The sequence below is a fragment of the Euphorbia lathyris genome, chromosome 2 (genome assembly GCF_963576675.1).
Source record: "Euphorbia lathyris chromosome 2, ddEupLath1.1, whole genome shotgun sequence".
NCBI classification, from domain to species: Eukaryota; Viridiplantae; Streptophyta; class Magnoliopsida; order Malpighiales; family Euphorbiaceae; genus Euphorbia; species Euphorbia lathyris.
Window position 1 is genome coordinate 24,581,271 of NC_088911.1, and position 72,089 is coordinate 24,653,359.

The 72,089-nt window shown below is 39.7% G+C and overlaps 3 protein-coding genes and 1 long non-coding RNA gene across 4 annotated transcripts; 3 read left to right on the forward strand and 1 right to left on the reverse strand.

The window, feature by feature from the left end:
* Positions 1-36,264: 36,264 nt before the first annotated feature.
* On the reverse strand, positions 36,265-45,869 carry LOC136216750 (uncharacterized). The gene is made up of 7 exons (XM_066003316.1): positions 45,667-45,869; positions 45,198-45,482; positions 37,764-38,384; positions 37,524-37,688; positions 37,063-37,458; positions 36,641-36,991; positions 36,265-36,540 (listed from the first exon to the last, which is right to left on the reverse strand). The coding sequence occupies exons 3-7, from the start codon at positions 38,172-38,174 to the stop codon at positions 36,265-36,267; spliced, it is 1,599 nt and encodes a 532-aa protein (XP_065859388.1). The 5' UTR covers positions 38,175-38,384; positions 45,198-45,482; positions 45,667-45,869.
* A 1,210-nt stretch (positions 45,870-47,079) lies between these two features.
* On the forward strand, positions 47,080-50,278 carry LOC136220333 (uncharacterized). The gene is made up of 3 exons (XR_010684482.1): positions 47,080-48,787; positions 48,868-49,294; positions 50,140-50,278. It is a non-coding gene; the product is annotated as an uncharacterized lncRNA (long non-coding RNA).
* A 1,584-nt stretch (positions 50,279-51,862) lies between these two features.
* LOC136220548 (uncharacterized) lies at positions 51,863-55,328 on the forward strand. Its single transcript, XM_066008360.1, has 5 exons — positions 51,863-52,586; positions 52,839-52,970; positions 53,050-53,895; positions 54,189-54,593; positions 54,683-55,328. Exons 1-5 carry the CDS (start codon positions 51,957-51,959, stop codon positions 55,142-55,144), a joined length of 2,475 nt encoding a protein of 824 aa, XP_065864432.1. The 5' UTR covers positions 51,863-51,956; the 3' UTR covers positions 55,145-55,328.
* Positions 55,329-61,124: 5,796 nt separating this feature from the next.
* LOC136217380 (protein IQ-DOMAIN 17) lies at positions 61,125-63,997 on the forward strand. Its single transcript, XM_066003977.1, has 5 exons — positions 61,125-61,760; positions 61,851-62,153; positions 62,246-62,491; positions 62,681-62,818; positions 62,912-63,997. Exons 1-5 carry the CDS (start codon positions 61,632-61,634, stop codon positions 63,749-63,751), a joined length of 1,656 nt encoding a protein of 551 aa, XP_065860049.1. The 5' UTR covers positions 61,125-61,631; the 3' UTR covers positions 63,752-63,997.
* Positions 63,998-72,089: the final 8,092 nt, after the last annotated feature.

Genomic DNA, 72,089 nt, shown 5'->3' on the forward strand with positions numbered 1-72,089 from the left:
CCACTAGGCGCAATCCACTGCCTAATCATAGGGTGAGCATGATCGGAGTCGGGAAGAAAGAAAGCATGGTTGTGGAATCCTTCGGGGAAAATGAAGAGGAGTTGTTGGACTCCGATGAAAAGAGCAATGTAGGAAATGGTCTATATGTGTCCTTCCTTGGCAAGAAACCGGAGGGCGAACCGATGGATGAAGGGTTGGACGGTGGAGCACCGTATGATGAAGATAGTGCTGAAGAGACCGGAGAAGGATCGTCTCGGTCTATTATGCCAGAATTGAGTTTATTCAGTGGAGGAGAGAATCCCGATATGCACTTACGCGAGTATATGCATGATATGTTCGTTGAATCCTTCGGGATGGACGAGATTGCTCAGTGGTTCCACCATTCGCTAATAGGCGAGCCTTTGGGTGGTTCCACTCGTTACCCGACTCTTGCAAGCATGATTGGGAACAGTTGTCCGACCTATTCCTTGAAAAGTACAAGAACATCGAGAACAGGATGGCGGAGCGCTTCGCACTGCAGATTGGGCCTATCAAACGCCCGTTGCCGAGAGTCAGTAAGTATAATGGCAACAAGGATCCGATGGAGCACCTTCATTTCTATTTGTCGGCCATGGGGCCTTTGGGTTTTAAGGAAGAAGAGATCACCAGTCTGTTTTGCAACTCACTGATGGGGGAGCCGCTGATGTGGTATATGTCTCTCCCAATGCATGTTAAGCGCGATTGGGCCGCGATGACAAAGAGGTTTATCAAAGAGTATACAGTATGGATGCTTGCGGAACAAACACCGGACTCGCCCTCCTATGAAACACCGAAAGCAGTGTTGGCAATGCCTCGATATAGTGGATACCGGGATCCTGTTGAGCACGCAAGGTTGTTCCGCAACCATATGTATGACGCCGGGTTCCCTGAATGTGAATTACATGAACATTTCCCGGAAACTCTCTCGGGAAAAGCTTTGTTGTGGCATCAGGGGCTGTCAGAAGAAGAGATGGGTCATTGGATTCCTCTTAGGGATGCTTTTGTGTCGAGGTATGAGATGTATGTTCCATGGAAAGGATCCCTGGAAGATCTGGATAGGATCAGGCAATTCCCCGAGGAACCATTCATGGATTACGTTAGGAGGTGGAGGTACCGCTACGAGTTATGTCATGAAACGATGAGCGATAAGGTGCAGATCATGTGCATACAGAGAGGCGCTATTCCGTTAGCGGCAAGGAGAATGAATAGGGTGTTTCTCTGAAACTATGATGAATTGATAGGCTGGGCCATGTATGGATCGGCAGATCCCTTGTATTTAAATTCAAACGTCCCTCACGTGATGGACGTAATGGTTGTGGACATCTGGGAAAGTTCCTCGGATGAGGAGGATGCTGATCGGAGGATTCCTATCAATATTTGGGATGAATCTGATGATGAGCCGGAAATCACCGTCATGACAAGATCAGGTCGAGTGGCCGAGGGAAAGGCACCTGTGGTTGAGACTGAGATAGGGGAAGGATCGGCTCCCAAGCCAGACGACCAAGTCCTCGAGCAGTTGAAGAAAACACAAGCTAAGTCTACGGTATGGGAAGTCTTATGCCATTCCAAGTACCACCGTGAAAATCTGATGAAAGAGCTGCAGAATTTGGTTATTTCTACCGATACTGAGCCGGCAGCGTTAGTAGGGGCAATTATGGCCCGGAAGAAGACCGAAATCATGTTCACTGACGAAGATCTCCCAGAAGAGGGGAAGGCTCACAACAAGCCTTTGTACATCCGAGCTGAAATTAACGGGAAAAAGACTAGCTGTGTGATGGTCGATGATGGATCGGCCATTAATGTTTGCCCACTGAAACTTTTGCCCAAGTTGGGAGTAGAAAGGGAGATTTGACTGCCTCGGAAATCGTGATCAGGGCCTATGATGATAGCCGTAGGCACATTGAAGGACTTTGTAAGGCTAAGCTGAAAGTAGGGCCGCATGAAGAAGAGACTGAATTCACTGTGCTGGATATACCGGTGACGTTTGCCGTGTTGTTGGGACGTCCATGGTTCCACAAGTTGGGAGGTGTGCCCTCCACGCTCCACCAAATGATCAAATTCCCCTTCGGGGAGGAAATAGTGACGATCAGAGCTGAGAAATTGAGTTCAGTGGCAGCATTGGGAATTGAGCCTCAGCTTTTCTCCGGATTCCAAGTTTCTGGGATTTACAAGTCTAGCATGACCACCGATGTGGTGAAGATGATGCAAGGAGGCTTCATCCCTGGTATGGGCTTGGGAGCACACCATCAAGGGCTGCCAGAGTTTCCAGACTTCAAGAGTCAGAAAACCCGGAGGGGTTTGGGATATGAGCTGGGAGGTCCGTCCAACACAGGTGGTGAAGGAAAGTTGGGCCTAAAGAAGTATTTCGTGAATGAAGGGCACAGAAAGGTTTATTCGGGGACTCCCGAGTCATGGACTAGCACCGAAGGAAAGATCCTGCCAGGTTTTGAGATCTTCAATGATGTTACCAGTTGGGGCAAAGGAAAGACAAGCTGTTTCGTCGAGGAGATCATGATGCTAGATTTAAATGCTGAGGAGCAGGTCATCACTATTGAAGCAACTATGGGAGCGGTGGACGAGCCCAGTACCTCCAAGGCTTATGAGAAACCCGAGAACCCTGATGATGAGAATTGTGTTACTGCTTTATTTGAATCCGATGATGTACTCGCCAACACTATCAATGAAATGAATTCTGATTTTGCTTACTTGCTTGATGTTGATCGTGATCATTCCATGCATTCTCATTAATATAACATGCCTACATTTGAAATCAATACAATAATGTCAACTTTCAATCTTGGCACGGATGAAAATCCTAAACTTATACAAATTGCTCAAGAATTAACTATTGAAGAGAGGAAAGAATTTGAGAGAATAATTAAAAAATACGAAATAGTGTTTGCTTGGACATACGAAGACATGCCAGGAATTGATCAATCAATCGTAACTCACCGTATTCCAACATACCCTGATGCTAAGCCCGTGAAACAGAAACTCCGGCGCATGAGACCGAAATGGGCAGATAAGATCAGAGAAGAAGTGAAGAAGCAGTTAGAATCAGGATTCATCGAAGTAATCGACTATCCCCCTTGGGTCGCAAATGTAGTGCCCATCGCAAAGAAGGACGACATAGTAAGAATGTGCGTCGATTATAGAGATCTTAACAAGGCGTGCCCCAAAGATGAATTTGTGTTGCCTCATATTGATGTGTTAATCAACAGTGCAGCATCGAGCATCTTACACACGAATGTGGACGGTTTCATGGGCTACATGCAAGTTCAGATGGCCGAGAAACACAAAGCAAAAACCTCGTTCACAACTGAGTGGGGAACATACTGCTATAGGGTGATGCCGTTTGGTTTGAAAAATGCCGGGGCAACGTACCAATGAATGGCTACGGCATTGTTCCACGATATGATACACAAGGAAGTAGAGGTTTATATGGATGACATGATGGTCAAGTCAGAGATGAGAGAAGGACATTTCACGGCACTCGAGAAGTTTTTGGCCCGAATTGCAGAATTCAAACTAAGGTTGAACCCGAAGAAGTGCTTCTTCGGCGTTTCATCGGGGAAAATCTTAGGCTATGTGATCGGGAATAAGGGAATTGAGGTAGATCCCGACAAAGTGAAGGCCATACGGGAAATGCCGACACCAAAGAATGAGAAAGAGGTGAGAGGGTTTCTGGGGCAGGTTCAGTATATCAGTCGGTTCATAGCAAGACTCACTGCAATCTGCGAGCCGATCTTTAAGCTGATGCGGAAAGATCAACCCACGATTTGGAATGATAAGTGTCAGCAAGCCTTAGAGAAGGTCCGGGACTACTTGTCTAATCCGCCAGTTCTGAGACCGCCTAAACTTGGAAAACCGCTTCTCCTCTATGTAGCGATCGAAGAGCGATCTATAGGGGCAATGCTGGCCCAAGAAGGGGACACCGGTGTGGAGCACGCGGTGTATTATCTGAGTAAAAAGTTTCTGGAGTACGAGCTTAAGTATAACATGATCGAAAAGACGTGCGTGGCGGTAGTATGGTTAACAAAGAAACTACAGCACTATTTTCAATCTTACAAAGTGATCATTGTTTCCCGGATGGATCCTGTGAAGTATCTGTACCAGACTCCGTCTCTAACAGGGAAGCTAGCCCGATGGTTGTTGCTTTTGTCCGAATTTGATATCGAATATGTAACGAAGAAGGTTATCAAGGGGAGAGCCGTAGCAGAATTTCTGGCCAATCAGCCGCTGAACGTAGAAGAGGAGGAGATAAACTATGATTTCCCCGATGAGCAATTGAACGCAATAGAAGTTATACCATGGAAAATGTTCTTTGATGGGGCAGTTAACTTGAATGGAGCCGGGGTAGGAGTATTACTCATCTCACCGGAAGGAGAAAGGATCCCGATGGCAAAGAAGCTATCCTTCCCTCTTACTAACAATATGGCCGAGTATGAAGCGTGCATCTACGGGTTAGAGTCGCTAACGGCATTAGGAGCATCGTATGTGGAAATCTAGGGCGACTCAAAGCTGATCATCGAACAGGCACAAGGAAACTGGGAAGTGAGGAAAGAAAGGTTACGTCCATACCTGGACCAGCTAGAAGGGTTGGCACAAAGATTCAACGAATGTCGTTTTTATCATATTCCTCGAGCACAGAACCAGGCAGCGGATGCTTTGGCCACTTTGGTGTCAGTTTGGGATAATCTGCGGAATCTGGCCTCAAAGCCTTTGGTGTTGAGAAGGTCTCATAAACCATGCTACGAAGACATAATGCTGTTGGGGACAGATGAAAAGCCTTGGTATTTCGACATTGTAAACTTCATGAAGAGTGGGACATACCCGAAGGAATCAGAACTTAGGGATCAGGCTGTGATCAAAAGGTTAGCTCAGCAATTCGTCATCCACAATGACTTGCTTTACAAAAGGCACGCCGATGGGTTACAACTGAGATGCTTGAACGAGGGAGAGGCTCGTGAGGCAATGGAGTCAGTACACTCAGGAATTTATGGAGCCCATATGGGAGGAGCAGTGTTGGCAAAGAAAATCATAAGGCAAGGCTTCTATTGGCTCACCATGGAAAGAGATTGTAACGAGTATGCGAAGAAATGCCATGATTGTCAAATCCACGGAGATTATAATCATTTACCAGCTATAGAACTGCACGTGTTGGCACCCATTTGGCCGTTTGCAGCTTGGGGCATTGACATCATCGGTGAGGTGAGACCTAACGCGTCAAATGGACACAAATTCATCGCAGTTGTCATTGATTACTTCACTAAGTGGGTAGAGGCAGAGTCGTTCGGCAAATTAGGGTCTAAGCAGATGAAGAAGTTCATCGAAAAACACTTAATCACCAGATTCGGAGTGCCTCATCATATAATCACAGATAATGGGGTCCAGTTTCAAGGGGAAGTGAGAAGTCTCTTCCGAGAATATGGTGTTGAACATCACAGGTCTTCTCCGTATCGTCCACAAGCTAACGGCGCAGTAGAAGCAGCTAACAAGAACCTTAAAAGGATCCTCGTAAAGACAGTGGAATCGCACCGGAACTGGCACGAACAGCTTCCACTCGCTTTATGGGCTTATCGCACGACGGTTAGGACGTCAACTGGGGCAACGCCGTTCTCCTTAGTGTATGGGGCAGAAGCAGTCCTGCCGATTGAGATTGAAAAGCGATCGTTGAGAATCGTGGTAGAAGCAGGAATTCCTGAGACGGAATGGGTGAAGAAGCGATATGAGCAGTTGGCATGGGTGGACGAGAAGAGAATGGAGGCTCTTTACCACATGCAGTTATATTAGAGAAGGATGGCCCGAGCCTTCAACAAAAAGGTCAAGGCCAGCCCTATCAAAGAAGGGGACCTAGTGCTGAAACAGATCCGAGTGACGCACACCGACCCTAAAGGCAAGTTCAGGCCAAACTGGGAAGGGCCATTCCTCGTGAAGAAAATCCTAAGCAAAGGGGCGGTTAAGCTTACTACTATGGACGGCATGGAGTTCTCCGAACCTACCAATCTGGATAGGCTTAAGAAATACTTTTCGTAAAAAAAAAAAGAAAAAAAAGAGAGAAAAAAATTCCCGATAGGTTGAAAACCCGCAAAGGGCGACCTATGCAATAATAAGGGACATCCCAATGGGTGAAAGCCTGAAAGAGCGCCCATTTGAAAATTCCGGGATAATAAAAGGAGAGATGAAAAATCGCGGGGATCTGAAAACCGAAAAGGCGGGTCCTGGTAACGATAGTTATATTTTGAGCAATTATAAAAATAATGTATAAGCGGCTAAGTATTTCTGTTGTTTGTAAATAAATAAAGGCATGAATATATTCGAAGAGAATGATTGGAATCGGTATAATCTACTGAATGCATGGTAATATAAATCATGAGTTATACATTTCTCACCTCTCTTTTCACAATAAAAAGCCTACGTACTATCCACCCCTCTCCCTATACACAAGCTATACATCGGGATAATTCTAATAAAAAGCTACGAACCGTACATGATGAGCCTAATAAGGAGGGAAATTCCAGTAAGCCTCAAAGTTCCTCAGATGTGATGCCCGCTCCGTAGATAGGGTCTCCTCGGCGACTCGAAGTCTCTCCTCGACGGCAAGGCGCCTCGTGGTCTCCTCTCGCACTCTCTCCTCGGCGGCAAGGCGTCCCGTGGTCTCCTTCCGCATCCTCTCCTCTGCAGCAAGACGCCCCTCGGTCTCCGCTCGCATCACCCCAGACCAATGATCGTTCCTCTCCCGATACACCTGGCCGACCCTGGCATCGGCCTCCCGCAGCGCTTCGCTCTGTCTCAGCTCATGTGCATGGAGATCACTCTGTAAAAAAAAACAGATATAAAAAAAGAAAAAATACAGACAAGAATAGAAGTCATACATACATATGTGCATACATTCCAATACACTAAAATAAAATAAGGATACATACCAGGTGGCTGGCGCAACGCAAGCTGAGTCGATCTCTGAAGTAACCAGATAGTCTGGAGGGTATCTGAGGGATCAAACACCGGCATAGGCCACGCCGGACCCGTCATAGCAAACTATCGAGAAATCCCTCCCAAAGTCGGGGATAGGTACGCCTAAAGGGGGCCACTCTGGTCGAGCAGTGCCAGAGGACTCGCCGGCACAATATGACGGTTCGCTCGCAGACGTCTGAGCCCGGGCACCATCGAAAAAATCTGACATGTGGGCACTCCTCCAGGAACCCTCCTGCAAGCAAAGGCACGATAAATACCACTAACTATCTCGTAAATAAAAATAAATAGGTCGAACCACTCACCGAAACCTCCTCCCGACCAAAGACTACAGCGACAGCCTCCGCCAAAAACACGTCCGCCACGGGGTCCACCTCCATCGCAACCTCAGGGGCGTCCATCGGGGTCAATAGTGTCGATAAATAGAGAGCGCGACCCCCGGTATGGTCCCATACATCTCTAGGGGCAAAACGGCGGGTCAAATCACGGCGAATGTCCGATAAGGGCATGGTCCCCGCACGCAGGGGCCGATAAGTACACACTGCTGCCCCTGGATGCGAGTGACGTATGCGTAATCAGGACCGAAGTCGAGGTCATCCCACCTAAACCGCATCTGAAAACAAAAAAAGAAAAGTCAGGTCTGATCGAACGAAAATCTAGCGTAGTTAGAAGATGTTCACCTCCCCCAAAGTCTGTGAGTCGATCCACGCTAAGAATTGCGCCACTGTTCGCCTCTCCTCGGCGCCCGGATCAAACTCGCTCCACCGAGCCATAAGTGGAGGTCTAACCACCCGCGGTCTGCGCCGACGCTCGCATGGAAGGATCCGCCTCTCATAGGCCCAAACCTGCTCGCAGAAACAAAAGTTACTAACGGAAATCGCGAAAAGAATAAAGAAACAAGTTAAGGATGAAAGACGTACCAGGAGAGCAAAGGTGTAACCGCCGAATTCCTTGCGCTTCCGGCAAGTCAGATCCAAGAACTTATACAGAAAAGCCATGCCGGCTCCTGCCCAATCATAAGATGACACTGCATCCAAATCACGAAAGGCCTGGATGAGACCCGCGTGTATCGTCCTGCTCTTGGTGCAGAAGACCGTCTCGCCCAAGGCATACAGAAGAAAGCTACGAACAGCCTGATCGGTGTCGTCCAGCCCACAGGAGTCCCTACGACTCAATAATCCAGATGTGGTGATAAACTTCACCGGGGTGGACCCGACCCCTGTGTAGACTCCTGGTCCGATCAAAGCAGCTAGCTCATCGCGATCGACCCGAGGACGCACCATATCAAAGAAGAGGGGAACCGGGGTACCGTTCCCCCGCAACCCCGTCAGCAAGGAGAAGTCACGAGGCGAGATCGTCATCTCCCCAAACAAAAAATGGAAGGTGTGGGTCGAGTCTACCCATCTCTCACACAAGGCGCGCAAGCTGAAACGATCACATACTCCGTTGGCGCGTGGCAGCGCTAGGATAAAGGGCTCGAAGCCCAACTCTCTGACCCGGGCTTTGGCCGCCGGGCTAAGCATGGCATGCCAAAGGCGGACACCCTCGGTGGTCCCAGAAATCTCAATGACCTGGAAAAAATAGGACAGGTAAGGAAGGGGGTCCAGCTAAAATCATTACTCCTTGAGAACCTCGCTTCGAGACATAAAAGTCTGTTAACCTAGTCGTTCTTTCGGTCATGCTTAGGTCTAACTTAGAACTACCGGTCAGTTAGGGTCGTTACTCCATGAGAGGTCATTCATAGGAGCATTTGTATAGAATTTAATTAATTCGTTATTCTTTGGTGTTCCACTCTCCCGCGTGTTTGCAAGGAGCATAATCTAATTCTAACTTAGGTTAAGAGCGATTAACTTAGTCATTTTCGCGTAATTCATGTTTTTACTACTCACGTGCACATTTTGTGTTTTTACGATTCACGTGCACATTTTGCGTTCTTTTACTATTCACGTGCACATTTTTGCAGTTTTTACTATTCACGTTTTTGTTATTCACATGCACGTTTTGTGTTTTTACTATTCACGTGCACATTTTGCGTTTTTACTATTCACGTGCACTATTCACGTTTTTGCTATTCACATGCACATTTTGCGTTTTTACTATTCACATTTTTTACTATTCACGTGCACTATTCACGTTTTTACTATTGACGTGCACTGTTCATGTTTTTACTATTCACGTTTTTACTATTGACGTGCACTGTTCACGTTTTCACTATTCACGTGCTATTCACATTTTTACTGTTGGCATGCATTGTTCGTATGTTTACTATTCGCATGCATATAATTCACATTCTTTCAAAAGATAAATAAAGTGTTACTTGCGGGCGAAGAAATTCGCGTTTTCTAGCTAAAGTCTGCTAAAGCAACTTAGAGGTTAGCATGCAAATCATGTTCAAAGTAGGGTTACTAAAGCCTAAAAGTCTAGTCAAATGACGAGAGAGTAGGAGAGTACTTACCTGGTTAGAGCGGGTATGGCTCAGATGTGAAGTAGGATCCTGAAAAGGAGCCACTGTAGTCAGGTTCTCAAAACCCGCATCCATGCCCTTCGTGCCATCGTATTTATCCAAATCAATCACGAGAACGATCCAAGTTAGAAGTTAGAAAGAGAAAGAAGAGAGAGAAGGTGTGGGGTAAAAGTGAAACCCCACCACCTTATATAGGAAAAGGGAATGGCATTCTCGTAAATAGTGAAAAATGTACGATGTGACATAAAGGTGAAAAGTAAATAATTAATTACCAGGTGCACAGACCTCCGATTTGCAGTCCGTTTCAGCCTGTGTTTCTGCCAGGCGGTGACCGATAACATCCAGACATGACTCCAGACGACAGCCAAATTTTACAGAACAGTGGTGCCAGTCAAAATACAGACAACAGTCAATAGGAAAATAATTATTAGTTTGAATCATTCCAGATGAAAAGGACGTTCCTATCAAACCGCTCAAGTACCCGAGACAGTAGCTCCAGTGAAAATACAGACGACAGTGTTTTAGAATTCAGAATTGTTAGAGAGAACCTTTTTGCTTTTGAGCCATTTTACCCGCGGTCGTGGACCAGGGTTGCTTTTGAGCCATTTTACCCGCGGTCGTGGACCAGGGTTGCTTTTGAGCCATTTTACCCGCGGTCGTGGACCAGGGTTGCTTTTGAGCCATTTTACCCGCGGTCGTGGACCAGGGTTGCTTTTGAGCTATTTTACCCGCGGTCGTGGACCAGGGTTGCTTTTGAGCCCTTTTACCTGCGGTCGTAGACCAGGGTTGCTTTTGAGCCATGTTACCCGCGGTTGTAGACCAGGGTCGCTTTTGAGCCATTTTACCCGCGGTCATGGACCAGGGTTGCTTTTGAGCTTTTTTTACCCGTAATCGATTTAGAGACTAGGGTCGCTAGAAAGAGCTTTTTACCCGCAGTCAGTTTAGGCTAGAGTCCTTAAGAAGAACATCCGCCAGCAGCCGATTCGAAGGCAAGGACGGAGAGTATCGAAGACGATGCCGGAGCGCGTAGCGCAGAGGTCAGGTATTCTTCCTCCTACTCTTTACGTATCTTTTACTTTAATATATCTACATTGCATGTGTTGCGTTAGCAAAAAAAGTTTTCTAAACACACACATCACTGTCAAAATAGAAAGTAGGGGCAACTGTAGACATCGAGTCGGAGGACCTGTGACGAAAACCTGTAACAAGACGGTCGAAGCGGTTGGTTTCGAAAGTTTTAAAGCAAAAATATATAATAAAAAGGGAAGAAGTTAGTGGGAGTCGCGGTCGTCAAGTGGACGGCTTGCAAGTGCTCAGCAACGTGGTGCGAGCGCCTAGCGGCAGCCGACGCGTGTCCGACGACAGTTGGACGCACGCCCGGCAGCGCGGGGCGCATGCTCGACGTCCGCTGGGCGCACATGTCCGGCAGCGCGGAGCGCGCGCTCGACGACCGATGGGCGCGCGCGCCCGACAGCGCGGGACGCACGCCCGGCGGTCGCTGGGCGAGCGTGCCCAGCAACGTTGGGCGGACGCCCAACGCTCGTTGGGCGAACGCCCAACGAACGCCCAACGCTCGTTGGGCGCGCGCCCAACTGAGGTTGGGCGTTCGCCCCACCATGTTGGGCGTCCGCCCAACGAAAGTTGGGCGTTCACCCAACATAAGTTGGGCGTCCGCCCAACTAGGTTGGGCGTTCGCCCAACCGGCTTTGGGCGACACCCAATTTTATTTGGGCGTCGCCCAAAGCTTCCGGGATCCGCTGCCTATTTAAGGCACGGATCCCCATGCAAAAGAAAAAAAAGGGGGAGAAAAAAGGAGATTTTGGAGCTTTCTCACTCTAAACATTTTTAGAGAGAGAGTCAATTTTTTGGAGAAAAATATTTTTTTCCCAAAAAAATCCAAATTTTCTAAAGTGGAATATTTCATCACAAACACAAAAAAACACCGAAAAATCACAACTCGTGGAATCAATCGACTTCGACTGTCAGATACCGATCTTAGGTATTATCCGATGACTAGGCTCGTTTTATTTTATTTAATTTATTTTTCCTTATTCATTTATTTTTATGTTATAGTTTTTTACTTAGTTATTTATTTATCACGTTTTATTTATTATTCCGTATTTATTTAAATTTCGTCACGTGTTAAATAAACGTTCGGTTTTGTTTTGAAATAAAAACCTCGTTTTAATATCCCAACGCGAACTGTGATCCGATTTAAAGGTAGTTCGGGAATTAAAAACGTTGTAATTATAAGTTTTAAAAGTATTTCAAAATAACGTTTTAAAATAAAAACGTCGTTTTAGGAGTCTCCTTTATAGGCTACGATCCAATTTAGGTAGCTCGGAGGTCCAAAACGATAGAATAGATCTAAGTTAAGGTGTTTGAGTAAATCTGGAAAGTTTTGGACTGCTGCTGTAATTCTCCCTTTTCTGTCACTAATAGCAGATCTGCGACGGATTTTCCGTCGGTAATCTGCTGGAAACCGAAAATCACCCCTTAAATCCATTTTTTTCGTTTTTTGGTATTTTAATCCTTTATATATATATATGTATAATTATGTAACATGTTGGTAGAAATTACTTTTGAGGTATTTACTTAATAATTACCTATATATTTACTTATTTTGTATTTTTGATTATGATTTTCATTGATTTGGTTTTGGTATATATGTATATATATTCTTGGGTTATCAAAAGATGGTTTAGCTATTATTTAGGGGAGGGTATACTTATTATATCAAACTTATTTTCTAGTTTTTATGATTTTCATTATTTTCACATAGTTATAATTAGGATAAAATGTACTCTATTTAATATTTTCACTATCATTTCTTATACCTATATATTTATTACTCATTATCCTCTTACTCATTTTTTATCATTATTTTTAGACAAAATGTATATATATATATATATATGTATATAACCTTTGGTTTTTCTTATTCTTTTGACATTTAGGTGTATGTGTTTAAATTGGTTTCATTTGGTAAATTTTGGGTTTAAATTGTTTATTGGTGTAATTAAGTGAAAAAGGGAAAAGCAAACCACAAAAAGAGTTTTTCAATTTGATTATTTAAATTAGGGGTTTTTTAGAGGTTCCAAATGTAAATAAAAAGTTTTGGTTCTTTACCACTTTTAAATAACTTTCTCAAATGTCATGTTTTAAAACCTTAATCCGTTCCAACGACGGATTAAGCGAACCTTGTAATTAAAATCGTTTTGTTATAAATAATAGAGTTTTGAATAGGTTTTCCTAGTTAAATGGTTTTGTACTAAATAAATTGACTTGTATGCTTAATCACGTATTTAGATTAAAAATATTTGCTCAAATGTTTTCAAACGCTTAAATCGTTCCAACGGCGATTCGAGTCGATATCACGTTAATTAACGGGGTTTTGAAACGTACCTAAATTGTTACAACGGCGATCAAGGTACGAACCATGAAAATGAACTTGTTTTTGGGAATGGGATTAGTTTAGAATTAGTGTATAGTATAAAGCATAAATCACACTATGAATAAATCAATTCTTTCTTCTTCCCTTTCTCTCTCCTATGTATTTTCAATTCATGTAAATGGGTGATTCTTTATTAAAGTGGCTCTTAATAACATGCTCAAAACGGTTTTCAAAGCAAGAAAGAAAAGGTTTCAAATGAATTTTAAACTTAAAGAAATATGCGATTAGTCCGTTATCGCCTAACACGCTGAGTAGGAGGCCGGTGGTTCATAATCGGGCGATGTCGGGGTGCCTAGTAGCCTTTCTCCGGAAAGGAGCTAGCCTTCTCGGCTCGTACCTAAGTTTTCCGAACCCTCACCGGTCTCCCGCAAGGGATCGATGTTCATTTTCCCATTCGTGGGTGGCGACTCTTCCATACTCCGAGCTTCGGTCCTACCGAACAGCTTGATTCCACGATTGGTTGCTTTCGGCGCCAATCACCGCTTACATCGCCATGAGGTGTCCACCCCTCGGTCCGCCCGGGCGAGGCCGTTCGGCACCTTGTCTAACAACTCTTCTCTGAAGGAAAATAGGCTAACGTATAGCAGTGGAAATATAAAAATTTTAACCTATTTCCATTAACCCCAAGATCCGTTAACCGTTATTTCATACAAAGAGGGATAAGAAGAAATACCTTTTAGATGTTCTATCTACCGTTGCAAACGAAGTGCCCAAAACTCTTACTTCGAGTTCCCGAGCACAAAACAAAACAACAGAAGATCAAGTTAGAATCAACCTTTTATTAACAACCAAAGTAGATTGTCTCTAATTAATCAACACAAGATCAAGGATAAAGAGAAAGAGATGAAAATCAATTGAACGGAAGGAAGCGGTGGAAAATCGCGTCCTCGAGCTAGGGGTCGAAATTCTCTCTCTTCTTCTAAGGGTTGGAATTCGAAATTCTCTCTTTTGAATAGGGCTAGATTTTGAAAATCTACATAGGGGGTATTTATAATCTTTCTTGTATCTAATCCTTAGTTAGATAGAATTAGGTTTATTGAATAAGAATTCAATTCAGAATAGAATTCTTAAATATTATCAATTAATATATCTAAATATAAAAGATAATAACAATAACCTTATTGGATAATAATAATAGGAGTAATATAATCTAATTAAAAATCCTAACTTATTTATCCTTTAATTAATTTAATTCATAATCCTAATCTAATTAGGATTAATAAAATCAAACTAATTATTTATGTATCTACATACATAAATCGCCCCCCCCCCCCTTTTGAGTAATTGGGCTTCCGTCAATTAATTAGCATTTGTCTCTCTTTTGGGTTCCAAGTCTTATGTGTGACCCATTAGGTTCTTATTGCTACTAGCCGTATGCAACTTATTAAATTAATTTTCAAAGCATTATATTTAATCTTTGCATAACGGAATGATGTACAAAGTATGTGATTAGCAAGTCTGTAATCATTCCCCTAGAGCTATAAGAAGACAGGTTGATTCTGTCGTTGACCTTTCCGTATTAGTTACGGTATAATTCGATCCTTTATCAACTACGTCCTTGAATTGAATCTTATGACTATGGGTAATGTCAAGTCACATATAGCGAGACGTTCGTTTTACTTGTTCTGGCCGAGTCAACTCCAATTAGATAGGTTAAGAGAAATCTCATTTCAATCTTAAGTTATCACCTTGCAAGGATTTAGAGTCAAGACTTCCACAAGAGATCCATGGACATATCTCCCATTTATCGGGAGTGATAAATGCTTAATCCAATGTATAACGATCCCGCAATCACTTCCTGTGATACCCAACCTCTGCTGTTCACACTCCAGAGTCATCTCTGTTAAGGATCGTGTTACAATAGGATCAAAGCGTCACATTTAGTAATCCAGAATGACCAATTAACATTCCTTTGAGTCTGAGGATTATTTATACCTATTAATACCAATGAGATGAATAGGTGACAAGGATGAATCTACCCATCCTGTTATCTCAAGCCGGGTCCCCAATCCTAATGAACTACTTTTCATCGGATCCATGTAACTATCCAGATATCTATATATATGAAGCTTGTGAGATCAGCTTTCTGTCGGACAGAAGACATTATTACATGCAAGTCTCAACCGCGATATGTCAATCCCAAACATATTGCTTGACTTGGGGTGGTTTTAAGTTTATTAGTTTATTATAAAGTTTCGTCTCAATTCATGCTTGTATGAACACCTTATAATCACTTTAAACAAACTCACGGATTTCCTTTTTTTTTATTAGACTTTATTTAGTGCTTAAAAGGGATTGCCTTTATATATTTATACAACATATATCTCATTGAAACAAATGATATAAAGAACACTTCATTTACATTAAGTTTGTATCCTAGAACAATTGTCTATAGGACACTAAACCCCAACATACTCTCACTTGGACTAAAGCCAATTGTTTCTATAACTTATCCCAGTAGAAGTTAGATGACGATCATATACTTTCTGGGTTAAGGGCTTTGTCAACGGATCTGCAACGTTGTCCTCTGTAGGTACTCTTTCTATTCTCACATCTCCTCTTGCCATAATTTCTCTTATAATGTGGTATCGCTTTAGGTAATGCTTGGATGCATTATGAGACCGTGGTTCCTTTGCTTCCGCAATGGCTCCATTGTTATCACAGTATAGTGTAATGGGATTTACAATGTCAGGCACCACACCAAGTTCAGTAATGAACTTTCTAATCCAAACTGCTTCCTTTGCTGCTTTCGCAACAGTGATATACTCTGACTCAGTCGTAGAGAAAGCTACGCTTCCTTGCTTGGAACTCTTCCAGCTGACCGCGCCCCCATTCAAGATAAACAGGTATCCTGATTGGGATTTAAAATCATTCTCATCTGTGAGATGACTTGCATCTGAAAATCCTTCTATTTTCAGATCCCCTTCTCCGTACACTAGGAACATATCTTTAGTTCTTTTCAAGTACTTAAGAATGTTTTTGACGGCAATCCAGTGCTCGTCTCCTGGATTTCCTTGTAACGACTCGTTATACTTAACGCAAACGCTACGTCAGGTCTAGTGCATAGCATCGCATACATAATCGAACCGATTGCGCTGGCGTACGAGACTACAGCCATGCGCTTCTTATCATCATCGGTTTTAGGACATTGATGATTGTTTAACTTTACTCCATGTAGCATGGGTAAGTTACCTCGTTTCGATTCAAGCATGCTAAACCGCTTTAGCACCTTTTCGATGTATGTAGCCTGTGAAAGACCAAGCAGTCTTCGTGATCTATCTCTGTAGATCTTTATACCAAGTATATAAGCTGCTTCACCGAGGTCTTTCATTGAGAAGTTACCAGATAACCAAACTTTTACTGACTGTAGTAGAGCTACGTCATTTCCCATTAACAATATATCGTCCACATATAATATCAGAAATGCTATAGAGCTCCCACTTGCTTTCTTGTAAATGCAAGCTTCTTCACAATTTTGTTCGAAACCAAATTGTTTTATGGTTTCGTCAAAACGCTTGTTCCAGCTTCTAGATGCTTGCTTGAGTCCATAAATGGATCTCTGAAGTTTGCAAACCTTGTTTGCATCCTTTGATATGAAACCTTCAGGTTGCATCATGTATACATCCTCAAGCAGGTTTCCGTTTAGGAAAGCTGTTTTTACATCCATTTGCCAAATCTCGTAATCGTAGTGAGCGGCAATAGCAAGCATTATTCTGATTGATTTGGACATAGCCACAGGAGAGAAAGTTTCGTCATAATCAATTCCTTGCTTCTGACGATATCCTTTCGCTACTAACCTAGCTTTGTAGGTGCTAACCTTTCCATCCATGTCAGTCTTCTTTTTGAAGATCCACCTGCACCCAATGGGTTTTATCCCTTTGGGTGGATCAACCAAAGTCCACACTTGGTTGGTATACATGGAATCCATTTCAGAATCCATGGCTTCAAGCCATGCTTTAGAATCTGGACTGTTAAGAGCCTCTTCGTAGTTTTCGGGTTCGTCGTCTAACACGGGAACCTCATTATCATCTCCCACTAGAAAACCATATCTAATAGGGAGTTCACGAACTCTTTGTGATCTATGAAGGGGTGGCACTTGAGTCTCATCTAATGGGACTGCATCGGGTTCCTTAACCGCTTCTGTTGTTTCAGTTGGTGTTTCTTGTTCTTGAACTTCATCAAGTTCAATCATGCTTCCCTTTTCCGTGTCTTCGAGAAACTATTTCTCTAAGAAGGTTGCGTGCTTGGATACTATTACTTTCTGATCATCTAGATGATAGAAGTAATATCCCACAGTTTCCTTTGGGTATCCAACGAAGAAACATTTATCAGATTTAGAATCTAGTTTGTCGGACGCAATGCGTTTGACATATGCTGAACAACCCCATACTCTCATGAATGAGAACACGGGTTTCCTACCAACTAACAATTCATATGGTGTGGAACTAGCGGATTTAGTTGGTACTCGATTTAGGGTGAAGAGGGCGATTTCTAAGGCGTAGCCCTAGAATGTCTTTGGAAGTAATGCTATGCTCATCATGGATCGTACCATATCTATTAAGGTACGGTTTCTCCTCTCAGATACACCATTGTGTTGTGGTGTATAGGGAGGTGTCCATTGTGAGCATATCCCACATTCAGTTAGATAATTCAGAAAATCATCTGAAAGATATTCGCCACCTCGATCAGATCGAAGTGTCTTTATTTTCTTTCCTAATTGATTTTCTACTTCATTCTTGAAGCATTTGAATTTCTCAAAAGCTTCAGATTTGTGCTTCATCAAGTAGATATAACCATATCGGGTATGGTCGTCTATGAAGCTTATGAAGTATCTGAATCCCCCTCTTGCTTGGACTGACATAGGACCGCATACATCCGAATGAATGAGTCCTAGAGTGTCTGATACACGTTCACCTTTATTGCTAAAGGGTGTCTTTGTCATTTTACCTTTTAAACATGCTTCGCATGTTTCCAATGATTCAGGATCAATTGAATTTATAAGCCCATATTGATGTAGCTTAAGCATGCGTCTTTTATTTATATGGCCTAAGCGACAATGCCACAAGTAAGTTGAATTATCTAGCTTATGTCTTTTGGTATCAATTGCGTAAACATAAATTTTGTCATCTAACACATAAATCCCATTTTGTGATATTTCTGAAAAATAGAAAATCGAATCTCTATAAAAATCGCAATGTTTGTCTTTTATTGAAATATGAAAACCGTCGTCAACAAGACGGCTAATAGAAATAATGTTGCGAGACATTTGAGGAACGTATAAACAGTTCCTTAATTCTATTACAAGCCCAGAGGGCAAATTTAAAACATAATCTCCAATTGCGAGGGCGACAACTCTTGCTCCATTTCCTACTCGCAAGTTTATGCTTCCTTTCTTTAATTCCTTAGTCCGATTTAGTTCCTGCATATTTGTACAAATATGAGATCCACATCCGGTATCAAGTACCCAAGATTCAGACTGTGAAATTGTATTTATTTTAATATAGAACATATAAGATGTTGAAGTCCCGGCTTCTCCCTTCTTGAGGGTAGCTAGGTACAATAAGCAATTTCTCCTCCAATGCCCCACTTCACCACAATAGTGGCACTTGCCTTTGGGCTTCTTTATTTCCTTTCCCTTTGTTTCGGTGAGCATTGCCTCATTGCCCTTTTCAGGATGGTTTGGATCGGGAGATCTCCCTTTCCTTTTCTTTGATCCTTCAATAGCAAGGCTTGGTATCTCCTCGTTTTCTTTTATATTGGGCTCGACTATCTCGAGCATATTTGCAAGCTCTTCAAGAGAGGTTTGCAAGCCACTCACTTGGTAGTTCATGATGAACTGCGAGTAACTCTCGGGGAGGGACTGAAGAAGTAAGTTCTCACTTAGTTCATGGTCCATCGCATCTCCAATACTAGAAAACTTGGTGATAAGGCTAATCATCTTGGCACAGTGTGCCATTACAGATGTGCCCACCTGCATCTTGCATCCATATAACTGCTTTGTTATTTCGAAGCGTTCGCACCGAGTTTGATTCACATATAACTCTTTTAGGTGTTTGACCATGGAATAGGCATCCATATCTGCATGTAGTTGCCTTTTTACTTCCGGTGTCATAGATGCAAGTATGATGTCTCCCGCTTGATCGTCATCAGCCTTATGCTTCAAGTAAGCATAAAATTCTTGGTAGGGACCATCATCCGTTGGGTAAGGGGGTATCCGTGTATCAAGTACATACCCTTTCTTCTCGAACTTCAAAACAATTTTGAGGTTACGAAACCAGTCGGTGAATTTTGAACCATTCAACTTGTTATCGGTAAGTATGTTTTGCAGATTGGTGTTAGTCATGATTTTAAGAGTGTTTAATTAAACCTGAGAGTGAGAAAGAGTAAACGTATGTTATTCATTTGCTTTAAAGTATATCAATCTAAAATTTATAGGCCTTTTAGTTTATTTTAGATTGCTCCCACTATTTTGCCAAATTAATAGCCCTCCATATTAATTCGAAGAATTTCACAAATCCTTTAGTGAGCTAGGATCCTAACTCCTGAGATTTCGCCTTGAGTTTGCTCAACAAGCTAGTCTCATTCGTTAGGTAGATTCATGTAATCAATCACATCTTTAATGTGATTCCTAGGTTATTGGGTTACTAACCACATTAGTAACTAATATGCTATTCACATTAATCCCAACCATATTGCCCATTAGTTTATGACAACATGAGTTTTCTCATCCAATTATCATAATCTAATTTAAGTATTAACCCATATTCATGAAAAGTAATTTTCGATAATTCAGGTGTTACCGTAAGAACCCGAGCTTGAGTTTGCTCAACAACCCAAAGGCCCCCAGTACTGTCGGCTGAATTATAATATTAGGGAGGGGCATCCGATTTTAATAACTTGTTTATTTACTTAACTTTTTAATGAGGGATTTTATTTTAGGTCTCATAATCTAACTTAGTCTTGATTTGCTTTAGCATACATCAGACACATACATTGGCGTTATGGACATATTATCTAAATTATTCTGTCGAGCCAGAGACGGAATAAAAGGCCAAACCTAGGGAAATACTAACTATTACATATTTCTCTTTAGATCCTCCGTCTTCTCCATGGCGCCTTGAAATTACATATTAATTTCTATTCTACTAAAGAAAACTTCAATTGAATTGAAGGGAATTAGATGAGAGGAGAAATTACAATAGATAGTAGATAGGCAGGACTCGCAGGCCCTATTTCAAAAATACCAAAAGACTAAAAGAGGGTCCAAATATGTCCATAACTCCAAACATGCATAGACTCAATTAAATAAATTTAATTGGTTGATTACATAAGTATTTTATGTAATATTTAGGTTAATCACATTAACTCATCAAATTAACTTTCATCCAATTTTACTTCTAACAGTTTCGTATCCTTTTATATTAAACTTTTAGATTAATATAACTATACAAAACTTTAATTATGCACGTCCCAATTATTTTGATTTGAATTCATTTAAAACCTTTTGATTTACAAATATGTAAAACAAACTTTTAAATAAATTTTCATTCGATAATCAAAACAGAAAACTATTAATTTATGAAACATATACATATATATATATAACTAATTTTAAACAATTTAAAATTAAGTGGGTCTCGGGCCGGGCCCGAGGTTGGGCTGCTGCCGTTTGTCAGCAGCCCTAGGCGTCTGACCCGCCGCTGCCTTGCGGCAGCGGCGGCCAGGCGCCGCGCGCGATTGCTGCCGCGCGGCAGCAACCGTGCAATAGCAGTCGGGTCGGGCCGTAAGGCGTGACTCGAACTGCTACAATTTTTTTATATAAATATAAAACACATATATATATATCAGTTTTAAAACGATTTTCAGAAAATAGGAAAAACTATCATAGATTTTCCGTTTTATCTTTTAGAATAAATAAAACTGATTTTATCAATCTAACCATAAAACTAATAGATTTTGTTATAATGATTATCAACCAAAATTATTAGGAACATGTGCATAACTTATTTTAATTAACAATTAATTAAAACTTATTTATCTTTAGAACTAATTAATCAAAATAGTTTTGTTAATTAACCTAACTATAAATATTTATTCAATCTAATTGAAAAACTTCTAAATTTTCATATATGAAATAACGGATTTAACGCAAGCTCTGATACCACTGAAGGAAAATAGGCTAACATATAGCAACGGAAATATAAAAATTTTAACCTATTTCCATTAACCCCAAGATCCGTTAACCGCTATTTCATACAAAGAGGGATAAGAAGAAATACCTTTTAGATGTTCTATCTACCGTTGCAAACGAAGTGCCCACAACTCTTACTTCGAGTTCCTGAGCACAAAACAAAATAACAGAAGATCAAGTTAGAATCAACCGTTTATTAACAACCAAAGTAGATTGTCTCTAATTAATCAACACAAGATCAAGGATAAAGAGAAAGAGATGAAAATCAATTGAACGGAAGGAAGCGGTGGAAAATCTCGTCCTCGAGCTAGGGGTCGAAATTCTCTCTCTTCTTCTAAGGGTTGGAATTCGAAATTCTCTCTCTTGAATACTGGGGCTAGATTTCGAAAATCTACATAGGGGGGTATTTATAATCTTTCTTGTATCTAATCCTTAGTTAGATAGAATTAGGTTTATTGAATAAGAATTCAATTCGGAATAGAATTCTTAAATATTATCTATTAATATATCTAAATATAAAAGATAATAACAATAACCTTATTGGATAATAATAGGAGTAATATAATCTAATTAAAACTCCTAACTTATTTATCCTTTAATTAATTTAATTCATAATCCTAATCTAATTAGGATTAATAAAATCAAACTAATTATTTATGTATCTACATACATAAATCGCCCCCCCCCCCCCTTGAGTAATTGGGCCTTACTGGGCTCAATTAGGCTTTCGTTAATTAATTAGCATCTGTCTCTCTTTTGTGTTCCAAGTCTTATGTGTGACCCATTAGGTTCTTATTGCTACTAGTCATATGCAACTTATTAAATTAATTTTCAAAGAATTATATTTAATCTTTGCATAACGGAATGATGTACAAAGTATGTGATTAGCAAGTCCATAATCATTCCCCTAGAGCTATAAGAAGACAGGTTGATTCTGTCATTGACCTTTCCGTATTAGTTACGGTATAATTCGATCCTTTATCAACTACGTCCTTGAATTGAATCTTATGACTATGGGTAATGTCAAGTCACATATAGCGAGACGTTCGTTTTACTTGTTCTGGACGAGTCAACTCCAATTAGATAGGTTAAGAGAAATCTCATTTCAATCTTAAGCTATCACCTTGCAAGGATTTAGAGTCAAGACTTCCACAAACGATCCATGGACATATCTCCCATTTATCGGGAGTGATAGATGCTCAATCCAATGTATAACGATCCCGCAATCACTTCTTGTGATACCCAACCTCTGCTGTTCACACCCCAGAGTCATCTCTGTTAAGGATCGTGTTACAACAGGATCAAAGCGTCACATTCAGTAATCCAGAATGACCAATTAACATTCCTTTGAGTCTGAGGATTATTTATACCTATTAATACCAATGAGATGAACAGGTGACAAGGATGAATCTATCCATCCTGTTATCTCAAGTCGGGTCCCCAATCCTAATGAACTACTTTTCATCGGATCCATGTAACTGTCCAGATATCTATATATATGAAGCTTGTGAGATCAGCTTTCTGTCGGACAGAAGACATTGTTACATGCAAGTCTCAACCGCGATATGTCAATCCCAAACATATTGCTTGACTTGGGGTGGTTTTAAGTTTATTAGTTTATTATAAAGTTTCATCTCACTTCATGCTTGTATGAACACTTTATAATCACTTTAAACAAACTCACGGATTTCCTTTTTTTTATTAGACTTTATTTAGTGCTTAAAAGGGATTGCCTTTATATAGTTATAAAACATATATCTCATTAAAACAAATGATATAAAGAACACTTCATTTACATTAAGTTTGTATCCTAGAACAATTGTCTATAGGACACTAAACCCCAACATTCTCCCTCAAGAAAACCTCCTTCTGAAGTAAGTGCATATCCAAACGCGAATGAGCTTCCAACTCATGAGCATGAAGATCAAACGACCACCCAGACAACTCAATCTCATGCTGAATATTATCCAAATCCATGCGAGCAGAATCAATATTAACGTTGAAATTCCCAAATACATCTCTGTTCCAACAACGTAAAACCTGCATAAGCCCCCGAAGCTTATAGCAAATCAGAGGCATAGGAGCCAATGGCGGAGATAAACCTGCCCAATAATTACTAATAACCGAACGAAGATCCAGATGACCAATCCACATCTTTTGGAACCGAAACCTAGCAAAAACACGGGGTGCAATTGCATAAGAAAACAACAATGGATGATGATCAGAATGATGTTTTATAAGACCCACACAACTATAATCCCATGCATCCCTAAAATCCGAAGAAATAATCACCCTATCCAAGCGACTACTCATCCGCGCAACACCTTGCCTCCCATTGCACCAAGTGTAAAAACAACCAGAGGTCGGAACATCCAACCAATCTCCCACATCCAAAAAACTTCTAAATTCATGACACGGCCTCAGATTCGGAGGCCTACCAGTCTTTTCATGAGCCCCAAGCACAACATTAAAATCCCCAATCGAAATCCATTGCCCTCCAACATCAGACTTTAAAGCATTAAGAGTCGAAAAAAACCCAGCACGGAGATTAGCCCAAATACTGCCATAAACAAAGCAAATGCATGGTGAGTACTGTAGACACCGAGTCGGAGGACCTGTGATGAAAACCCATAACAAGACGGTTGAAGCGGTCGGTTCCGATAATTTAAAGCAAAAATAATAATAAGAATCACGAGAGGGTCTGTAGGGGTTGCGGTCGTCGAGTGGACGGCTCGCGGGCGCTCAACGGCGCTGGGCGAGCGCCTAGCGGCAGCCGGCGCGCGCCCAACGGAAGTTGGACGCACGCCCAGCGGCGGCGGGGCACGCGCGCCCAACATCCGTCGGGCGAACGCCCGACATCCGTTGGGCGCATGCCCAACGACGTTGGACGAACGCCCAACCAACGTTGGGCGAACGCCCAACGTCTGTTGGGCGCACGCCCAACGTTGGTTGGGCACGCGCCCAATGCTGGTTGGGCGTTCGCCCAACATTAGTTGGGCGTCCGCCCAACCATTTTGGGCGTAGGCCCAAAATTTTTGGGCGTAGCCCGACGCCCTTCGGACTACGCCCAAATTTTTTTGGGATCCGTGCCTATAAAAGGCACGGATCCCTATGCATTTAGAGGGAGGATTTTTGGGAGCTTCTCACTCTAAAATATTTTTTAGAGAGAGAGTTATTTTTTGGGAAAAAACATTTTTTCATAAAAATTCCGAATTTCCTAAAAGTTAAAATTTTACCGAAAACACGAAAAACACCGGAAAATCACGATTCGTGGAATCAACCGACTTCAACTGTCAATACCGATCTTGAAGTATTATCCGAGGACTAGACTCGTTTTATTTTATTTAATTTATTTTCTTTATTTATTTTTTTATGTTATAATTTTATTTATTTAGTTAATTATTTATTTATCACGTTTTATTTAATTTTCCGTATTTATTTAATCTTTGTCTCGTATTAAATAAACATTCGGTTTTGTTTTGAAATAAAAGACCTCGTTTTAACATCCCAATGTGAACCATGATCCGATTCAAAGGTAGTTCGGGATTAAGAAACGTTGTAATTATAAGTTTTGAAAATATTTCTAAATAACGTTTTAAAAATAAAACCTCGTTTTAGGAGTCTCCGTTATAGACTATGATCGTATTTGGGTAGTTCGGAGATCCAAAACGATAGAATAGATCTAATTTAAAGTGTTTGAACAAATCTAAAATGTTAGGTACTGTTTCTGTAATTTTTCATTTTCTGTCAGAAAAGGTATTTTACCGACGGAATTTCTGTCGGAAAAGCTGCTGAAATGTAAAAAATGCTGTTTTGGTCATTCTTTCTCAACTTTTAGACTTTTGGTCCTTGATATATATATATGTATAATTATGTAATATATGTATTCAAATTATTTTTGGTTTTTTTGTATATATTTATTTAACATGTTTAGATATTATTTTTCATTAATTTGATTTGATAAGATTATATGTATATTTATAGATTTTCCATCTAATTCATTTAAACTATACATATTTGTTATTTTGGGGTTATTAGGGGTTATTTTCCATATATATTTATCATAAACCATTTTGGGGGTTAAATACCATTTTCATCTTTATGAATCTTATTCATTTCTTACATGTTTGTTTAATTAAAATAAAAGTATATTATATCTAGCATTATTTTCATTACCATTTTTACCTATTGATAATCATAATATATATATATTTTCTCTTTACCTCCTCTTTAATCTATAGGTATAGTCACCATTTCTACTAAAAATATATGTATATGTACATATTTCTTCTTTTCCTTTTAAATTTCCTATATATATATATATATATATATATATATGTTTTGAAAGTGTTTTGGTTGGGTGAATTTGGGTTTAATTCATTAATTATTGTAATTATGTTCAAATGGAGGTTAATTGAGTGAAAAGGGAAAAATAAAAGATAAAAAGGGATTTCAAGTTGTTTGTTTAAATTAAAGTTTTTCTAGATATTCTTCAAGTGCAAATAAAAGATTTTTGTCATTTTAAACCGTTTCTAAAATATCACGTGTTGAAACCTTAATTCGTTCCAACGGCGGATTAAGCGAACCTTGTAATTAAAATCGTTTTCTATTTGTAAATAATAGAGTTTTAAATCGTTTCCTAATTAAATGGTTTTGTACAAAATAAATTGACTTGTATGATTAATCACGTTTTTAGATTAAAATGGTTTGCTCAATGTTTTCAAACGCTCGAGTCGTTCCAACGGCGATTCGAGGGAACATCATTAACGGGGTCTCGAAACGTACCTAAATCGTTTCAACGACGATTAAGGTACGAACCATGTAAATAAACTCGTTTTTGAGGAATGAGATTAGCTTAGAATTAGTGTATAGACTAAGGCATAAAATCACACTGTGAATAAATCAATTCTCTCTTCTCCCCCTCTCTCTCCTATGTATTTTAAATTTATGCAAAATGGGTGATTCTTTACTAAAATGGCTTTTAATGACATGCTCAAAACGGTTTTCAAAGCGAGAAAGAAAAGGTTTCAAATGAATTTTAAACTTAAAGAAATATGCGATTAGTCCGTTATCGCCTAAGACGCTGAGTAGGAGGCCGGTGGTTCATAACCGGGCGATGTCGGGGTGCCTAGTAGCCTTTCTTCGGAAAGAAGCTAGCCTTCTCGGTTCGTACCTAAGTTTCCCGAACCCTCACCGGTCTCCCGCAAGGGATCGGTGTTCATTTTCCCATTCGTGGGTGGCGACTCTTCCATACTCCGTGCTCCGGTCCTGCCGAGCAGCTTGATTCCACGATTGGTTGCTTTCGGCGTCAATCACCGCTTATGTCGCCATGAGGTGTCCACCCCCCGGTCCGCCCGGGTGAGGCCGTTCGGCACCTTGTCTAACAAGTGGCGACTCTGCTGGGGAAGCGAGAAATTTGATTCCAGAAGGCGTGTATTAAGCCCTTAACGGGGACGGATCGTATTATTTCTTTTCGTATGCATTCATAAGCATTATTGCAAACCTTTTGGGTAATTTCCGCGAAACCTCTAGCGAGAGTCCATTCGTCGCTCGAAAGAGGCTAGTGTAAGTTCCCCCTTACAGTAAGGCGCCAAAGGATCCCCATCCATTCGTTAGGGGCGAATTTGTGCGGTCCTGTGAGGTCCCGCGATCAGCCGTGTCAGTATATAGTAGCCTTAGAAGTTGCCATAGGATTACCCATTACCATTTTTGATGTGATGAATGAATCAGTTCGTGTTTTCAAATTGCCATGATACGTGTCTAATCCTAAAATATGTAAAGAAAATGAAACGATACGTTAATATATACTCTTAAACCGATATACAAACTACCCCAAAACATCGAAACGATTCTAACTAAAGACGACTTAGTCATCTCGTATGAATGAACTTGTGCGACCCGCCTGGTCCCTTTCCGTGTCCCGAAGAAGGCACGTGTTCAAGAAATGCATTATAGCGTAAGCACGTATTAGTTCAAGTCGGTTTGATATTAAGGATAGTTATAGCTCGATTCAAAAGACTATATTAACGATAGCCGTTATTCACATTCTTTAAATACGTTGGGATAAAGCGAAATTATGACGAAACGAAAACGAAGAACATTTCTGTTTTGAACGACCCCATTGTAACGTAAAGAGTTTTGCAAACATGGCCCGTCCCTTCCGAATAAAAGACGAGCTCTTACGTTATGCCTTGCGTTGTTCTAAAGAGAAATGGACGTATCCGCAAAAAGTGACTAAGAAAATAAAAGAAAAGCAAAAATAAACAAACGACCAAAATCATTCTGTATCTACGATATATATCCATCCCGAGAGTAGTTAAAGAAAATGAACCAAATGCCGTTAAATACGTGCCTCGAGCCGGTATATACGCCGTTTAAAATCATAAAGCCGAATTAAGCTAAACCGCATAATTGCGCCATATGGACGAGACTGTGGGTTTGACTAATGGCTCGATCATTTCAACCATTACCAAAACTACAAGAAGTATGGCCCGATCTGCGTGTTTGCTTGACTCGTGCCTAACTGAAAAAGAACGGTAATATCCCTGCTTCGAATAAGCATGCGATTCAACGAAACGTTGATTTTCTATAACCACGCTAGGGTGATATATCCCGTAGATGAGAAGAAATGAAAACTTATTGCTAGCCAAAAGATTACCGTGCGCTCAAATAAGACTCGCTGTCTTCTCATATAGCCAAAACGAGCAAACGGATTCTTGACGCTAAAAACAAACACGTTATGCGATGAGTCCGTTCCCTAAAATAAAAAGTGATTTCCTCACTAAATAAACACGTGGTTACGTCTCTCGATAGATCCAAAAGATCTTGTCATAATCCAAAAATCGAGACACGAACCCACGCGAATGAAAGGGAACGAGTCATTATCAATAACGAACGAGTGAACCAGAAGAATAACTTGTACCACGTCTAAAAACCGAGATGCGTTCGAAGGGTGTCAAAACCAGAACTGATGCATCTCGTAAAATAACGAGGCACGAGTTACTCCGAAAGGACAGTCCAATTTGGTCGATATCTTAGTCACTGGATGTTGATACGTCAAAACGAACTCTATTGTCTGATGGATGATTTACTTTTTCCGCAATAATCGACGGCATCACGCGTCCCCTGGACCGCAATGTGAGCCCCAAACCAAAAATCCTAGGAAAGAGACTTGGACCGTCGAGTGTGTGGATGAATAAGGGTGGAAGAGAGATGATGTGATACGTGTAATTAGACTGACGTTTGTTCTTCTTATCTTATATATCCGTAAATAAATAAACACACACACCACGAATCATGCATATAAAATCATGCATACATACTAATGGATGCCGTTCGCGCAGACTTCATCATTAAGCGGTTGTGGTTTCACGAGAGTAACCGGCTAGTCAGGCAGTTTGATCAGTTACAGATTGACAATTCCGAATCGGCAGTTGTGGCTTCTGAATCACCTTCGTCCGAGTATACCCAGTCTTCTGCCAGTATGTCTACGACCGACGAAAAAGTGGCCGAATTAGAAAATTCTGTGAACAACATTAATGATCAGTTGGCCACAATTTTGGCCCAGCTAGCTGAGCTGGCATTGAAGGATAACAAGAGTGGTAGTAAGCGCGCTGAGAATGAAGTGAACACTGGTCCCCGCTTCGGGAACGAGGATGACTATCAGGATTATATCCAGAAACAGCTTGAGAAAGAGAAGGCTAAGGAAGAGGAGTGGAAGCAGCACATCACTCAAGAGGTGCATGATCTGCGTGGGGGAAGCTCCGGAAGCCAAGACTTTTATAATTTGAAGAATTGTTTGTCGGCAACTGCTTTGCCTTTGAAGTTTCGGCTCCCTGACATGAAGAAGTTTGATGGAACTGGGGATCCTACTGCCCACATGAATCAGTATGTTGCAGTAATAAAGCACACGATCCTGACTGAGGATCAAGTCCTGGGACTATTTAATACCTATCTGGAGGGAGCTGCCCTCGTGTGGTTTCACGCATTGCCATTGGCGACGAAGAGAGATTGGAAAGAGTTGGCAAAATCATTTATCGCTCAGTATAGTTTCAACACTATGCTTGAGGTTACTCTAAAGGAGTTGGAAAGCACTAAGCAATAAACTGGTGAGTCTTTTTCTGATTTTGTGAGGAGGTGGAGGGCCAAGGCGGCGGTTATGAAGCAAAAGCCGCTTGAGCAGGATCAGATCCGAATGGTAATTGGCAACACGTTGCCATACATTAAGAATGAGCTGCGGTATATGCCTTTTACCAATTTCAATTAGATGTATAGCTGCGCCTTGACAGTCGAGGGGGACGGAGAGCCGAAGAAAGCTTATACCAAGTGGACAAAGTCTGGATATAGTGCCGGAGGGCCAAGCGCGAGTACAGAATCGGCCGCAGTGAAAGTGCTTGATCTTAATGCTGTCGAGAAGAGGCAGTTTGCCAAATTTGATCAAACCTATGTAAAAGTTTTCGAACGGTTGCAGAAGAATGGATTGTTGAAAGCCCTCACTCCTTATAACAAATCACCACCTACTCCGCAAATGCAAGCTAGGGGATACTGCGAATTCCACAGTAATTATGGGCACACTATTGAGAACTGCGAGAGGCTGAAACACGAGATTCAGGATTTGATTGAGGAAAAGAAGATAGCTGATCCTTCGTCAGCGAACCCTTCCACTAGGCGTAATCCATTGCCTAACCATAGGGTGAGCATGATCGGATCTGGGCTCGGAGCAAGTTTAGTCATGGAATCCTTCGAGGAAAATGAAGAGGAGTTGTTGGACTCCGATGGGAGGAGTAATGTTGGAAATGGTTTATACATGTCCTTCCTTGGCAAGGAGCAGGAGGGTGAACCGATGGATGAAGGGTTAGACGGCGGAGCACCGTATGATGAAGATAGTGCTGAAGAGACCGGGGAAGGGTCGTCTCAAACTATTGTGCCAGAATTGAGTCTATTCAGTGGAGGAGAGAATCCCGATGTGCACTTACGTGAGTATATGCATGATATGTTTGTTGAATCCTTTGGGGTGGATGAGATTGCTCGATGGTTCCACCATTCGTTAATAGGCGAGCCTTTGGGGTGGTTCCACTCATTGCCTGACTCCTGCAAGCATGATTGGGAACAGTTGTCTGATTTATTCCTAGAGAAGTACAAGAAAGCTAAGGATAGGACCGCAGAGTGTTTTGTGCTGCAAATTGGGCCTATTAAGCGTCTGTTACCAGCTGTCAGTAAATACAACGGCAACAAGGATCCAATGGAGCACCTTCACTTCTACTTGTCGGCCATGGGGCCGTTGGGTTTTAAAGAAGAAGAGATCACCAGTCTGTTTTGCAATTCACTGATGGGGGAGCCGTTGATGTGGTATATGTCTCTACCGGTGCGTATCAAGTGCGATTGGGCCGCAATGACCAAGAGGTTCATTAAGGAATATACGGTGTGGATGCTTGCGGAGCAAACACCCGACTCGCCCTCTTACGAGATGCCTGAAGCAGTGTTAGCAATGCCCAAGTATGGTGGATACCGGGATCCTGCTAAGCACGCAAGGTTGTTCCGCAACCATATGTATGACGCTGGGTTCCCTCAATGAGAGTTACATGAACACTTCCCGGAAACTCTCATGGGAGAAGCCTTGTTGTGGAACCAAGGCCTATCAGAGGAAGAAATGGGTCATTGGATACCTCTTAGGGATGCTTTTGTGTCGAGGTATGAGATGTATGTTCCATGGATGGGATCCCTGGAAGATCTGGATAGGATCAGGCAATTCCCCGAGGAACCGTTTGTGGATTATGCTAGGAGGTGGAGGTATCGCTACGAGCAGTGTCATGAAACGATGAGTGATAAGGTGCAGCTCATGTGCATACAGAGAGGCGCCATTCCGATGGTGGCAAGAAGGATGAACAGAGTGTCCCTCAGGGATTATGAGGAGTTGATAGGCTGGGCCATGTATGGATCGGCAGATCCCTTTTATTTGAACTCAAACGTCCCTCACGTAATGGATCTGATGGTTGTGGACATTTGGGAAAGTTCCTCGGAGGAGGAGGATGCCGATCGGAGAATTCCTATTAATATTTGGGATGAATATGATGATGAGCCGGAGATTGCCGTTATGACAAGATCAGGTCGAGTGCCCGAGGTGAAGGCACCCATGATTGAGACAGAAATAGGGGAAGGATCGGCTCCCAAGCCAGATAACCAAGTCCTCGAGCAGTTGAAGAAAACACAAGCTAAGTCTACGGTGTGGGAAGTCCTATGTCATTCCAAGTACCACCGTGAGAATCTGATGAAGGAGCTGCAGAATTTGGTCATTTCTACCGATACTGAGCCGGCAGCACTAGTAGGGGCAATCATGGCCCGAAAGAAGACCAAAATCACTTTCACCGACGAAGATCTCCCGGAAGAGGGTAAGGCTCACAACAAGCCTTTATACATCCGAGCTGAAATTAACGGGAAGAAGACTAGCTGTGTGATGGTTGGTGATGGATCGGCCATTAATGTTTGCCCGCTAAAACTTTTGTCCAAGTTGGGAGTGGAGAGAGGAGACTTGACTGCCTCTGAAACCGTGATCAGAGCCTACGATGATAGTCGTAGGCACATTGAAGGAGTCTTTAAGGCCAAGTTGAAAGTGGGGCCGCACGAGGAAGAAACAGAGTTCACTGTGCTGGATATACCGGTGACTTTTGCTGTGTTGTTAGGACGCCCATGGTTCCATAAGCTAGGAGGGGTGCCCTCCACGCTCCACCAAATGATCAAATTTCCCTTCGGGGATGAGATAGTGACGATCAGAGCTGAGAAATTGAGTTCAGTGGCGGCGTTGGGAATTGAGCCTCAGGTTTTCTCCGGATTCCAAGTTTCAGGGATATACGAGTCTAGCATGACCGCCGATGTGGTGAAGATGATGAAAGTGGGTTTCATCCCCGGTATGGGCTTGGGAGTACACCATCAAGGGTTGCCAGAATCTCCGGACTTCAAGAGTCAGAAAACCCGAAGGGGTTTGGGATATGAGCTGGGAGGTCCGTCCAACACAGGTGGTGAAGGAAAGGTGGGCTTAATGAAGTATTTTGTTAATGAGGGGCACGGGAAGGTTTATTCTGGGACTCCCGAGTCATGGACTAGCGCCGAAGGAAAGATTCTGCCGGGCTTTGAGATCTTCAATGATGTCACCAGCTGGGGAAAAGGAGAGGCTAGATGCTTCGTCGAGGAGATCATGATGTTAGATTTGAATGCCGAGGAGCATGTCATCACTATTGAAGCAACTGTGGGAGCGGTGGACGAGCCCAACACCTCCAAGGCTTATGAGAAACCCGAGAACCCCGATGATGATAATTGTATTACTGCTTTATTTGAATCCGATGATGTACTCGCCAACACTATCAATGAAATGAATTCTGATTTTGCTTACTTGCTTGATGTTGATTCTGATCATTCCATGCATTCTCATTCATATAACATGCCTACATTTGAAATCAATACAATAGAAATGTCAACTTTCAATCTTGGCACGGATGAAAATCCTAAACTTATACAAATTTCTCAAGAATTAACTACTGAAGAGAGGAAAGAATTTGAGAGAATAATTAAAAAATACGAAATAGTGTTTGCTTGGACATACGAAGACATGCCAGGAATCGATCAATCAATCGTAACTCACCGTATTCCAACATACCCCGATGCTAAGCCCGTGAAACAGAAACTCTGACGCATGAGGTCGGAATGGGCAGATAAGATCAGAGAGGAAGTGAAGAAACAGTTAGAAGCAGGGTTCATCGAAGTGATTGACTATCCCCCTTGGGTCGCAAATGTAGTGCCAATCGCGAAGAAGGACGGTAAAGTGAGAATGTGCGTCGATTATAGAGATCTCAACAAGGCTTGCCCCAAAGATGAATTCGCATTGCCTCACATCGACGTATTAATCGACAGTGCTGCATCGAGCGTCTTGCACACGAATGTTGACGGCTTCATGGGCTACATGCAAGTTCAGATGGCAGAAAAGCACAAGGCAAAGACCTCGTTCACAACTGAGTGGGGAACATACTGCTATAAGGTAATGCCGTTTGGTTTGAAAAATGCCGGGGCAACTTATCAACGGATGGCTACGGCACTGTTCCATGATATGATACACAAAGAGGTGGAAGTTTATGTGGATGACATGATGGTCAAGTCAGGACGAGAGAGGGGCATTTCGCTGCACTTGAGAAGTTTTTGGCCCGAATTGCGGAATTCAAGCTAAGGTTGAACCTGAAGAAGTGCTTCTTTGGCGTTTCATCGGGGAAGATCTTAGGCTATGTGATCAGTAACCAGGGGATTGAGGTGGATCCCGACAAGGTAAAGGCCATACAGGAAATGCCAACACCCAAGAATGAGAAAGAAGTGAGAGGATTTCTGGGGCAGGTTCAGTATATCAGTCGGTTCATAGCACGACTCACTGCGATCTGCGAGCCGGTCTTTAAGCTGCTACGGAAAGATCAACCAACGGTTTGGAATGATAAGTGCCAGCAAGCATTGGAGAGTGTCCGGAACTATCTGTCTAATCCACCGGTTTTAAGACCGCCTAAACTTGGAAAACCGCTTCTCCTCTATGTAGCAATCGAGGAGCGATCTATTGAGGCAATGCTGGCCTAAGAAGGGGACAACGGTGTGGAGCACGCGGTGTATTATCTGAGTAAGAAGTTCCTGGAATACGAGCTTAAGTATAACATGATCGAAAAGACGTGCGTGGCAGTAGTATGGCTAACAAAGAAACTACGGCACTATTTTCAATCCTACAAGGTGATCATTATTTCCCGGATGGATCCCGTGAAGTATTTGTGCCGAACTCCGTCTCTAACAGGGAAGCTAGCCCGATGGTTGTTGCTCTTGTCCGAATTTGACATCGAATATGTAATGAAAAAGGTTATTAAGGGGAGAGCCGTAGCTGAATTTCTGGCCAATCAGCCTCTAAATGCGGAAGAGGAAGAGATAAACTATGATTTCCCCGATGAGCACTTGAACGCAATCGAAGTGATACCGTGGAAAATGTTCTTCGATGGAGCGGTTAACTCAAATGGAGCCGGGGTAGGAGTGCTACTTATCTCACCAGAAGGAGAAAGGGTCCCAATGGCAAAGAAGTTATCCTTCCCTCTCACCAATAATATGGCCGAGTATGAAGCATGTATCTACGGGTTAGAGTCGTTAGCAGCACTGGGAGCATCATATGTTGAAATTTGGGGCGACTCAAAACTGATTATCGAACAAGCACGGGGAAACTGGGAAGTAAGGGAAGAAAGGTTGCGTCCATACCTAGACCAGTTGGAAGGACTGGCGCAGAGATTCAGCGAGTGTCGTTTCTATCACATTCCTCGAGCACAGAATCAGGCAGCGGATGCTTTGGCCACTTTGGTGTCGGTATGGGATAATCCCCGGAACCTTGCCTCAAAGCCTTTGGTATTGAGGAGGTCTCACAAACCATGCTACGAAGATGTAATGCTGTTGGGGGCAGATGAAAAGCCTTGGTATTTCGATATCGTAAACTTCATGAAAAGTGGAACATACCCGGCAGAATCAGAACTTAGGGATCAGGCCGTAATCAGAAGGTTAGCTCAGCAATTTGTCATCCACAATGACTTGCTTTACAAAAGACACGCCGATGGTTTACAATTGAGGTGCTTGGATGGGGGAGAAGCCCGTGAGGCAATGGAGTCAGTACACTCGGGAATTTGTGGAGCCCATATGGGAGGAGCAGTATTGGCAAAGAAAATCGTGAGGCAAGGCTTCTATTGGCTCACCATGGAAAGAGATTGTAACGAATATGCAAAGAAATGCCATGACTGTCAAATCCACGGAGATTATAATCACTTACTAGCTATGGAACTACACGTGCTAGCACCCATTTGGCCGTTTGCAGCTTGGGGCATTGATATCATCGGGGAGGTGAGGCCTAATGCGTCGAACGGACACAAATTCATAGCAGTCGCCATTGATTACTTCACCAAGTGGGTAGAGGCAGAATCATTTAGCAAGTTGGGGTCTAAGCAGATGAGGAAGTTCATTGAAAAGCACTTGATCACCAGGTTCGGAGTGCCTCATCACATGATCACGGATAATGGTCCAGTTTCAGGGAGAGGTGAGAAGTCTCTTCCAAGAGTACGGTATTGAGCATCATAGATCTTCTCCATATCGCCCACAAGCTAATGGTGCAGTAGAAGCGGCTAATAAGAACCTTAAAAGGATTCTCGTAAAGACAGTAGAATCGCAGCGGAATTGGCACGAGCAGCTTCCACTCGCTTTATGGGCTTATCGGACGACGGTTAGAACGTCAACTGGGGCAACGCCGTTCTCCTTGGTATATGGGGCCGAAGCCGTCCTCCCAATTGAGATTGAAAAGCGATCGTTAAGAATCGTAGTAGAAGCAGAGATTCCCGAGACGGAATGGGTGAAGAAGCGATATGAGCAGTTAGCATTGGTGGATGAGAAAAGGATGGAGGCCCTTTACCATGTGCACTTATATCAGAGAAGGATGGCCCGAGCCTTCAACAAAAAGGTCAAGGCCAGCCCTATCAAAGAAGGGGACCTGGTGCTGAAACAGATCCGAATGACGCACACCGACCCTAGGGGCAAGTTCAGGCCAAACTGGGAAGGACCATTCCTCGTGAAGAAAATCCTAAGCAAAGGGGCGGTGAAGCTAACTACTATGGACGGCATGGAGTTCTCCGAACCTACCAATCTGGATAGGCTTAAGAAATACTTTTCGTAAAAAAAAAAGAGAAAGAAATGAAAATTCCCGATAGGTTGAAAACCCGCAAAGGGCGACCTATGCAATAATAAGGGACATCCCAATGGGTGAAAACCCGAAAGGGCACTCGTTTGAAAATTCCGGGATAATAAAAGGAGAGATGAAAAATCGCTGGGATCTGAAAACCGAAAAAAGGCGGGTCCTTGTAACAGTAGTTATATCTTGAGCAATCATGAAAATAATGTGTAAGCGGCTGAGTATTTCTATTGCTTGTAAATAAATAAAGGCATGAATATATTCGAAGAGGATGATTGGAATCATTACAATCTACTGAATGCATTGTATTATGAATCATGAGTTATACATTTCCTACCTCTTTCACATAAAAAGCCTACGTCCTATCCACCCCTCTCCCTATATACAAACTATACATCGGGGTAATACTAATGAGAAAACTACAAATAATGAGCCTAATGAGGAGGAAAACCCCAGAAGTCCTCAAAGTCCCTCAGATGAGAAGCCCGCTCCGCAGATAAGGCCTCCTCGGCAACCCGACGACCCTCCTCGGTGGCAAGGCGCCCCGCGGCCTCCACTCGCGTCATCTCCTCTACGGCAAGACGCCCCTCAGTCTCAACTCGCACCCTCTCCGACCAATGAGCATCTCTCTCGCGATAGACATGCCCGACTCTAGCATCGGCATCCCGCTGCGACTCACTGAACCGCTGCTCATTTGCATGAAGATCGCTCTGCAAATAAAAAAAAAAGAAAGGAAAAAAAATATCATACATACATATGTGCATCACACGCATACATTTCACTACACTAATACAGAATAAGAATACTCACCAGGTGGCCGGCGCAGCGTAGAGTAAGCTGCTCTCTGAAATAACCGGACAATCCCATATAATCAGTACACGTCTCCCTCGAAGTATGGAGAGCATCAGGGGGATCGAACGGCATCCTCGAGGTAAAAACCGAAGGGGCTGTCTCGATGCCGGAGTAGGCCACACCCGCCTCGCCGTAATGAATCACTGGAAAATCTCTCCCTAGGATCGGGAAGGGTGTGCCGAGGCGAAGCCGCTCGGGTTGAGCAACGCCGGAGGACTCGCCTGCATAATAGGAAGGCTCGCTCATAGAGGTCCGGGCCCGAGCACCATCAAAAAAGTCAGACGTCCGAGCGCTCCTCAAGGAACCCTCCTGCACGTAAAGACACAATAAATACCCATAACCACCTCGTAAATAAAGAATAAATAGGTCAAAGAACTCACCGGAATCTCCTCCTGACCAAAGACCGCGGCAACAGCCTCCGCCGAAAACACGTCATCTGTAGGGTCCACATCCATCGCGACCTCGGGAGGATCCAACGGGGTCAACAGAGTCGATAAATAGCGGGCACGACCCCCTGTGTGGTCCCACACATCCCGAGGGGCAAATCGACGGGTCAAATCGCGACGGATGTCCGACAAAGGCATGACCCTCACCGCAAACATGGACACGGGAATCTCACCTGGCGTCCAATGTGTGGCACTAACCCCGGTAAAACCCCGGTCCCCCAAATACCAGGCTCGCATGCACGGGCCGGTGAGCACACACTGCTGCCCCTGAATGCGGGTAACATAAGCATAATCGGGACCGAACTCGAGGTCGTCCCATCTAAAGGAAATCTGAAAAAACAAAAGAAAGGTCAAACAAGATCAAACAAAATCCATCATGGTTAAGAGATGTTCACCTGTCCCAAGCTCTGCGTGTCGATCCATGATAGGAGTCGGGCCACCGTCCGCCTCCTCTCAGTACGCAAATCAAAGTCACTCCACCTCGCCATAAGTGGAAGCCTGACAGTGCGTGGCCTACTCCTACGAGTGCACAGCAAAATCCGCCTCTCATAGGCCCAAACCTGCTCGTAGAAACGGATGTCAGAAACAGAAATCGCGGAAAGAATAAAGGGACAAGCCAATGATAGAAGGCGTACTAGAAGGGCAAAGGTGTAACCGCCGAAATCCTTGCGCTTCCGGCAAGTCAGGTCCAGGAATTTATATAGAAAAGCCAAGCCGGCTCCTGACCAATCGTAGGACGACACCGCATCCAAATCATGGAAAGCCTGGATGAGACCCGCATGTATGGTCCCGCTCTTAGTGCGGAAGATCGTCTCGCCCAAAGCATACAGAAGGAAGCTGCGAGTGGCCTGATCCGTCTCATCTCGGTCACAGAAGTCCCTGCGACTCAATAATCCGTAGGTGGTGATGAACTTCGCCGGGGTAGACTTGATGCCGGTATAGACTCCGGGTCTGATCAAAGCAGATATCTCGGCACGGTCAACCCAAGGACGCACCATGTCAACGAAAAGCGGGACCGGGATGCCACTACCCCGTAATCCGGTCATCTCCCCAAAAGAAAAGTGAAAGGTGTGGGTCGAGTCTACCCATCTATCGCATAAGGCGCGCAGGACGAACCGGTCGCACACCCCGTTGGCGCGAGGCAGCGCCAGGATGAAAGGCTCGAAGCCCAACTCTCATACCCAGGCTTTAGCCGTCGGGCTAAGCATGGCATGCCAGATGTGAATGCCCTCGGTGGTCCCTGAAATACCAATGACCTGGAAGGAATGGAACGGGTAAGGCAAAGGGCCAAACTAAAGTCATTACTCCTCGAGAACCTCGCTTCTATGCATACGTCTAATAAAAGTTTGTTAACCTAGCTATTCTTTCGGTTATGTTTAAATCTAACCTAGAAGTTCCTGTCAGTTAAGATCGTTACTCTGTGAGATTTCGTTCGTAGAATCATTTGTATAAGATTTGGTTAATCCTTTATTCTTTGGTGTTCCACTCTCCCGCGTGCTTGCGAAGAGCTTAACCTAATTCTAACTTGAGTCAAAAACGTTTAATTTAGTTGTTTACGTTTTTACTATTCACGTGCACTATTCACGTTTTTTGCGGTTAGCATGCATTATTCATGTTTTTACTATTCACGTACACTATTCACGTTTTTTGCGGTTAGCATGCATTATTCATGTCTTTACTATTCACGTGCATTATTCATGTTTTTACTATTCACGTGCATTATTCGCGTTTTTACGGTTGGCATGCATTGTCCGTATTTTTACTATTCTCATGTATATAGTTCATATTCTTTCAACAAACAAAAAGCATAAAGCATTGTTCACGTGCATAAAATTCGCGTTTTCTAACTAAAAGTCTTCTAAGCAGTCTAAAGGTTAGCATGCAAACGACGTTCAGAATGGGGCTGCTAAGGCCTAGAAGTCTTATCAAAAGATAAAGATCAAGGGGGTACTTACCGGATTGATGTTGGTCCGGCTCAGATGAGAAGCAGGGTGCTGAAAAGGAACCACTCTAGTCAAGTTCTCAAAACCCGCATCCATGCCCTTCGTGCCATCGTGCCTATCCGAATCCATCAAGAATGCTCTAAGTTTAGTGCTAGAGAGAGAGAGAAGAGAGAGAAGGTGTGGGGTTGAAATGAAACCCCACCACCTTATATAGGAGAAGGGAATGGCATTCCCGTAAATAGTGAAAAAGGTACGACGTGACATAAAGGTGAAAAGTAAATAATTAATTACCAGGTGCACAGACCTCCGATTCGCAGTCCGTTTCAGCCTGCGTTTCTGCCAGGCGGCGACCAGTACCCTAAGGACATGATTCCAGACGACAGTCAGAATTTTACAGAACAGTGGCGCCAGTCAAAATACAGATAACAGTCAGCAGAAAAATGATTTTTAGACAAAAGCGTTCCAGGCAAAAGGATAAGCACGTTCCTATCAATAACTCAAATACCCGAGACGATAACCCTAGTAAAACACAGACGACAGTGTTTTAAAATTCAGAATTGCTATTGAGCCATTTGGCCTGCGGTCGATTTAGAGACCAGGGTTGCTTTTGAGCCATTTTGCATGCGGTCGATTTAGAGACCAGGACTGCTTTTGAGCCATTTTGCCTGCGGTCGATTTAGAGACCAGGGTTGCTTTTGAGCCATTTTGCCTACGGTCGATTTAGAGACCAGGGTTGCTTTTGAGCCATTTTGCCTGCGGTCGATTTAGAGACCAGGGTTGCTTTTGAGCCATTTTGCCTACGGTCGATTTAGAGACCAGAGTTGCTTTTGAGCCATTTTGCCTGCGGTCGATTTAGAGACCAAGGTTGCTTTTGAGCCATTTTGCCTGCGGTCGATTTAGAGACCAGGGTTGCTTTTGAGCCATTTTGTCTGCGGTCGATTTAGAGACCAGGGTTGCTTTTGAGCCATTTTGCCTGCGGTCAATTTAGAGACCAGGGTTGCTTTTGAGCCATTTTGCCTGCGGTCGATTTAGAGATCAGGGTTGCTTTTGAGCCATTTTGCCTGCGGTCGATTTGGAGACCAGGGTTGCTTTTGAGCCATTTTGCCTGCGGTCGATTTAGAGACCAGGGTTGCTTTTGAGCCATTTTGCTTGCGGTCGATTTGGAGACCAGGGTTGCTTTTGAGCCATTTTGCCTGCGGTCGATTTAGAGACTAGGGTTACTTTTGAGCCGTTCTACCCGTGGTCGTGGACCAGGGTTGCTTTTAAGCCATTTTACCTACGGTCGATCTAGAGATCGGGGTTGCTATTGAGCCGGTATACCAGCAGTCGATTTAGAGACTAAGTTCCCTAGAAAGAACGTCCATCTGCGGCCGATTCAAAGGCAAAAGCGGGACGAACAAGGCAAAGATCGAAGACGAAGCCGGAGCATGCAGCATGGAGATCAGGTATTGTTCCTCCTACTCTATACATGTCTTTTACTTTAATATATTTACATTGCATGTGTTGCGTTAGCAAAAAACGTTTTCAAAACACACACATCACTGTCAACATAGGAAAGTAGGGGCAACTATAGACACCGAGTCGGAGGACCTGTGATGAAAACCCATAATAAGACGGTTGAAGCGGTCGGTTCCGATAATTTAAAGCAAAAATAATAATAAGAATCACGAGAGGATCTGTAGGGGTTGCGGTCGTCGAGTGGACGGTTCGCGGGCGTTCAGCGGCGCTGGGCGAGCGCCTAGTGGCAGCCGGCGCGCGCCCGACGGCAGTTGGACGCGCGCCCGGCAGCGCGGGACGCACGCCCAGCGGCGGCGGGGCGCGCGCGCCCAACCTACGTTGGGCGTGCGCCCGACATCCGTCGGGCGAACGCCCGACATCCGTCGGGCGAACGCCCGACATCCGTTGGGCGCACGCCCTACGACGTTGGGCGAACGCCCAACCAACGTTGGGCGAACGTCCAACAGAGGTTGGGCGTACGCCCAACCAAGTTGGGCGTTTGCCCAACATTAGTTGGGGGTCCGCATGGATCCCCATGCATTTAGAGGGAGGATTTTTGGGAGCTTCTCACTCTAAAACATTTTTTAGAGATAGAAAGTTATTTTTCGGGAAAAAACATTTTTTTTCCTAAAAATTTCGAATTTCCTAAAAGTTAAAATTTTACCGAAAACACAAAAAACACCGAAAAATCATGATTCGTGGAATCAACCGACTTCAACTGTCAATACCGATCTTGAGGTATTATCCGAGGACTAGACTCGTTTTATTTTATTTTATTTATTTTCTTTATTTTTTTTATGTTATAATTTTATTTATTTAGTTAATTATTTATTTATCACGTTTTATTTAATTTTCCGTATTTATTTAATCTTTGTCTCGTATTAAATAAACATTCGATTTTGTTTTGAAATAAAAAACCTCGTTTTAACATCCCAATGTGAACCATGATCCGATTCAAAGGTAGTTCGGGATTAAGAAACGTTGTAATTATAAGTTTTGAAAATATTTCTAAATAACGTTTTAAAAATAAAACCTCGTTTTAAGAGTCTCCGTTATAGACTATGATCCTATTTGGGTAGTTCGGAGATCCAAAACGATAGAATAGATCTAATTTAAAGTGTTTGAACAAATCTAAAATGTTAGGTACTGTTTCTGTAATTTTTCATTTTCTGTCACAAAAGGTAGTTTACCGACGGAATTTCTGTCGGAAAAGCTGCTGAAATGTAAAAAATGCTGTTTTGGTCCTTCTTTCTCAACTTTTAGACTTTTGGTCCTTGATATATATATATATATGTATAATTATGTAATATATGTATTCAAATTATTTTTGGTTTTTTTGTATATATTTATTTAACATGTTTAGATATTATTTTTCATTAATTTGATTTGATAAGATTATATGTATATTTATAGATTTTCCATCTAATTCATTTAAACTATACATATTTGTTATTTTGGGGTTATTATGGGTTATTTTCCATATATACTTATCATAAACCATTTTGGGGGTTAAATACCATTTTCTTCTTTATGAATCTTATTCATTTCTTACATGTTTGTTTAATTAAAATAAAAGTATATTATATCTAGTATTATTTTCATTACCATTTTTACCTATTGATAATCATAATATATATATATTTTCTCTTTACCTCCTCTTTAATCTATAGGTATAATCACCATTTCTACTAAAAATATATGTATATGTACATATTTCATCTTTTCCTTTTAAATTTCCTATATATATATATATATATATATATATATATATATATATATATATATATATATATATGTTTTGAAAGTGTTTTGGTTGGGTGAATTTGGGTTTAATTCATTAATTGTTGTAATTATGTTCAAATGGAGGTTAATTGAGTGAAAAGGGGAAAATAAAAGACAAAAAGGGATTTCAAGTTGTTTGTTTAAATTAACGTTTTTCTAGATATTCTTCAAGTACAAATAAAAGATTTTTGTCATTTTAAACCGTTTCTAAAATATCACGTGTTGAAACCTTAATTCGTTCCAACGGCGGATTAAGCGAACCTTGTAATTAAAATCGTTTTCTTTTTGTAAATAATAGAGTTTTGAATCGTTTCCTAATTAAATGGTTTTGTACAAAATAAATTGACTTGTATGATTAATCACGTTTTTAGATTAAAATGGTTTGCTCAATGTTTTCAAACGCTCGAGTCGTTCCAACGGCGATTCGAGGGAACATCATTAACGGGGTTTCGAAACGTACCTAAATCGTTTCAACGGCGATTAAGGTACGAACCATGTAAATAAACTCGTTTTTGGGGGAATGGGATTAGCTTAGAATTAGTGTATAGACTAAGGCATAAAATCACACTGTGAATAAATCAATTCTCTCTTCTCCCCCTCTCTCTCCTATGTATTTTAAATTTATGCAAAATGGGTGATTCTTTACTAAAATGGCTTTTAATGACATGCTCAAAACGGTTTTCAAAGCGAGAAAGAAAAGGTTTCAAATGAATTTTAAACTTAAAGAAATATGCGATTAGTCCATTATCGCCTAACACGCTGAGTAGGAGGCCGGTGGTTCATAACCGGGCGATGTCGGGGTGCCTAGTAGCCTTTCTCCGGAAAGGAGCTAGCCTTCTCGACTCGTACCTAAGTTTCCCGAACCCTCACCGGTCTCCCGTAAGGGATCGGTGTTCATTTTCCCATTCGTGGGTGGCGACTCTTCCATACTCTGAGCTCCGGTCCTGCCGAGCAGCTTGATTCCACGATTGGTTGCTTTCGGCGCCAATCACCGCTTACGTCGGCATGAGGTGTCCACCCCCCGGTCCGCCCGGGCGAGGCCGTTCGGCACCTTGTCTAACAAGTACCTTGAAAATCCAAACTCACAACCACAAATTGCTCATGTTGGCGAAGAACAGAAACCGAAAAAGATAAGCTGACACTCCGTAAAATCCATAAAGAAGGCTTATCCCGAAGGTTAGTAGAAACCAAAACCATACCAATACTGGTCCAAAACCTTGGACTAATAGAAACAAAATCCACCATAGGTTCAGCTAAGCATAAAAAATCAGGCTTGTGACAATTACATAAATCCCTAACGTACCTCTGAGTATTAGGGTCGAGGAGGCCCCTACAATTCCAATAAATCACCTTCATTTAAACCGAGCAGGTGGCTTGCTGACCCGTTTAGTACGAGTGGAAGAAGTCTCTGAAACTGTACACACCTCCTTACCAGGCCGAGATGCACCAACAGTATGCCATGGTTCCCCATCCAATTCCACTAAGTCCGCCCATAACAGAGATTTAGATGGCAAAATATTCGCATTACCCGGGGAATCGGGCCGCTCAATCACCTCAAGTGAATCATTAACACCTGTAGGACTTCTAGCAAATAAACTATTTCCTTGATCCACCAAACCAGGAACAACAGCTTCAACAACTTCAGAGGAACGCAAAGTAGTAACAACTGTGGAAATTGCATTAGAAACTGGAGCTAGCTCACAATTTCCTTGATTCCTAACCTTCACAGGTGAAGGAGAGTTCCTTCGACAATGCACAACAGGCCGATGCTCCACCGGTTTTTTGTTCTTTTTACACTCATATGCCATATGCCCAATATTAGAGCAAACCTTACAAAAGCTTGGCAATTTTTCATACACCACATCAATCCAAAAATTCTTACCCGCCCTCTCAATCCCCAATTGAGTCGGCAAGTCCCCAGCCATATCCACATCCAAAAGCATTCTAGCAAAGTGGCCAAAATCCCCTTCCAAGGTAGCCCTATCAAATCTGATAAGCCCTCCAATTCCTTTAGCAATATCCGCAAGAATTTGTGAATCCCAATATTCCCACGGGAGTGAGTAAAGACGAACCCAAACCTGAGAATTGGTTGATTTCATCGTAAACGGATCAAAATCCGGAACCCATAGTTGCAATCGAAAAGTGCCCGGCTGAACATTAATAACCCCTCGATCAACCACCAAATCATGTGCTTCCCTTGTTGGCAAAACAACCTGAAAATAACCTCTACCTATTGCAATAAGTCTCCATTGCACATCAAGTCCCCAAATTCTCGAGAGACATATCTTTAGATCCGCAACCTTCCATGGGGAATCTCCCTTTGAAAGGATGAGCCTACCAATCAAAGAATGCGCACAAAGCGCCAAACGCCTGTCATACGCAGCTTTTCCATGGGGAATCTCCCTTTGAAAGGATGAGCCTACCAATCAAAGAATGCGCACAAAGCGCCAAACGCCTGTCATACGCAGCTTGAGAAATCCGAATCGAATTTAATCCCATGATATCAGAGATTTTAGCAGACGAGGAAGGAGCAACCGGTAAATTCGAAGTAAGAACCGCAGAGAACGATGGCTTGGAAACATTAGAAAGATTAGGAAGCATAGAACTAGAAGCATATCTCAATTTGGATTGAAGAGAACTCCAATCCCTAGATAATCCTCCGAATGCACATCCATTGAAACAACAATCAACTAAGAACAATTTAACCAAATAGCAGCAAAATTACGATGAAATCTGCCTCTCACATATTAATTACAAGAGCCAACACACATGGATAAAACCAGCAAGAACAGCAATAATTCCTATAACAGATAGAAATCACCAGCTTTGTATTTTAGCAGAACTCACCAGACAGAAATCTCCTGAAGATCGGAATCACAGATGAAGTCGCCGCCGGAGGAGTGGAAAGAGGAGAAGTCACCGCCGGAGGAGATCAGGCCAATCCCCTAACTATCGCAACAGAAGAAAATAGGCCAAGATCCACAACCGCAACACAGAGTCGACGCTCCAACATCAGCACAACAACAACGGAGGAACCAGAAGAAACAGAACTCAGTGGCGGCGGCAGCAAAGCTTCCAAATGCCGAACGCGAAGGTCGGCGGCGGATTCACAAGCTTAGGTCATTCGCTCACCTGTACGCGAAGGTCCCCCCCCACCAAAAACAATTCTTAAGTTATTCATTAAGAAGAATAACTTTTTCCGAACGGAATAATACTATTAAGCTTATTAAATACTACTAATTTTAGGAAAATAAAAATTCTAATTCCGGTCTCTTCTTCGTAAGAGGGGTGGCTAAGGTTTCGATTGTGTTCTTACATTCTCTTCCTTTCTCTTATGAATTAATCGGAATTTGCATCCCGTGGTGCGGTTTGTTGTATTCTAGTGGATTATGGAACAACCTTTGCAAGGTCTGTCGTTGGATGCTGAGGAGAATGAGATTATCGACTTCTCTAGAGATGGAGAGGTTGCGGGACAGAGTACGGGACTGGTATACTTTGGAATTCTTAACAGAGCGATCGGTGAATGAAGCTACGATGAAGATCCGCCTGGCGGACATGTGGTTTAAAAAGTTTGTAAAATAGTACCGTTCATTCCGTTAGCAAACACATATCAAATTGACAAACGATGTTAAAAGTCAAAGGAATAAGAGTTAATTTGGTAATTATATTTGTTTATTTTATAAATTAACCCTCTTATTATCTAATTATCAAAAAAAATCCAAAATAAAAGAGGAGAGAGAGGGAAGAGAAAGAAGAAAAAAATTAAAAATTAAAAAGAGATGGAGAAGATGGTATAATTGATTTTTATTTTTTATTTTGGGATATTTTTGTGATAATTAGATAATAAGGAGAGCTAATTTATAAAATAAATAAATATAAGGACCAAATTAACTCTTTTTCGTTTGACTTTTTACACTTTTAATCAATTTGGTATGTGTTTGCTAACAGAATGAACCTTAAGGTACCATTTTGCAAACTTCTAAACCACATGAGTGTTGTTCGAAAACAGATGTAACCACAAGGTTTCTTTTTGTACTTTTCCCTATATTAGATTTATACTTTGTTAAATTTGTAATATTTTTTGTTTTATTTATTGATTCTTAACGGGTAAGAGTACCCATGAATTAAATCGGACGGTATAGGATGCAAAAAGGTATACCCGTTAGGGTAATGGGACGGGTACAGATAATTCAAAAATAAAAGAGTAAGGGTTTGTGATTGACATTACTCGTCTACCCTAGCAGTTGCCATCTCTACTTAAAACCCCAATTGTTTTCAGCTTTGTTGGAGAAACATGAACACAAGAAGGAAAGAGATATGAGTGAATTACACAATAGTCAAAATTAATCAATTATTTACAAGTGTCTCAGTCTATTAAACAAATTTATTTAAATGTCAAATTTGGTGGTTATTTTTAAATCTGTATTTTTTTTCTACAATTGATTAACTGAAAAATTGATAAAAATAAAAATAAAGTTGTGATATTCTGATATTTTAATAAAATCATATAATGATAAAATACATAAAAATGATTTTCATAATTGTAAATAAAAATTAAAATCTGATTTTTTCTATGTAATTTGCTCAAGAGGGGATATCTACATAACAGAGCCCAGTCTCAATCTACAATTACTCCTAGGCCGGACCTTCAAAGCCCATAAGAATGTTGATTATTGATGGCTTCCAGGCCCAGGAATGAAGTCCTCTCTTTCACAGTCATACCAGCAGAACTAAGCGTCTCAGTGCCACCGTCTGCATAGTTGATCAACAAAGCAAACGGGAAATTTTATATATCAAACTCCCCACTAAGGGAGAACACATGAGAATTTCTATTTGATATGTTCTCTGAGTGTTCTATCGCAAATTCCTGAGGATAAAAATTGCATCTAATAGCTCTTGTTATCCAACCTCAATTGTGTTGCTATCTGTAAGGGGAAGGCAGTTGGCCCGTAGGCTAACTGGCCCAAACATAGGCAAAGCTCCGAGGAGGCTTCAACAAGGAGTGATGAATGGAATATATCTATGTTTGTTCCTCCTAGACCCGAAGTCGGTATAAGCAGCACTATAGGGGACAAGGACTCTTGGGTGTGGGATTTCCTCCACCTCTGAGTTAGCAAGTAGGCACTAGGAGGTGGGCATCTGGCCTTATGGATGTCTCCATTCAGAAGCACGATGGGCCATCGAGGACTATAGTGGGTGCTCCTACGAAGGTCAAACTTTGATACACAAAGGGAATATAGTGGGACGGTATTTGGAAGCGGTTTACGAGTTTTGGTGTAGGTTCACCCATACTCTCAGATGTAGGAATGGAGGGAATGCTTATGAGGGAGAAATCCCCTCGGTATCGGTTTGCTGGCTGTAGGTTTCGGGAAATCTTGGTGCGGCATGGGCACTTTGACATAGCCCAAGTCTTTCCCCAGTGACACTATGCTGTCATGTATGCATGGGATTTTAATTATGGATGCCATCCTTGTGTAGTTTTGTTCTAATAGGAACCCAGAAAAGGATCTGCTTGTGGGATCACATTCTCCTCCCCTTGTTTTGTCAATTTTCCTTTCAATTCTCCTTCTGTTAACACGATTTTTGCAATTTTCCATTGTAAAATTAGTTTTTTAAACTCAAACAGAAACTGTTATGTTCAAACCTTTAACAATGCTCTGTTGCAGCTTTGAGTTTTATGGGGTGTACTCCAGTTATGAAGTTCTCTTTTGTAGTTGTGCACGTAGATGTAATAAAGTTAGAGTGCAAAGAAAAAAGAAACTTGGAGGAGACGGAAAAGAATAGGAAAAAATAAAGTCAGTCCATTAGTATTTGACGGAAACATGGTTTTCATATGCTTGGATGATTTAAGATTCTCGTGCATTGCCTTTGTGTATGCAGTTGGGCATGAATTTGAACTGGTTGTGCTTTGTTGTTAGTTAAGCATGTGTTTTGTTGCTTCTATTAATGCAAATGTTTTTGCTTCTTTTTGTTGGCGACCTTCTTCATTAGGAAGTTGTTTATAGATCTGAAAAAATGGGTTGGCATCATCACTTTTTCCATTTTTATTTTTTTTATTAGTAAAAAATTACTTTTTAAGTAGTTTGTTTGTACACCATCATGAGATTGCCCTTATCTTTGTTTTGATGCTTGTCCTAATATTCTTATTACAGTGTTGGACTTAATGTTTTGGCTGCATTTTTGTTTCCTAATCCTTGCTTTATCTTTACCAATTGTGTTCTCAGCATCCTTCTTATAATTTTTACAATGGCACAATGATCCAGAACTTCAAGACAGAAGGAAAATTGTTCCTTCTGAGATCACAGTAAAGCTTTTGCAACAGACAATGGAGAAATCTGAAAACAAAAAAATTGTCATTGTTGTGTTCCCACGCAATGAAGTAAATTGTACTTCTTTTGACAGCATTGCAAACTTTGTAATTTCATATAATATCCAAGGTTTAATATCTGCTCTTGTTGCTATGTTAGGATATGATTTCTGCTGTTTCTTCCTAATTTCTTCACGACCCATTCCGCAGATGAATACAGAACTTGAGTCTGTGTTGTCCTCAAGATTCAAGGAAAGGGATGATGATAACATTGCCATTTTACAAAAGCGACGTAAAGCTTACTTCGAATTAACAGTACTTGTAATCAACTACTACAGCTCGAAGGGAAAGGTTTAAGGGGTAAATTTTATTGTACAAAGAATATATAAGCTCAGAACACTATGATGATATATTATCTGTTATTTTTATATGCTGAACTGTCTGAAGAACCCATAAGATTTCTTATTTTCCTGGACTGGTTTTTCTTTTGGTGCCTTGGACTGATGCTCAAAGTTCCTAGTGATGAGATTTTCTTAGGATGTCAAGAAAGTCTTCTCCAAGCATCAAGCATACATCAAGCGGTACTGTGGATCATGTGAAAGAATGAAAGGTCCTACAATTAGCTCACTCAGTTTTGGTAAATCTTTGATAACCTGTTGGATGCACTTGCTCTCCATTAGTTGTTGGAGACATGAAAATATAGGAAAAAAGAACTATTATCTGAACAAACTTTGGAAACATTATCTGTGTTCAGTGGTGAATACGGATTCGCAGTTATTGAAAATCCAGCAACAACCTTAACAATGTCTCCTAAACTAAAGACTATGTTAAATTTAACCTTGGTATGAACACAAACAAACAATTTCTTAGAGGTAGGATCACACTCAAGACATTATGTTTTAGATCAGAAATATATGTAGACATCAACAGTTTATGTAACTTCCATATTTGCAAAGAGTATTGAAGTTTAATTAGGTATTAGTTTAACCAAAATTCTGATATTGAAGTACATCCTCAATGGACCTGGGTAAATTTTTATGTACAGCAATTACAGAGTTGTACATCTTCAATCTCTTTTGTTGTATTAGGCAGTGTTTTGGTTATGGACCCCCTAGGCTTGAAACTTGAAAGAACTTGGGACCGCTACACCTGGGACTGCAGTTGCTTTTACAAAAATATGTATTGACAATTTCCTTGAAGTTTCCAATTTAAATAAAATTTTAACTCATAACTGTACTTGCCTTCCAATCAGCTCATGTTGAGTTTTATTAAATTTCTGAAATGATTCTATTAAAACTTTGATAAATGGTTGGGAATTCCATGTGTGTAATTCAATTGCATCAAATGTTGTGGAATATTCAAAATCAAGTTGCATCTATATTCTGGCAAAATAAAATAAGAGGGTTTATCAATGTTGGATAATCCATATTAGTAATATACTACTTCAGGAATATTATTTTTATTATTTATTCATTAATGCAGGTACTTGCTTCATCAAGGAATCTAAACAGGTTTGACTAGTCGTTGTATTCATTGCCCAAAAAATTAACATATCTTCTCTAAATTGTACAGTAGTCAATTTGAAAAGGAGTTATTCAGTTTGTGAAACCCAAGCGGTGGAAATGGGATAAATTATAGGATGGTAACTTATGTTTATGGTCAATTAAAAAAAAAAAAAAAGTTAGTCCACTTCATTTTAGTAAAGTTATTGTTTTATTTTAATAAATCACCGTAATAGTAATAGTAAAGTGACTTGGGAATGACTGACTATTATATATATACATATAAGAGGAAAATACAAAAATAATATTACTATAAAAAAAATAATACTTGTGTTTTGCATTATTTATAAATAAAGGTATATGGTTTAATTAAAAGTTTGTGGTATGATTTAATTTACAAAATAAGGTATTTCAGATTACATCGTTATGTTTTGATGCAAATAAGAAAATTTTTATTTTTTAAATTACATTTACATATTGACAAAACACATCCAAAAATTAAATTGCATTTGTGTAAAATCAACTTGAATATCAATTTTAGTTCATAAACCGTGAAATTAGTAAAACACGTAAAATTTCCATCATATGATTTATGGTGCTGCGTTTTGTGAGATGGACCGTGTTTTGTCGATATGTAAGAACAATTTTTTTCAAGATAAAAATGTCATTGGTTGTAATCAGAACTTAACTGTATAATATGAAATACCTTATTTTGTAAATTAAATCATACTATAGACCTCTATTTATGAACTATTAAACCACATGCTTTTGTTTGCAAATAGACAAATAATGTGATTATCATATCACTATAACAGTAATTTTTTTTATTTGAATTGGTTAAAATGATTTTATTAAACTAAAAAAAGGGATAATTACTAATCTGACCCAATCAAGGATCTCAATTTACATATCTAACCCACCTTGCTTCCATTTTACCAAATTAGACATTTAAACCCATTTTGGACAAAACTACCCTTATTTTAGTTTGAAGGTTCATCTCCTACCTCCCGTTGCTTCCACTTCGACTTCCTCACCTGACATTTCTCATTCAACTTCATTGTGGTTCATCTTCTTCAGTTTTAGTGTGTTTCAACTGCATTTTACGTTTTGAATTCATCACTATATATAATCCGGGCCGTTCTTCTCTGCATTTTCATTTTGATTTTCATCTCCTACCTCGCGGACCGTTTTCATTTGCTGCGCACGGCGAGGATGGCGAGAAAACGGAAGGCGACGGCGGCGGCAAGCGAAGAGGAAGGACGGACGAAGCATAAGGTAAGCATGCATCATCTTCTTCCCTGTTGTTACCGCCATTAATGAAGATTAAATGCGCTCGAATGCGCTCGAATGTTAACTGTATGTAAATATGGTCGCATTTGTTACCTAAATGCGACAAATGCGACAAGGAATTATATGTGAACTTGGTGTCGCATTTGTTACCTAAATGCGACAAGGAATTATATGTGAACTTGGTGTCGCATTTGTTACCTAAATGCGCTCAAATGCGATAAGCTACACCCTTAAACATTGTCGCATTTGAGCGCATTTAGGGACGAATGCGACAAAATTGTAAGTGAGATAAGGAATTATACACAGAATATGTCAGATTTGTTAGTGAATTTAATATGTGTATGTTTAAAATTGTTACAGCATGATCCCAGGGAATCCAAAAAGGGCAGAGATAGTTCCATTTTCAAATATCCCAAGGCGGTTCATTCGGATGCTCAAGTAACAATGAGGTTTAATGTGGATTCTGGGGTTATGATAAAGAAGTATTTGAGTGAAAAGTAGTTAGAAATGTATAGGAAAACATGTTTTGGTCAATATTTGGATATAAAGGTTGCTGGTTTCTCTTCTGGAATAGTTCATCATGTCCTATCGCGGGAGATTAAACATAAAGAAAGTAAACACAGGGAGATGTGGTTCAGGGTGAGGGGAGTTGATATGCGGTTTGGAGATTGGGAGTTTAGCCTGATAAGTGGTTTAAGGTTTGGGGTAAACATGGGAGAATTCATGGAAAGAATGTATGAATTAGAGATGTCGCATAGGTTGCGAAATAAGTACTTCAAGCAATACGAGACAATAACGACCATTAACTTCTTGGAAGGTTTGCAAAGTATACAATGGAAGAAGAAGGATGCGACTGACAGATTTAACCAAGATGCTGTGATGATTGCCATGTTGTACTTTGTGCATGGCAATGTACTGGATAATGCTAACGATAGGTATGCAAAGGATTGGGTTTTGGATCTTGCAGATTATCCAAGACTGTTTAATGAGTTTCCATGGGGGACGTTGGCTTGGGAGGAGACATATAGGTTCTTGGACTGGGCCATTAGCAAAAGATTGATGAAATTAGAGGCAAATGCAGCGGGAAAGAGGAAACGTGTTCCATATCAACTGATCGGATTTGCACACGTATTCCAGGTATGATTTGTGTTGTGTATATATGTTTGGTGTATGAATGCGCCCGAATGCGATCACCAAACTTACATCTGTGTCGCATTTAGTGTTGAATGCGCTCAAATGCGACAAGATTGGGTTGCTAACCTTATCGCATTCGAGCGCATTCAAATGGAATGCGACAAGGTTGGGTTGCTAACCTTGTCGCATTCGAGAGCATTCAAATGGAATGCGACAAGGTTATAATTCTTATCAAGGGATACCTCTTATTTGCAGAGTTGGATTCTTGAGTTGTGGAATGTGACTCGTGCATATTACACAAGGAGAAGTGGCAACCCACTTCCACGTTTGCTGAGATGGACCCAGAGAATAGTCCCCTCAAACAAAGTAGTCAGAGAAACGTTTTCTGTAAGTGGAATGAGATTTGTATGTTTAAATTTATTTTGTATTTGTTTACCAATACATTGCTATTTTTTTGCAATGTAAGGTTGCTGATCCTCCAGACGCGCGTCTTGTGGTCGAGAAGGAAGAGAAAGAGTTCGATTGGTACACGTATTTGGTGGACCATGTTGAAGGACGGGAAGCTGATATAGATGAAATATTTGCCCAAATAAAGAAAGGTAAGGAGAAGGTTGAAGATGAGGAGGAGGAAAGTGATGAGGAGGAGGGGGGTGATGAGGAGGGTGATGGTGAGAAGGGACATGTTGAAGAGAGAGGTGATGATGAAGAGGGAGGTGATGATGAAGATGATGAGGAAGGGGATGATGAAGTTGATAGGTATATCATTGCATCACGGTCACAAACGACCGAGATAAATCAACTTCAGAAAGTTCTGACGGATGTGCTTGATAGGCATCATAGGTGGTGCAAGGGAGAATTTAGCAAGGTCGGTAGTAAGTTGGGCAGCCTAGAGGACCGAGTATCATTGATTGGGGGGGATATAAAAGACTTAAAGGCGATGGGTCGACCCAATACCAATCGGGAGAATGAGGAGGCTCAGCCTAGTATTGTTCGGGAGGAGGTAGGTATGGTCCAAGATGAGCCAAGTAAAGATGGAAAGGAGCAAGAGGCAGCTGTTATGGTTCAGGAGGAGTTTAGTAAAGATGGAAAGGAGCAGGAGGCAGCTGTTATGGTTCAGGAGGAGTCAAGTAAAGATGGAAACGTTCAGAAGGAGGGCGATGAGGTTATTGTCGTATTAGATGATTCTGTGCCCGATGAAGTTGTCCATCTTGATGATTCTGTTCCTGAGGAAGTTGCCCAAGTAGGGGAGGTTGTCCATGAAGTGCCAAAAGAGGTTGAACCAAAGTTGCAGCAAGTCCAAGAAGTCCAAAAGGTAGAAGTTGGTTGAATTTATACATGAAATCGTATCTCTGGGTCGCATTTTGTTATGGAATGCGCTCAAATGCGACAAGCTATTACATGAAAGCTTGTCACATTGGAGCGCATTCAAATGGAATGCGACAAGCTATTACCTGAATGCTTGTCGCATTGGAGCGCATTCACCTACAATGCGACATGCTATTACCTGAATGTTTGTCGCATTGGAGCGCATTCACCTCCAATGCGACAGGCTATTACCTGAAACTTCAAGGAGATAAGCTCATTACCATGTTTTTCCTTTTGTAGGTGGTTGCCATAAAAGGTGAAGATAAGGGTCCAACCCGAGGAGGTAAAGTTCCAACCCGGGGTGGAGGCAGAGTTAGAGGTAGAGGGAGAGCAGGTGGAAAAGGTAAACGGGTTCCTATGATGAGCAAGTATTTGAATTCACCGTTCACCGATCCATTACAGTACACCGATCCATTAGCCTTATATGGTGGCCAATACATTGGCGGGTTTGAGGAAAGACCAGTTATTTGTAATGTTGATGATCAGCGCCACCGAATAGATGCATGTTTGATAGAGGAGCTAGATGCGTGGCTCAACGGGCCTGAATCAACTGAGGGAATACGTTTGGGTGGTTTAGATATGTACTTGCTTGATGCAAAGTTTTTCAATACCCTTCGGGCCGTTGGGACGTATATATGCAATGAGGTAACATTCATCTATCCAATATTCCCTTTTCATTTGTAATTAGGTGTCCTTTACTATAGTATTAAAGGTTTACATAATCAATGTTGCAGCATATCACTGGTTGGTTCTATTTACTGAGACGACAGTCAGTACAAACTGAGGTGGATGCAGAATGGACTACAGTTGATACAGATTTTGTTGGATTAATGGGCCAAGCCATGTATGTGAAGGGGTTTAATGAGCCAAACTGGGATAGTGAAGACTATTTCGTACAAAGAGTAAAAGGTGATACAAATAATTTTGTTCGCCCTTGGCACACAGTGAAAAGAGTGTTCATTCCGATCAGCTACAAGCAAGAGCACTGGATCCTAGGAGTGTTAGAGTTGCGGTCTATGCACCTGCACATATATGACAGCCTTATCTCAAACATGTCGGAGCAACCTTTGGATGCGTTCCTCCAAACACCCTTACAAGTCATTGTTAGAGTCATGGAATTGAGCGGCTATTTTGTAGATGGACGTGAAAATGTGAGACGGATGATCACTTGGAGTAGAGTTCCAGGGGTGCCATAACAAATGTCCGGCTCAAATGACTGTGGTGTTTGGACTTGCATAAACGCACAAGTCTTAAGTGGATTACATAATCTCCCGCACGATGACTCATATGTATATCCATACAACTCTACGGATGGCACTTTCTTCCGTTTGTGCCTTGCAGTTGAGTTGTTTCATGGACGATTGTTAGATTTCAAATGATAGTGTAATAGCATGTTTTTGGTTGTATATTATGTTTTATTTATGTAAGTCTATTATGTTCTATGGTCTCATTTAAAAACCTTATCGTATTTGACTGGAATGCGCTCAAATGCGACAAGTAATATTCATAAAGGAATTTTCTGAACCGCATTTGAGCGCATTCAACACTCAAATGCGATGAGGTTTGTTGCTAACCTTGTCGCATTTGACTGGAATGCGCTCAAATGCGATATTAATATTCCAAAAGGGAATTTTCTGAACCGCATTTGAGCGTATTCAACACTCAAATGCGATGAGGTTTGTTGCTAACCTTGTCGCATTTGACTGGAATGCGCTAAAATGCGACAGTAATATTCCAAAAGGGAATTTTCTGAACCGCATTTAAGCGCATTCAACACTCAAATGCGACGATTTTTCTGAAAAACAAGGTAAAGTTGGCTGCCCCATAGAATCATAAAGTCTTAAAACAAGCACAATGTTAATGACAAATGATATTAATCAACTGGGTCATAGATGCTTTGAGGTAGTAGTGTTAGAACAACTTGCTGAACTTGAGATTACACTAGGAAGTCGTGTAGTATTTGGAAGCATGGATGGAAAATTCAAACGATTATGACCGATGCTCCCGCATCTGCTACACCTTGTGCGAATTACATCTTCACCCACGGATGGCCTTCTTTTCTGACCTTTTGGTCGACCAGCAGACCGCCCCTCCTTCTTAGGAGGAAGCACCTTCATAGGATTCTCGTTCACTTTCCATTCCGATTGGTGACCAAGTGGATATATCGAGTCACCCCATGCCAACTTAAGTGACTCGTTGGTGTAGTAACGATGCACCCACCTATAGGCGTTGTCCATCCTATGTTTGGAAGCAACTTTGCATACGTGTTCACATGGAAATTGTGCTAGTTGCCATTTCCTGCATGTACATTTTCCTGCATTTAAATCACACAAGTCCCCCCTTTACCCGATCACCGATTTGAAAGGTGTGATTATCCACAGGGAAATACGAACAACGTACTGCTGCCCCTACATGCTTTATCATCTTTTTTTCCGGCAACTTGGCCAAATACCCCACACGTTCTTCTGCAGAAACATATTAATCTCATAAATAGTTATGTATGATAAAAATAAAATAAAATAAAATAAAAGACACGTTTATAACCTGCTTCTGTACGCCTCTCGTAAAACCATTTCTGTAGTGTCATGCGTATGAACTCAACCAACATTGTTATTGGTAGACGTCTAGCCTCCACCATTAACGCGTTGAATGATTCTGCAACATTCGTGGTGATAATGTTATACCGACGACCACAAAAGAACGCACGTGACCATTTATCTTTTCCAGCTTGCAGTAAATAGTCGGCATCACTAGAATGTAGTGAACGAAGTGTCGCAAAGTTTTCCTCAAAATCAGATACCCGATAGGATTTTGCACATTTCCAAAACGCCTCATCTATCTTACGAATTCCACGAAATTTGGCCTTCACATTTTGTTGCAGGTGACGAGTGCATGCCCCATGTACAGCATTAGGAAAAACCAAATTAACTGCATGTATAATGCTCTGATTTCGATCTGATATAATGGCTAGATCTTCAACATCGTGCAGACACTCTTTCAATTTATTCATAAACCAAAGCCATGATTCATTACTTTCTTTCGGGCCAACACCAAATGCAATAGGAAAGATCATTTTGTTCCCATCAATGGCAACTGCAATGTATAATATGCCGGGATATTTACCTTTTAGAAAAGTTCCATCAACGGCTAAGACAGGTCGAATATGTTGTTTAAAACCTCTCAATGAAGCACCCATAGCCATAAAGAAAAATTTAAATTGATCATCATCATCTGTCTCTATATGTGTCACGGTTCCCGGATTTGTACTCTTCAACATCTCACAATAGTCCGGTAACAACATGAATGATTCTTCCGGCGAACCACTCCGCGCTTCCAATGCCCAGTGTCTTGCTCTCCAAGCTTGCATATAAGAGAGATTAACAGAAAAATCTCGTTCAAAATCAAAAACAATATCCTTTGGTCGATGCACCCGATTTTCCAAATGTCACGTCCGTGTCTAAATTTCTAGAATTTATGTCTAGATATTAATAGGAAAAATTTGGAGTTAATTCGATGGGTTTAGGTGTAAATTAAAAGTTTAGGGTAATTATTAAAAGATTATATAAAGATGGAGGATCAAAATGGATATTTGTCAAATTTGGGATATAAATCCCAAATTGTTCCAGGAGCTACGATCATCATCTTCATCTTATTTCTTTCTTTTCTTTTCTTCTGTGTTTCTTTTTCTTTCATTATTATCAGACCGTTCTTCGGCCGTTTCTCCACAGTTTCTTTGATTTACGGAGATTCGACCGTCCAAATCACTTGAACTTTAAACTATAGCATCCTTAGGCATAGATCTAAATCCTAACCGAAGAGTTTTTTAGTTTCGGAAGCGTTTGGAAGGAAAACGTCTTAGACAGGATTTAGAGGCGAATTGAACGAGTTGTTTTCTTCAATTAGCAGTCAAGGTAAGTCACTATCAACTATAGTTTGAGTTTTATGTATAGAGATATATATATAATCAAAGAATTTCTAGAAATTGATATTTTAGGGTTATGCCGGAATTTTGTAAAATTGAGGTTTTTCACAATCTTGCTTTTTATTGTGAAATTATAGTTCAAATGAACTATTGACTATGTTTATATATGAATTACAGATTTTATTGAGTTATATTGATTTGAGGTTTCATTGGTTGATTAATTTTGGAAATTTTATTTGATTAAGGATTGATATTTTGGAGAATTGAACACTTGTGAGCTTGATTATGATCAAGTGAAGTATATACATATATACATATATGTTTTTGGTTTCAATCTATATATATATATGGAATTAAATGTTTGGTATCCATTGAGAGTAGTCCGGTATGGTGGATTTAATTTTCAAAGACCATATTTAGTGAGAAATATGGCCTGTGTACACAGTCTGAAGACCTATTGGGTATGGTACAGAAGTGTTGGGTAAGACCATATGGGATATGCAATGTTAAGAGACGTCTCGTATATATTGTGAATTGTGATTTGAATTATAAAGGGATAAACTCAAGAATGGATACAATATTATATATTTTTGGTTTTTGGTTTAATACAAGGTTTTGATTAAATCCTTTATAAACGTATATATATGTAGTTATATTAAGTAAAGTTGATTTTTATAGTTGATAGTTTCTTATTGAGATTTTTATCTCATGTTTTCCAAATGTTTTTATTGTTTTGTTTTAGGCGAGGAAGTGCAAGGTACCGAGAGGGGTACTCGATCCTAGGGCGAGGTTCGGTTACAGCTACGAGGTGCAAGTCGTCTCTAGGGTATTGCATCCATTTTGTTCATGTACATATATGTGGATAGTATACGGACACTTGAAGAACTTGTTTTTAGCAGTGTCCTTTTGTTTGGTTTGTACTGTCTACATGTAGATATATATATATAATTAGCTGAAGTTGAGAATTTGTGGAATACTGTGATATGGGTTATGAGTAAGTCATAACTTGTCTATATAGGTGATGCTGGAAAATCAGATTCGTACTTGAATCTTGTGATGCATTTTTCGACCAGATATAGGCCGAATCTGTCATGGAGTCCTAAATGAAAGTTCTTTATTTTTATCTTATGTTTCCAGGGGTTTTTGAATTGTCTTAATCAGACTCCGTATGAAAAAGTTATGCTGGAAATGACATATGTTGGTCATTTTAGCTTTAAACTAGACTTTGGTTTTTGATTTATTTTTTTCTCCTTATTTGAGAGATATTGCTACTGGTTTATATAATAAGTCAGTGGTAATGTCTCACCGTCTTATCTGATCTTATTTTAGGTCGGGTTTGACACCAAATCAAACCTATTTCGGAGTAGTATCCCCGCTTGCCTATGGTGCGGACATATCTGATCTCTCCCACAAGTGTGCATGTCCATACCATCCATTCTTGAAAGCCTGAACAAATTGGAACCTGGAATGACGATCCCTCTAGCCCTCCATTTACATTTGTCCACATCCTTATATTTCACCTCAAACAAAGACTTGTTTGATTTGTAAACCTTCCATTCAAACGAATTTTCAATTGCATATTTTCCAAGTGAATCTTGCAATTCAACTTTGTTTGAAAATATATCATTGACCCTCAAAGTAGTCCCTCCGTTTGATTGCTTAGGTGCAATCATATTCACGGGCGCATCATATGGCTTTGGACACCATCGAAATGGATCAGTCATCCTTTTCATTCTATCTTCATCACCATCCTCATATGGGATACGTTGGACGCATGCAGATTGCTTAGCTGTTTCATGAACACTTTTGAATGAGTGATATCTTCATTCTCCACATTGTCACCATTATCGTAACAATAATCATTATCATAATGCTCATCATAATGATCATGATTATCATTATTCAGATAATCATCATTATTGTAGTTCTGATAATCGATACCATTTCCACCATCGTTGTCATCCTTACCATGTATAGGAGCATCTAGTTCGATGGTGGGATCATTACTTACTACTTCCGTTGGTTTGCTTTGACCAACATGTCCATCCTTGTTAACATGTCCATCCTTGTTAGGTCGCAATGCTGAAGCTTCTGTTGTTCGCATGTTTAGAGTAACATACAATGTAATCAAATCGGTCGGATTCATTCGGCAATACTCTATGAATCCCATGACATCTTCATCGTCATCAATATGTGCTATCCCACCACGCAGTTTATTTGGACCATATGTCGCCTGCATGGATATTTGGAGATCATACGAATTTGAATCAACGCGAAGTGCACCATAAACTTTCTCTTTCAACTTTTGCAAGTCAATATCTGTTGGCAAAACCAACAACTTCGCTTTACCACCCACGTATGTCATCACAGTTCCTTCTGTGGTCCACAGTCCGTTCCAAGATAAAAAAAAAACACGTACACCTCTCTTTGGTTGACATACTTCTACATTTAGTAAAATGGACACGTGATCAAAACATAATAAAGCCAATTCATATGTAAATGATGCTTAAATGCGACATGATACACCAAAATGCGACGCAAATGCGACAAACTATACCAAAATGCGACCGCAAATGCGACATGGCTATGAATGCGACAAGCTATATGTTAGTTCTTGTCGCATTTGATTCTCTGTGTCGCATTTGAGCACCAGAATGCGACACATCGGACGCCAATGACGGAATCGAAAAATGTCAAGATTCAAACAGATGCATTCGAATACCAACTGTGTATTTCTAGTAATGTGTATGAAAAATGAAGAAATGATACTTACATGAACTTGAATGAGGTATGGATGTGCTTAAATCTTGGGTTGAGTTGATGAATTTTACTGTGAGAATGTGAAAGTAAATGAAAGGGAAGGAGGAGATGGTTGTTATATAAGAATAAGGGTAGTTTTGTCCAAAATAGGTTTAAATGTCTAATTTGGTAAAATGGAAGCAAGGTGGGTTAGATATGTAAATTGGGGTCATTGATTGGGTCAGATTAGTAATTATCCCCTAAAAAAACTTAAATAGTTTTATTGAAACAACATAAAATGTGACTTTTTTAAAATTAACCCCAAATATCAGTGATGCTGGATGTAAATTACCTGGTGGAAATGTAACAGTAGAAAACTCCAAATGATGTAAACCAACTACCTGATGCCCTCTCCATCCATTTGGTGAAAGCACGTGAGCCCACGTGAGTTGAGAGGTTATTTTAATTGAAAAGCGAGAAACACAAAAAGAAAATAAAAAGAAAAGAAAAGAAAAGGCTCCACTTGAAAAAGAAAGAACCTTTGTTTAGCTATCCCCCATTAAAGCTGTTAATGGTGCCTGTGCTTGCAACAGTTCTCTCTCTCTCAAGTTTCGATTCAACGTTCCTTTCGATACTACCCTCTTTCTTACGTTCACGTTCTCTGTAATACTATATTGTTTTCCTTTCTAAATTTTCTAAATCTTTAACCAAAAAAATAAGATTTTGACGTACTCCTCTGACACTACACCATCACTTTCCTCTAGGCCACAAAAGCAAAAAAATATATTACCATATTATTATCACGCCTTGTTCATTATCTTCTATTTATTTTTTTAGCTTGCTTCTGTTCCATGTTACATTCTATTAATTAATCTCTTCTTCTCACACCCTGTCACTGCTGTCATAGTTAAGAACGTGGGGGCTCTCTTCCATCAATATTCAAGAACCAATACCCCTATCTTTACCTCATCATTTATGGCTTTTTGAGCTCTGTAAATGTAGCTTGGTTTGGTTTGCTTTTGATGGGGAAGAAGGGAGGTAGCTCTTGGTTGACTGCTGTGAAAAGGGCTTTTAGATCTCCTACTAAAGACAGTGACAAGAAAAGTAGCAGAAGAAGAGAGGATCATGACCAGGAAGAAGATGAAGACAAGGTTCTTTTTTCATTTCATTCATTTGTACATTACTTTAAACCCAGATTTTATTTTCTTTGTGATAATTTTTGTTTGTGAAATTATCCACAGAAAAGGGAGAAGAGGAGATGGATTTTCCGGAAAACTACAAATCAAGAAGCTGCGACACAAGAGACCCTTCATAAGGCAGAACCTAGTGCTTCCGGCAGTGGAGCACTGATAGACAATTTGTCAGCCGCGGCAACTGACCATGATCATGCCATTGCATTGGCTGTAGCCACTGCAGCTGCTGCTGAGGCTGCGGCAGCCACTGCCCAGGCAGCAGCGGAAGTAGCTCGGCTCACTAGACCTACTTATCATGCGAGAGAACAATATGCTGTCATTGTTATTCAAACCGCTTTCAGAGGATACCTGGTAATTAATTAACTTTTTCTTTGCTATCTGTATTAAATTAGAGTTAATTAATTGATAGCGTGTGGTTGATTTTGAGTATCTGATTAATGAAGGCAAGAAGGGCTCTTCGTGCGCTTAAAGGGTTAGTAAAGTTGCAAGCTTTAGTAAGAGGGCACAATGTTAGAAAACAAGCCAAGATGACTCTCCGATGCATGCAAGCTTTAGTCAGAGTTCAGGCCAGAGTGCTGGATCAACGCGTGAGGCTTTCACATGAAGGCAGTAGGAAGTCTACATTTAGTGACACCAATAGTGTAATCGAATCCCGATATCTTCAAGACATTTCAGACAGAAGATCAATGGTAATTAATTACTTACAGATAAATCATTTTCATTCTTGGAAGCTGTAATTAACACAAGCAAAAGAAAACAAAATTTATGGTTTCAAAAACATGTGAATACCTGAAGATGCCAATAAGCCAATAGAGCCAGCCATATAGTACTACTACATTTGAAACCATTATTGAGTTGATTTTTGCGATGTCTGACAGTCCAGAGATGGGAGCAGCATTGCAGATGATTGGGATGAACGGCCACACACAATTGAGGAAGTTAAAGCCATGTTACAACACAGGAAAGAGGCTGCAATGAAGCGTGAAAAGACTTTGTCTCATGCTTTCTCTCAGCAGGTTTAGATTCCTTTTCACATTCACCGTTTCTTCTATTTGTTTTTTTCCTTCTTGTGAGCTAATTGGTTCAAAATTTGGTAACCCATTTTAAAGATATGGAGGAGCCGTAGAAGCCCATCAATAGGCAATGAAGATGAGTTGCAAGATAGACCACAATGGCATGACCGCTGGATGGCAGCCAAGCCATGGGATAATAGTAGAGCAAGAGCTTCAACTGACCAAAGAGACCCAATTAAAACTGTAGAAATTGACACTTACCAGCCTTATTCCTACTTGAATCCCAATTTTAGAAGAACAAATCAAAACCAGCAACAACCTCAATCTCAACCTCAGCAGAGGCCTAATTCACATTCTATGGCTTCTCCTAGTCCTCTCCATAGAACCCATCAAACACCACCAATTCACCACCCTCCAATCACACCTTCTCCATCAAAAACCAGGCCTGTTCAGGTCAGGTCAGCCAGTCCACGTTGCATAAGAGAAGATAGAAGTTATAACATTAATAATAATCCCTCTCAAACTCCAAGCTTAAGGTCAAATTATCACTACACGGGCAGTTTCCATTCCCGTGGCAGCTGCAGTAGTAATACTGCAGCCAATGCTAATGCTACATTGCCTAACTACATGGCTGCAACTGAGTCAGCCAAGGCTCGAGTTAGATCCCAAAGCGCGCCAAGGCAAAGGCCATCAACTCCGGAGAGAGACCGATCAGCTGGGACCGCGAAGAAACGGCTATCGTTCCCAGTCCCAGCTGATCCTTATAGCATAGTAGGAATGGGGCATGGGCATGGTTTAAGGAGTCCAAGTTTTAAAAGTGTACACTTTGGTGGTGGGTTAGAACAACAATCTAACTATTCATCTTGCTGCACTGAAAGCTTTGGAGGTGAGGTTTCACCATCTTCAACTACTGATCTTAGGAGGTGGTTGAGATGATTTAATTGCTCTTTTAATTCATTAATCACAAGTGTCACTTCTTTTAGGTTTTATTGCAACCTGTGACCCTACAGGTGGTGGTTGCAACTGAGTTTCATAAAGTGTAGTGTGGTTTAATTTCTTTTTTTCTCTTTTGGGTTTTATTCCTTTATTATCTCAAATAGAAGAGATCTTTTGTATCTTATGTTTCTAGTAGTAATTCTTATTGTAGTACAAAATTAGTAATGTAATGATAAGTTTAGGTTAGATATTTGGACATTCATAGATTAAACTTTAGAGGATTGGTAGGGGCAGACAAGGAAGGAACAGAAGCATATTGAAAAATGGACCCCAAGAAAACTATCATTGATGGGTTTGCTGCCTGACTTGTTCTTCTATCCATCTTTTTTTTCCCATGTGCTGGAAGAAAAGTTGCAGCAGCTTTAGAAAGGGAAATTGAGTACTACTAGTATTATTTATAAGATGCTTATCCTCTCACTGAAATTGATATTGATATTGATCATCGAATTCATGATGACTCCATATGATAGTGTAAGACGTCAAATTGGAAATATTCAGATTCCAATAATGCATCTTCCAACCTGGATACAGCTGTTTATGTCATTCATTCTGCAGCTTCCCTCAACTCCATTTGCTACCTTATTTTAAAGTGAATTTTACAAAACTGTAGGCTCATTTACATTTTTACTCATTTATATACAGCCTCTTAAACTAGACACTTTTAATACATTTTTTCTAAAAGTACATTTTATTCGTACAAACCCATCAAACAGTTTTGCTGGTGGACTTGCTGCCGAATCACCCAAAAGTGGTGTTGCCACCATGAAGTTCTCTACTATTGCTGGAGTCGCTGCCGATACTTTTTCTAAGCTTTAGGGTCTGCTTGGATGAAAGTTTCGTAAGGTTCATTAAAGAGAGGGGAAGGGAGCGGAAGGGAAGGGAGGGGAGGTTAATTAAAGGGAGGGGAAGGGAAGGGAAGGGAGGGGAGATTAGAGAACCTCTAGATCCCACCAATTTGGTGGGACTGAAATTGGAGGTTTTTGAACCTCCATTTAACCCTCATTTAAACTTAAACTCCTTCCCAAGCAAGGTTAAGCAAGGTTAGAAAAATAACCTCCATTTAAACTCCTTCCCAAGCAAGGTTACATAAATAATCTTCCTTTAATTAACCTCCACTAACCTCAATCCAAGCAGACCCTTAATAAACTATTCTACTACTTCTACGACCAGTTTTTATTTAAGTTTTATGGATTTAATTATTATTTGATGGGTGTAGATAAATATATTATGCTTTACGGATACTTGAATTTTACACCATAAAATAGAGCAGTTTCGCATTTCATCTTTAAGGCTTCATATTTAACTAATTGTGAAACAAAACAATTTGCATTTACCTGTAATTGTAAACCAACAAAATCATAGATCGCAGATGAATACTGAAGCCACAAATAAGTTCTAAACCAATAAATCTCACAAATACAATCCAAATGAGTTAAAAATTTATAGTATACCCATTAATCCTAACCAAATATAACACATTTAATTCATGATAAATAACCATAAAATCAAACATCAATGAGAAGGTGATGAGTACATGCGATGATATAGTGGTTGGTTGTTACCAATTTTAGTTTTAGTTTGTAACAATCAAATTACACTCCTTTGACTTGCTCTAAGGAGAGCAAAAAATGAGGATGCATAGATTTTCTCTCATAATATCACTGATTTAGATTTAGCTTCTAAAAAGACCTCCTGGTAGTTGTTAACTATAATGAATTTAATATGGAAAAAGATAAATCAATAAGCATGAATTACAAGAACAAAACATTTACATGGTTGAGTTCAGTTTGCATTCCATATTGAGAGAAAATATATTTACGGTAATTCGAGAAAGAAATCATGATTTGCAGATGGCACTCTGTATTTTTTTTTAATCAAAAGCGTAAGACTATGGTTTCACCGTTAGTAAATCGATGATTTTCGATTAACACTGTAAAAAATGATGACATAGTAAAAAGCAATTTCGTCTAATTTTTTTTCTTCTTCTAAAAGAAATTATGGAATTCCTTTAAGGAATTTCAGATATTTGAAGGAATTCCATAGAATTTCAGGAGTTCCTTAATTCTACGCTAGTGGAATTTCTTCCAAGGTAAAAAAATCTAGAAATCTTAGATAAATTTCAAATAAATTTCAGTTTGGAGAAAAAGAGGAAGAGAGAAAAAAAGAAGAAGATGAAAGAGAAAATATATTTATGACTTTTGAAAAGTCAAAGGGATAAAAAAATTGGAAGAAATTATCCTTTGTCATGTCGTTATTTTTTTACCAGTGTTAGTCGAAAGTCCTCGATTTGATAACCACGACAAATATAGTCCTGCTTTTAACCAAAAAAAAAAAACCATAAAACGTCATCTGTAAATCAATATAACTACGGATTTGTTTTTTGAATTATCCCATAAATATATATTTATGAGAACAAAGATTATATGAAGCTATTCACCAAACTCTAATTATAAATGTTTTAAGATATTCCAATTATAGTGCTGGCGTCAAAGGAGGATGAGTAGCCTGAGGTGTGCCGATGGGTTTGGCAGCATCCATATTAGCCTTGCACAAGATGTCTGTTATATATTTTTGCTGACTTAAAATAAACCAGCAGGATGAGGGAGAACTTCCACTCCGAGGAAATAGGATAGGGTCCCAAATCCTTGAAAGAGAAGCGAGAAGATATGTTTGTGATGAATTCTTCAAGAAATGAGGAATTGTCACTGGTAACAATGATATCATCTACATAAACCAGAAAGTATATGATTGAACCTTTTGAGTGAAGAGTGAATAGAGAGTCAGAGACTGAGTTTTTGAATCCCAAAGTAAGCAAAAACTATCGCAGCTCCTTGTACCAAGCCCTTGGGGCCTGTTTAAGACTATAGGTGGCCTTATTTAATTTTCACACAAAATTGGGATGAGTCGCATCAGTATACCCAGGTGGTTGAATGGTATAAACTTCATCAGATAAAGTGCCTGCAAAAAAGCATTGTTAATATCAAGTTGGCGCAAAGGCCACCCTTGACTGACAGTAATAGAATGAATTAGGCGAACAGTTGCCGGTTTAACAACGGGACTGAATGTCTCATCATAGTCGAGCCCGGGTCTCTGGTGAAAACCACGTGCAACAAGCCTAGCTTTATACTGAGTAATTTTTCTATCAGGGTCCCTTTTAATGCAAAACACCCATTTACAGCCTACTACATTTTGAGAGATGGATGGTGGTACAAGTGACCATGTGTTGTTCTGGACAAGGGCATTGAACTCTTCATCCATCACACAAGACTTTTTAGAGCTTGAGCAATGGTTTTGGGAAAGGATTCAGAATCAGCTACTTGAGCAGAAAGATTGAGTTTGGTAACAGGTTTGTGGATATTATTTTGTAATCGAGTAGTCATACGATGTGAGGAATGGATTGATGAAGGAGGAGAGGACAAGGAAGATGAATTTGACAGATCATCGGAATTTGAGGTAGCAGAATTAGAGGAGGAGGGTGAATTGACACTGTTGGCAGCGGAATGGGAAGCCGATAATGAGGGTGAGTTTTCAGTAGAAGCTACAGACTGGGAGGAAGGGGAAATAGACAAATTTGGGCTGATTGGAGAAGATTGGGACGGTGAGTTTGGGATAGTGGAAGAGGAAGGTGAAGGCTGTGTAGGAGGATTGGAGGTAGAGATGGCAGGGAAATTTTTATGAGGTGAAGGGGCTGAAAATGAGGAAATAGGAAGAGATAGAGGGCACAGGGGGTCGATATACCTATGGGTATGCTAGATTTTGATGCATGCAAGGAGTTTTGAGGGGTAATCGGAGCTACACTGGAAAAAGTAAGAAATCTAATCAAAGTTTAATTTTCCGGTCGATTTTGGGTGTTTTGACATTGATTCTAGACTCTTACTTCCTTTTACAACAAAGTAAATATACTCTGCTCTATATACCGTTGATTAAAATTAAAATAGATCCATCCATCAATTGATTTGGACAGGCTAAACCGGTAACAATTTAATTGAACTTTCTTCTCTTCTCTATTTTTTTTTTCTTTTGCACGTTCCCTCCTCTCCACTCATCATAGATGAATTTTTGAAATTCTAGATTGTAAAAGAATAAAACAATGGCTTAAACTACTATTTGGTTCTTGTACTATCAAACAAAATTAATTTGATTATTAACTTATTATTTGATCACATTTAGTCTCTAACTTATTCTAATTATTGAAATTTTATTTAATTTGAATAGAGATTTACAAGAATCATTATCTTATTGACAATTAATAATATTTTGACACTCATACATAAATTTTAGTTTAGGAATTTATTTTTAATTTTTAATTTTTTTAATCTAATTAATTATTTTCACATACGAAAATATGTGGCAAATAAACTTTAAGATGTGTGATGTGTCAAGTCCATGTGAAAATAGAGTTTTACGTAAAACCTATGAATTTTATGTAAATCTTTTATTTTAAGACATAATTTACGTAAGGTTTGACTAAATTTATGTAACTTTGTTATTTTAGGAGAAAAAATCCACAAACCTTGTGAAAATTAGAGTTTTACGTAAAACCTATGAATTTTACTTAAATCTTTTATTTTAAGACATAATTTACGTAAAGTTTAACTAAATTTACGTAACTTTGTTATTTTAGGAGAAAAAATCCACAAATGTTGTGAAAATTAGAGTTTTACGTAAAACATTTGAACTTTACGTAAATATTTTATTTTTAAATATAATTTACGTATAGTTTAACTAAATTTACGTAACCTTTTTATTTTAAGAGAAAAAAAATTCACAAACCTTGTGGAAATAGAGTTTTACGTAAAACCTATGAATTTTAAATAAACCTATGAATTTTACGTAAATCTTTTATTTTTTGACATAATTTACGTAAGGTTTGACTAAATTTACGTAACCTTGTTATTTTAAGAGAAAAAAATCCATAAACCTTGTGAAAATTAGAGTTTTACGTAAAACCTTTGAATTTATGTAAATATTTTATTTTTAGATATAATTTACTTATAGTTTGACTAAATTTACGTAACCTTTTTATTTTAGGAGAAAAAATTCACAAACCTTGTCAAAATAGAGTTTTACGTAAAACCTATGAATTTTACGTAAATCTTTTTTTAGACATAATTTACGTAAGGTTTGACTAAATTTACGTAACCCTTTTACTTTAGGAGAAAAATCCATAAACATTGTGAAAATTAGAGTTTTACGTAAAACCTTTGAACTTTACGTAAATATTTTATTTTTAGATATAATTTACGTATAGTTTGACTAAATCTACGTAACCTTTTTATTTTAGGAGAAAAAAATTCACAAACCTTGTGAAAATAGAGTTTTACGTAAAACCTATGAATTTTACGTAAATCTTTTATTTTAAGACATAATTTACGTAATGTTTGACTAAATTTACGTAATTTTGTTATTTTAAGAGAAAAAATCCACAAAACTTGTGAAAAATAGAGTTTTACGTAAAACCTTTGAACTTTACGAAAATATTTTATTTTTAAATATAATTTACGTATAGTTTAACTAAATTTACGTAACCTATTTATTTTAGGAGAAACAAATTCACAAACCTTGTGAAAATAGAGTTTTACGTAAACATATGAATTTTAAGTAAATCTTGTATTTTTTGACATAATTTACGTAAGGTTTGACTACATTTACATAACCTTGTTATTTTAGGAGAAAAATCCACAAACCTTGTGAAAATTAGAGTTTTACGTAAAACCTTTGAATTTACGTAAATATTTTATTTTTAGATATAATTTACGTATAGTTTGACTAAATTTACGTAACCTTTTTATTTTAGGATAAAAAAATTTATAAACCTTGTTAAAATAGAGTTTTAAGTAAAACCTATGAATTTTACATAAATCTTCTATTTTTAGACATAATTTACGTAAGGTTTGACTAAATTTACGTAACTCTTTTACTTTAGGAGAAAAATCCACAAACATTGTGAAAATTAGAGTTTTACGTAAAACCTTTGAACTTTACGTAAATATTTTATTTTTAGATATAATTTACGTATAGTTTGACTAAATCTACGTAACATTTTTATTTTAGGAGAAAAAATTCACAAACCTTGTGAAAATATAATTTTATGTAAAACCTATGAATTTTACGTAAATCTTTTATTTTAAGACATAATTTACGTAAGGTTTGACTAAATTTACGTAATTTTGTTATTTTAGGAGAAAAAATCCACAAAACTTGTGAAAATTAGAGTTTTACGTAAAACCTTTGAACTTTACGAAAATATTTTATTTTTAAATATAATTTACGTATAGTTTAACTAAATTTACGTAACCTATTTATTTTAGGAGAAAAAAATTCACAAACCTTGTGAAAATAGAGTTTTACGTAAAACCTATGAATTTTACATAAATCTTTTATTTTTTTGACATAATTTACATAAGGTTTGACTATATTTATATAACCTTGTTATTTTAGGAGAAAAAATCCACAAACCTTGTGAAAATTAGAGTTTTACGTAAAACCTTTGAATTTACGTAAATATTTTGTTTTTAGATATAATTTACGTATAGTTTGACTAAATTTACGTAACCTTTTTATTTTAGGATAAAAAAATTCACAAACCTTGTGAAAATAGAGTTTTACGTAAAACCTATGAATTTTACGTAAATCTTTTATATTTAGACATAATTTACGTAAGGTTTGACTAAATTTACGTAACTCGTTTACTTTAGGAAAAAAAATCCACAAACCTTGTGAAAATCAGAGTTTTACGTAAAACCTTTGAACTTTACGTAAATCTTTTATTTTAAGACATAATTTACGTAAGGTTTGACTAAATTTACGTAACCTTGTTATTTTAAGAGAAAAAATCCACAAACCTTGTGAAAATTAGAGTTTTACGTAAAACATTTGAACTTTACGTAAATATTTTATTTTTAGATATAATTTACGTATAGTTTGACTAAATTACGTAACCTTTTTATTTTAGGAGAAAAAAATTCACAAACCTTGTGAAAATAGAGTTTTACGTAAAACCTGTGAATTTTACGTAAATCTTTTATTTTAAGACATAATTTACGTAAGGTTTGACTAAATTTACGTAACTTTATAATTTTAGGAGAAAAAATTCACAAACCTTGTGAAAATTAGAGTTTTACGTAAAACCTATGAATTTTACGTAAATCTTTTATTTTAAGACATAATTTACGTAAGGTTTGACTAAATTTACGTAACTTTATTATTTTAGGAGAAAAAATTCACAAATGTTGTGAAAATTAGAGTTTACGTAAAACCTTTGAACTTTACGTAAATATTTTATTTTTAAATATAATTTACGTATAGTTTAACTAAATTTACGTAACCTTTTTATTTTAAGAGAAAAAATTTCACAAACCTTGTGGAAATAGAGTTTTACGTAAAACCTATGAATTTTAAGTAAAACCTATGAATTTTACATAAATATTTTATTTTTTGACATAATTTACGTAAGGTTTGACTAAATTTACGTAACCTTGTTATTTTAAGAGAAAAAATCCATAAACCTTGTGAAAATTAGAGTTTAATGTAAAACCTTTGAATTTACGTAAATATTTTATTTTTAGATATAATTTACTTATAGTTTGACTAAATTTACGTAACCTTTTTATTTTAGGAGAAAAAATTCACAAACCTTGTCAAAATAGAGTTTTACGTAAAACCTATGAATTTTACGTAAATCTTTTATTTTTAGACATAATTTACCTAAGGTCTGACTAAATTTACGTAACCCTTTTACTTTAGGAGAAAAATCCACAAATATTGTGAAAATTAGAGTTTTACGTAAAACCTTTGAACTTTACGTAAATATTTGATTTTTAGATATAATTTACTTATAGTTTGACTAAATCTACGTAACCTTTTTATTTTAGCAGAAAAAAATCCACAAATCTTGTGAAAATAGAGTTTTACGTAAAACCTATGAATTTTACGTAAATCTTTTATTTTAAGACATAATTTACGTAAGGTTTGACTAAATTTACGTAATTTTGTTATTTTAGGAGAAAAAATCCACAAAACTTGTGAAAAATAGAGTTTTACGTAAATCCTTTGAACTTTACGAAAATATTTTATTTTTAAATATAATTTACGTATAGTTTAACGAAATTTACGTAACCTATTTATTTTAGGAGAAACAAATTCACAAACCTTGTGAAAATAGAGTTTTACGTAAAACCTATGAATTTTACGTAAATCTTTTATTTTTTGACATAATTTACGTAAGGTTTGACTACATTTATATAACCTTGTTATTTTAGGAGAAAAAATCCACAAA

Coding starts and splice junctions, on each gene's coding strand:
- LOC136216750 (XM_066003316.1), bottom strand. CDS start 38,174: ATGACCGGATTACGGGGTAGTGGCATCCCGGTCCCGCTTTTCGTTGAC. Junction 37,459..37,523: donor ACACGCAGAGCTTGGGACAG/GTGAACATCTCT, acceptor TTGTTTTTTCAG/ATTTCCTTTAGATGGGACGA. Junction 36,541..36,640: donor TACGCTGCGCCGGCCACCTG/GTGAGTATTCTT, acceptor TTTTATTTGCAG/AGCGATCTTCATGCAAATGA.
- LOC136220548 (XM_066008360.1), top strand. CDS start 51,957: ATGTATAGGAAAACATGTTTTGGTCAATATTTGGATATAAAGGTTGCT. Junction 52,971..53,049: donor TAGTCAGAGAAACGTTTTCT/GTAAGTGGAATG, acceptor TTGCAATGTAAG/GTTGCTGATCCTCCAGACGC. Junction 54,594..54,682: donor GGACGTATATATGCAATGAG/GTAACATTCATC, acceptor TCAATGTTGCAG/CATATCACTGGTTGGTTCTA.
- LOC136217380 (XM_066003977.1), top strand. CDS start 61,632: ATGGGGAAGAAGGGAGGTAGCTCTTGGTTGACTGCTGTGAAAAGGGCT. Junction 61,761..61,850: donor AGGAAGAAGATGAAGACAAG/GTTCTTTTTTCA, acceptor AATTATCCACAG/AAAAGGGAGAAGAGGAGATG. Junction 62,492..62,680: donor TTTCAGACAGAAGATCAATG/GTAATTAATTAC, acceptor GATGTCTGACAG/TCCAGAGATGGGAGCAGCAT.